We start from the raw sequence: 72089 nt of genomic DNA on the forward strand, positions 1-72089 counted from the left end.
AAAGAAGTTTAGAATGGACGAAAGTAAGAAAGGGTTCTTACCTATGTTACCAGGCAAGGTATTGAGTAAGACTCAAGGACCGGCTACGGCAGAAGAAAGAGAAAGGATGAGTAATATCCCCTATGCCTCGGCGATGGGATCTATCATGTATGCCATGCTATGTACTAGACCGGATATAGCACATCCGTTAGTTTGACTAGCATGAGATATCAAAGTGATCCAGGAATGGAACAACACGGACAGCGATCAAGAATATCCTGAAGTACTTGAAAAGAACTAAGGATATGTTTCTTTGTTATGGAGGTGACCAAGAGCTCGTTGTAAACGGTTACACCGATGCAAGTTGGAACACTGATCCTGATGACTCTAAGTCACAATCTGGGTACGTGTTTATATTGAATGGTGCTGCATTAAGCTGGGCAAGCTCGAAGCAGTGCACGGTGGCGAAGTCTTCAACAGAATCAGAGTACATAGCAGCTTCAGAGGCTTCATCAGAAGCGGTATGGATGAAGAGGTTCATTGTAGAGCTCGGTGTGGTTCCTAGTGCATTGGACCCATTAATCGTTTACTGTGATAACATGGGTGCCATCGCCAATGCACAAGAGCCAAGGTCACACAAGAGGCTGAAGCATATCAAGCTGCGTTACCACTCGATTCGTGAGCACATCGAAGATGGAGAAGTAAAGATTTGCAAAGTACACACTGATCTGAATGTAGCAGATCCGTTGACTAAAGCTCTCCCTAGGGCAAAGCATGACCAACACCAGAATGCCATGGGTGTTAGGTATATTACAATGTAATCTAGATTATTGACTCTAGTGCAAGTGGGAGACTGAAGGAGATATGCCCTAGAGGCAATAATAAAGTGGTTATTATTTATATCTTTATGTTTATGATAAATGTTTATATATCATGCTATAATTGTATTAACCGAAACATTAGTACATGTGTGATATGTAGACAAACAAGAAGTCCCTAGTATGCCTCCTAAACTAGCTTGTTGATTAATGGATGATTAGTTTCATAATCATGAACATTGGATGTTATTAATAACAAGGTTATGTCATTGTATGAATGATATAATGGACACACCCAATTAAGCGTAGCATAAGATCTCGTCATTAAGTTATTTGCTATAAGCTTTCGATACATAGTTACCTAGTCCTTATGACCATGAGATCATGTAAATCACATATACCGGAAAGGTACTTTGATTACACCAAACACCACTGCGTAAATGGGTGGTTATAAAGGTGGGATTAAGTATCCGGAAAGTATGAGTTGAGGCATATGGATCAACAGTGGGATTTGTCCATCCCGATGACGGATAGATATACTATGGGCCCTCTCGGTGGAATGTCGTCTAATGTCTTGCAAGCATATGAATGAGTTCATAAGAGACCACATACAACGGTACGAGTAAAGAGTACTTGTCAGGAGACGAGGTAGAACAAGGTATAGAGTGATACCGAAGATCAAACCTCGGACAAGTAAAATATCGCGAGACAAAGGGAATTGGTATTGTATGTGAATGGTTCATTCGATCACTAAAGTCATCGTTGAATATGTGGGAGCCATTATGGATCTCCAGATCCCGCTATTGGTTATTGGTCGGAGTGAGTACTCAACCATGTCCGCATAGTTCACGAACCGTAGGGTGACACACTTAAAGTTGGATGTTGAAATGGTAGTACTTGAATATGGAATGGAGTTCGAATATTTGTTCGGAGTCCCGGATGAGATCCCGGACATCACGAGGAGTTCCGGAATGGTCCGGAGAATAAAATTCATATGTAGGATGTCATTTTATGTGTATTAAAATGTCGCGGAAGGTTCTATGGAAGGTTCTAGAAAAGTCCGGAAGAAACCACCAAGAAAGGTGGAGTCCACATGGGACTCCACCTCCATGGCCGGCCAACCCTAGTGGGGGAGGAGTCCCAAGTGGACTCCCCCTTAGGGGGCCGGCCAACCCCCCATATGGGAGGTGGAACTCCCACCTTTGGTGGGAGTCCTAGCTTGGCTAGGTTTCCCCCTCTTATGGAAGGTTTTTGGTTCGGGTCTTATTCGAAGACTTGGACACCAACACTTGGGGATCCACCTATATAATGAGGGGCCAAGGGAGGGGGCCGGCCACCCCTAAGACCACAAGCTGGCCGCCCCCCTTGAAGTGGCCGGCCACCCCCTCCCAAACCCTAGCCGCCCCCTCTCCTCCATATCTTCCGCGTAGCTTAGCGAAGCTCCGCCGGACTTCTCCACCGCCACCAACACCACGCCGTCGTGCTGTCGGATTCAAGAGGAGCTACTACTTCCGCTGCCCGCTGGAACGGGAGGTGGACGTCATCTTCATCAACAACCGAACGTGTGACCGAGTACGGAGGTGCTGCCCGTTCGTGGCGCCGGAACCGATCGTGATCAAGATCTTCTACGCGCTTTTGCAAGCGGCAAGTGATCGTCTACCGCAGCAACAAGAGCCTCCTCTTGTAGGCTTTGGAATCTCTTCAAGGGTGAGACTCGATACCCCCTCGTTGCTACCGTCTTCTAGATTGCATCTTGGCTTGGATTGCGTGTTCGCGGTAGGAAATTTTTTGTTTTCTATGCTACGTTATCCTACACCGCCGTGCCGGCCGGGACTGCCGACGAGCCTGTCTCCGTGTAATTTCCCTCCGATCGCCGATCTGTGGCTGATCCTTTTGCTCCTTTTGCCGATCAACTGGCCGTACTTGTAGCGCGGGACGGCGATTTGTTTGAATTTAAACTCTATCCGCCGAACTCCGGGTGGACGACTGGAAATACGGTACTCCCACGACTTATTTTCGTCCAATCCGGCGGTTGTTTCGTCCGGATTTGGGCGTGGGGAGCGCCAACGAGTGGGGATGCTCTTAAGATTCTGATCCTAGCGTCCCTATTTTAGCGCCATGCTGTGGACGCTTTTAGAGCACCTCCAGTCGTATGTCCTAAACTCCTCCTAGTACACAAAAGTCTTTTGGTCCTGCGCAGTACAATGGCGTGTCTGGTGTCCCGAAGCCATCCCCGCCTCACATGGCTCCTTGTGGGCGCACCAGACACAACACGACGACGATGTGGTGAGTGGCGGGTCAGCGCTATCATTGACACGACGCTGCTCTTCTTCATTTACGTCGTCACCAACCTCTGGTCAAGCCTAGCAATGGCCGTGTCAGTTCCCTAGGCGTGCACATGGAGAAGTTTCGTCGCAGTGTGGCGGGATAGTGTTATCACCAGAATTTGACCGAGTCAGAGGTGGGCCACGATTGAGAAAGACTTGAAGATATACATGGAAGGAAAAACAAGAATTGGCCTTATACACGAAGTTGGGCTGAATTGCCCATTGTATCTGTAATTTAGTGGATCGTATCTTTAGATTAAAAGTTAGAGTTTTACTCGTGCACGGTTAGGTGCACGTCCGAATTAGAAAGTCCGCCGGACTATAAATATGTATCTAGGGTTTATGGAATAAACAACAACACAACGTTCACCCCAAAACAAACCAATCTCGGCGCATCGCCAACTCCTTCGTCTCGAGGGTTTCAATCAGGTAAGCGACATGCTGCCTAGATCGCATCTTGCGATCTAGGCAGCACAAGCCCCACGTTGTTCATGCGTTGCCCGTACTGAAGCGTCTTTGATGGCGGGCAACGTAGTTATCATAGATGTGTTAGGGTTAGCATAGCTCTTCGTATAAACATGTTTACGTAGTGCAACCCTCGCATGTCTAGCCGCCCTCACGCCTATCTCAGGCGTGGGGGCGGCACCCTGCTTGTTCATCATCTAGTAGATCTGATCCGTTACGATTGCTCCTTGCTCTGCAAGGATTAGTTTAATATCTGCAATAGTTAGGCCTTACGAAGGGGGGGAGGATCCAGCGGCACGTAGGGTGGCGTTCGCAAGTCCTAAACAGGATGTTCCGATGATCAACGTCACGTTGGTTGTGTGGCCTTGTTTAGGATCGGCTTACGAGCACCGTGCGTGGCCGCGAGGCCCAACCTGGAGTAGGATGATCCGATTATGCGGTGAAAACCCTAAATCGTCGTAGATCTCATTAGCTTTATCTTGATCAAGCAGGATCACCAAGTATTCGTGCACCCGTACGGATCATGGGTGGATCGGCTCTTTGAGCCGATTCACGAGATAGCCCGAGAGCCGATCGAGGCTCGATTTAATGTTTACGTGTATGCCATGCGGAACTAAGCGAGGCATCCCCATCACCTTCGACCAGGTATAGGTCAGGTGGCACGCCCTTGCACTTCGCATCGCCGCGTGTGACCGAAGAGCATTGCGGGCCGTCGCTCGGAGGGTCTCGGCCAGCCGCAGCTCTAGGCTCTTCCCGGCTCTACCGTGTTGACGGCCGCTGCCCGCCGGTGGGTTTTGGCGATCAACACATTTCGCACGCCGGTGGGACCATCATCTACATCAACCACATCGCCATCTACATCCGAGATGGCGGCGGACGGCACGCCGGTCACCTACGAGGAGCTGCCTGCTGAGCTCAAGAAGAAACATGACGAGATCAAGGCCACCCTCGAAGCCGACCTCATCGGCTCTTTTCGGAGAACCCGTACCCATGGCATCGGATGGAAGGGGTTCTCACCACAAGGTGCACTCGACGGGATAGATCTCTCGCCCCGTCGGAGGAACGCACCGGGGCCCTTCGGCGGGAGATCAACTACTTGGTGGCTCACTCGCTACACCGCCACTGCGAAAACTTGGTCAACGTGTTGGAGCGTCTCGCTCTGCGCGTGATCCGAGGAGATCATGAGCCACCGGTACTCGCCGTCAGACCAGCTCTCGGGACGCACCAAGGAGAGTTGCCACTCCGGTCCCGTCCACCGCTGCCATACGCGTTGGCAGCACCAGTGAAGTGCCGGCTACACCGGCATTCGTCGTTTACAAGATCGGTGGTGACCCTAGTGACTACCAGTTCTTGGCTGAGGCGCCCAAGGAGATCCCTCAAGGATACGCGTGCACGTATGTGCCGGATTGTGGCAACTGGCCACTCTCAAACCAGGCCACAACGTCGGGGACTCCGGCGCAAACGAGGGGAACGTCGGCAACGAGCTTGAGAAGCGACGTGGCTAACTAAGTACGCCACCCCGACGAAACTCCGAGCCCGGCTCTGCAGTTGGCTCAGAGCTGGAAAAGCAAACATGGCTGGCTAAGTACGCCACCCGGCGAATCTTCGAATACATCTCCTGCAGCGGCACGGTGGATCAGATCAGTACCATCTTGAGAGACCAGTTCGGCATTATGCCGAAAAGGAGGGCAATCGGCTATTCCAAGCCGTACCCCGACGAGTACGAGATGATCCCGCTGCCACCTAAATATCGGCTCCCGACTTCTCCAAATTCGGTGGATCGGATGGCTCCAGCTCCATCGAGCACATCGGCCGATATTTGGCGCAACTAGGACCGGCTTCGGTGTCGGATCAGCTACGCGTGAGGCTCTTTTCACCGGTCCCTCACAGGATCGGCTTTTGGATGGTATACCTCTTTGCCGACAAATTCCATCCAGTCTTGGAAGCAATTGGAAGAACAGTTCCATACGCAATACCATTCGGAAGCTTCCGAGTCTAGCATTGCCGATCTAGCACAACTACGTCGAAGCGCGGAGAAACGGTGACAGAGTACATCCGGCGCTTCGGGAATCTTAGGAACCGATGTTATTCGGTTCGTATAAGCTGAAAAGGACGATCGAATTGGCGGTAGCTGGCCTTGCAACACAGCTCAAGGACATGGCCTCCCAAGCAGATTATCCCTCGGCGGCGCACATGGTTCAGAAACTATCGGCATATGAACAGCGCCACCCGGACTGTACCAAGACAAGTTCAAGCGTGCGGTAGTCGTGGTCGATACAGAGGAAGGTGAAGTGCTGCGGGAGACCAAGAAATAGCGATGGCTGAGTGGACTCGGGGAGGAACCCCGTATCCAGCAAATTGGTAAAGCCACCAGGGCCGCCCAGGGGATTTGATTTTGACGTGACCAAGACTGAACAAATCTTCGACCTCCTGCTTAAGGAGAAACAGTTGACGATTCCTGAAGGTCTCAAGTTCCCTACGGCGCAAGAGCTAAACGGAAAGCCGTGCGCAAATTCCACAACTCGCTTTCCCATGCCACCAACGACCGCAGGGTGTGGCGTCGGCACATCCAAGCGGCGATAGAGAAGGGGCGTTTAATTTTCAACCAGTACGCCATGAAGGTAGACACCCAGCCCTTCCCCGCCGTTAACATGGTAGAAGTCATCTACCCCGAGGGCTGCCAGCCAGGTCCCACGTTCAGCATCAACATGGTGGGGCACGGGAACCACTCTGGCAAAGATGGAGATGAGGGCAGCTGCTCTCATAGCAAGGACACGAAGAGGCCGCTCCACGCGATCGGCTCCATCATGATGGCAAGCGCTACGTCACGAGAGGGAGAAGTGAAGAACATAAGATATCGGCGACCTCTCTCGATCACCTCCTCGGCAAATATGTGAGTCGGTATGACCAACGCCGACGGTCCAACTATGATGATGAAGGAGATCGTCTCGGCTAGAGAAGCCGTAAGACATCGTCGGCAGGATCGCGATGAGGAGGAGCACGAGCGCCGTGCCGCGGACAGGCCAAGGGAGCAAGATGACAACGCCGGACACTTGGGATTGCCCTTTCTTCGTGAACCGCTGGGATTCAGGAATGAGCCGATTGCCCACAATCGGCAATTGCCCGAGAATGCAACAAGAAGAAGAAGGAGGCAGCCAACGTGTACGTGTTTGAGCGCTTAGGGCCTCTCCCACCACCAAGCAAACGCGCTGAGTCACCTCGTTGGGCAGATCTTGAGGATTCAGAAGACGAGGGACTAGAAGAAGAAGAAGACAGGTACCACCGTCCAAGGTGGTGCCCTGACGGACTCAGCCGTTCACAGAAACGCAGGGTTCAGCGGTTGCGCGGCCTGGAGGAAGCCGAAAGGTTATACTTGCATACGCTAAGGAAGGCACGGCCTGATCTGGCTGCAAAGGTTCAGCGAGCCCTGAGTGAAGAGGGTCGTCCACGGAGAATGGAGTGGCGCCCCAAACAAAGGAGAGCCGATGATGAAACATCGGCTGGCACGAACATGGTGTTCATCCTCCCTTCAGAGTTCAGTGCTCCAGGTTTAGATGAGACATCCGTGGCACAACTTGACTGCGGCCCACGGCCGGTTATCTTTGAGAAGCCACAAGATAAGAGCTACAGGCATCTGATGAAGGAGATATGCCCTAGAGGCAATAATAAAGTGGTTATTATTTATATCTTTATGTTTATGATAAATGTTTATATATCATGCTAGAATTGTATTAACCGAAACATTAGTACATGTGTGATATGTAGACAAACAAGAAGTCCCTAGTATGCCTCTTAAACTAGCTTGTTGATTAATGGATGATTAGTTTCATAATCATGAACATTGGATGTTATTAATAACAAGGTTATGTCATTGTGTGAATGATGTAATGGACACACCCAATTAAGCGTAGCATAAGATCTCGTCATTAAAGTTATTTGCTATAAGCTTTCGATACATAGTTACCTAGTCCTTATGACCATGAGATCATGTAAATCACTTATACCGGAAAGGTACTTTGATTACACCAAACACCACTGCGTAAATGGGTGGCTATAAAGGTGGGATTAAGTATCCGGAAAGTATGAGTTGAGGCATATGGATCAACAGTGGGATTTGTCCATCCCGATGACGGATAGATATACTCTGGGCCCTCTCGGTGAAATGTCGTCTAATGTCTTGCAAGCATATGAATGAGTTCATAAGAGACCACATACCACGGTACGAGTAAAGAGTACTTGTCAGGAGACGAGGTTGAACAAGGTATAGAGTGATACCGAAGATCAAACCTCGGACAAGTAAAATATCGCGAGACAAAGGGAATTGGTAATATATGTGTATGGTTCATTCGATCACTAAAGTCATCGTTGAATATGTGGGAGCCATTATGGATCTCCAGATCCCGCTATTGGTTATTGGTCGGAGTGAGTACTCAACCATGTCCGCATAGTTCTCGAACCGTAGGGTGACACACTTAAAGTTGGATGTTGAAATGGTAGCACTTGAATTATGGAATGGAGTTCGAATATTTGTTCGGAGTCCGGATGAGATCCCGGACATCACGAGGAGTTCGGAATGGTCCTGAGAATAAGATTCATATATAGGATGTCATTTTATGTGAAATAAAATGTCGCGGAAGGTTCTATGGAAGGTTCTAGAAGGTTCTAGAAAAGTCCGGAAGAAACCACCAAGGAAGGTGGAGTCCACAAGGGACTCCACCTCCATGGCCGGCCAGCCCTAGTGGGGGTGGAGTCCCAAGTGGACTCCACCATAGGGGGCCGGCCACCCCCCACATGGGAGGTGGGAATCCCACCTTTGGGTGGGAGTCCTAGTTGGGCTAGGTTTCCCCCTCCTATGGAAGGTTTTGGTTTCGGGTCTTATTCGAAGACTTGGACACCAACACTTGGGATCCACCTATATAATGAGGGGCCAAGGGAGGGGGCCGGCCACCCCAAGACCATAGCTTGGCCGCCCCCCTTGAGTGGCCGGCCACCCCCTCCCAAACCCTAGCTTTGCTCCTCCACTTCATATTGCCCGCGTAGCTTAGCGAAGCTCCGCCGGACTTCTACACCGCCACCGACACCACGCCGTCGTGCTGTCGGATTCAAGAGGAGCTACTACTTCCGCTGCCCGCTGGAACGGGGAGGTGGACGTCGTCTTCATCAACAACCGAACGTGTGACCGAGTACGGAGGTGCTGCCCGTTCGTGGCGCCGGAACCGATCGTGATCAAGATCTTCTACGCGCTTTTGCGAGCGGCAAGTGATCGTCTACCGCAGCAACAAGAGCCTCATCTTGTAGGCTTTGGAATCTCTTCAAGGGTGAGACTCGATACCCCCTCGTTGCTACCATCTTCTAGATTGCATCTTGGCTTGGATTGCGTGTTCGCGGTAGGAAAATTTTTGTTTTCTATGCAACGTTATCCTACAGTGGTATCAGAGCCGTGTCTATGCATAGATGGTTGCACGAGTAGAACACAATGGTTTGTGGGCGTTGATGCTCTTGTTATCTTTAGTTTGAGTACTTTGCATCTTTATGGCATAGTGGGATGAAGCGGCTCGGACTAACTTTACATGACCGCGTTCATGAGACTTGTTCCTCGTTTGACATGCAACTTGTATTGCATAAGAGGCTTTGCGGGTGTCTGTCTCTCCTACTATAGTAAAGATTCAATTTACTCTTCTATTGACAACATTAGTATCAACGTTGTGGTTCATGTTCGTAGGTAGATTAGATCTATATCGAAAACCCTAAACCACGTAAAATATGCAAACCAAATTAGAGAGCGTCTAACTTGTTTTTGCAGGGTTTGGTGATGTGATATGGCCATAATGTGATGATGAATATGTATGAGATGATCATTATTGTATTGTGGCAACCGGCAGGAGCCTTATGGTTGTCTTTAAATTTCATGTTGAGTAGTATTTCAAAGTAGTTGTAATAGTTGCTACATGGAGGACAATCATGAAGACGGTGCCATTGACCTTGGTGCTTCGCCGACGATGATGGAGATCATGCCCGAAGATGATGGAGATCATGTCCGTGCTTTGGAGATGAAGATCAAAGGCGCAAAGACAAAAGGGCCATATCATATCACATATGAACTGCATGTGATGTTAATCCTTTTATGCATCTTATTTTGCTTAGATCGCGACGGTAGCATTATAAGATGATCCCTCACTTAAATCTCAAGATAATAAAGTGTTCATCCTTAGTAGCACCGTTATCAAGTCTTATCGTTTCAAAGCATCTCGTGATGATCGGATGTGATAGATTCGATAAGTACATACAACGGGTGCAAGACAGTTTTGCACATGCGGATACTAAGGTGGCCTTGACGAGCCTAGCATGTACAGACATGGTCTCGGAACACGTGATACCGAAAGGTAGAGCATGAATCATATGGTTGATATGATGAACACTTTGAGTGTTCGCCATTGAAATCACACCTTTTCTCGTGATGATCGGGTTTAGGTGCGGTGGATTTGGTTCGTGTGATCACTAAGACAATGCGAGGGATATTGTTTTGAGTGGGAGTTCACTTAGGTTTTTAATTATGTTGAATTAAAATTTGAACTCAATTTGTCATAAACTTAGTCTAAACTGTTGCAAATATATGTTGTAGAGATGGCGTCCCCAATCAATTTTAATCAGTTCCTAGAGAAAGAGAAACTTAAGAGCAACGGTAGCAACTTCACCGACTGGTTCCGTCATGTGAGGATCTTCCTCTCTGGCGGAAATCTGCAATTTGTGCTTGATGCACCGCTAGGTGACCCTCCTGCAGAAGATGAATCCGATGAAGTAAAAGCTGTTTACGCGACTCGGAAAACTCGGTACTCTCAAGTTCCTGTGCCATCTGTGCGGTCTGGAATCCGATCTTCAAAAACGTTTTGAGCACCATGATCCTCATGAGTTGATGAATGAGCTGAAAGCTATATTCGAGACTCATGCGGCCGTGGAATGCTATGAAGCATCGAAACATTTCTTCATTGTATGATGGAAGAAGGCAGCTCCGTTAGTGAGCACATGCTCGCCATGACCGGGCATGCGAAGAAACTCGATGACTTGGGAATAGTGATTCCTAACAGACCGGGGATTAATCGTGTCCTTCAATCATCGCCACCAAGTTACAAGAACTTTGTGATGAACTACAATATGCAGAACATGAACAAGGAGTTACCTGAACTCTTTGGCATGCTAAAAGCTGCTGAGATTGAGATCAAGAAAGAGCACCAAGTGTTGATGGTCAACAAGACCACCAGTTTCAAGAAACAGGGCAAATCTAAGGGAAAATTCAAGAAGGGTGGCAAGAAAGCTGCCACGCCTCCTATGAAACCTAAGAACGGCCCTAAGCACGATCTTGAGTGCTATTATCGCAAGGAGAAGGGACACAGGAAGCGTAATTGCTCCAAGTATCCGCTGATCTGAAGAGCGGCCTTGTCAAGAAGAAGAAAGAAGGTATATTTGATATACATGTTATAGATGTTCATTTCACCGGTTCTCGTTCTAGTACACGGGTATTTGATCTTGGTTCGGTTGCTCATATTTGTAACTCGAAAGCAGGGAACTAAAGAATAAACGACAATGCTGAAAGATGAAGTGACGATGCGCGTTGGAAACGGATCCAAGGTCAATGTGATCGCAATGGCACACTTCCTCTACATCTACCTTCGGGATTAGTTTTAAGCCTAAATAATTGCTATTATGTACCTGCGTTGAGCATGAACATTATATCTGGATCTTGTTTAATGCAAGACGGTTATTCATTCAAGTCTGAGAATAATGGTTGTTCTATTTTTATGAATAATATCTTTTATGGTCGAGCACCACAAAAGAATGGCTTATTTCTGTTAAATCTCGATAGTAGTGATACGCATATACATAACATTGATGCTAAGCGAATTAAACTTAATGATAATTCTACTTATATGTGGCACTGTCGTCTTGGTCATATTGGAGTGAAACGCATGAAGAAACTCCATCTTGATGGATTACTTGAATCACTTGACTTTGAGTCACTTGATAGATGCGAAGCATGTCTAATGGGAAAAATGACAAAGACTCCATTTTACGGTATGATGGAGCGAGCCTATGACTTATTGGAAATCATACATACCGATGTATGTGGACCAATGAGCGTAGCATCGCGCGGTGGTTATCGTTATGTTCTAACCTTCACGAGATGATCTGAGTAGATATGGGTATATCTATTTCATGAAACATAAATCCGAAACTTTCGAGAAGTTTAAGGAATTTCAAAGTGAAGTAGAAAATCAACGTAACAAGAAGATCAAATTTCTACGATCTGATCGTGGAGGTGAATATCTGAGTTATGAGTTTGGCATGCATTTAAAGAAATGCGGAATACTTTCACAATTGACACCGCCGGAACACCTCAACGAAACGGTGTGTCGAACGTCGTAATCGAACTCTCTTAGATATGGTTCGTAGTATGATGTCTCTTACTGATTTGCCGTTATCATTTTGGAGTTATGCATTAGAGACAGCCGCATTCACTTTAAATAGAGCACCATCAAAATCCGTAGAAACGACACCGTATGAATTATGGTTTAATAAGAAACCTAAGCTGTCGTTCTGAAAGTTTGGGGTTGCGAAGCCTATGTAAAGAAGTTACAACCGGACAAGCTAGAACCCAAAGCGGAGAAATGCGTCTTCATAGGTTACCCTAAGGAAACTATAGGGTACACTTTCTATCACAGATCCGAAGGCAAAATCTTTGTTGCTAAGAACGGAACCTTTCTTGAGAAAGAATTTCTCACTAAAGAAGTGACTGGAAGAAAAGTAGAACTTCGATGAGATTGATGAATCTATACTCGTTGATCGAGTAGCGCGATGCCGAAGTTGTACTGTACTCGCCTACACCGGCAACAGAGGAAGCTAATGATAATGATCATGAAACTTCGAACGAGGAAACTACTGAACCTCGCAGATCGACAAGGGAACGTGTCACTCTGATTGGTATGATCCTTGTCTAAATGTCATGATTGTAGATAACAATGATGAGGACCTGCGACGTATGAAGAAGCGATGATGAGCCCGAGATTCCAACAAATGGCAAGAAGCCATGAAATCCGAAATGGGATCCATGTATGATAACAAAGTATGGACTTTGGTAGACTTACCGATAAGCCGAAAGGCTGTCGAGAATAAATGGATCTTCAAGAGAAAAGCAGATGTCGATGGTAATATTACTGTCTATAAAGCTCGACTTGTCGCAAAGGGTTTCCGACAAATTCAAGGAGTTGACTACGATGAGACTTTCTCACCTGTAGCAAAGCTAAAATCTGTGAGGATTTTGTTAGCAATAGCTGCATTTTTCGATTATGAGATTTGGCGAGATGGATGTCAAAATGGCGTTCCTTAATGGAGACATTGAGGAAGAGTTGTATATGGTACAACCCAAAGGTTTTGTCGATCCTAAAAATGCTGACAAAGTATGCAAACTTCAGCGTTCAATCTATGGACTGAAGCAAGCATCAAGAAGTTGGAACCGACGCTTTGATAAGGTGATCAAAGACTTCGGATTTATACGATGTCATGGAGAGGCCTGTATTTACAAGAAAGTGAGTGGGAGCTACGTAGCATTCACGATATTATATGTAGATGGCATATTATTGATCGGGAATGATATAGAACTATTAAGCAGTGTTAAAGGTTATTTGAATAATAGTTTTTCAATGAAAGATCTTGGTGAAGCATCGTATATATTAGGCATCAAGATTTATAGAGATAGATCAAGACGCCTAATAGGGCTATCACAGAGTACATATCTGGACAAGATTCTAAAGAAGTTTAGAATGGACGAAAGTAAGAAAGGGTTCTTACCTATGTTACCAGGCAAGGTATTGAGTAAAACTCAAGGACCGGCTACGGCAGAAGAAAGAGAAAGGATGAGTAACATCCCCTATGCCTCGGCGTAGGATCTATCATGTATGCCATGCTATGTACAAGACCGGATATAGCACATGCCGTTAGTTTGACTAGCGAGATATCAAAGTGATCCAGGAATGGAACAACTGGACAGCGGTCAAGAATATCTGAAGTACTTGAAAAGAACTAAGGATATGTTTCTTTGTTATGGAGGTGACCAAGAGCTCGTTGTAACAAGTTACACCGATGCAAGTTGGAACAACTGATCCCGATGACTCTAAGTCACAATGCAGGTACGTGTTTATATTGAATGGTCTTGCGATGAAGCGGGCAAGCTCGAAGCGGTGCACGGTGGCGAAGTCTTCAACGAGAATCGAGTATATAAGCGGCTTCAGAGGCTTCATCAGAAGCGGTATGGATGAAGAGGTTCATTGTAGAGCTCGGTGTGGTTCCTAGTGCATTGGACCCATTAATCATTTACTGTGATAACATGGGTGCCATCGCCAATGCACAAGAGCCAAGGTCACATAAGAGGCTGAAGCATATCAAGCTGCGTTACCACTCGATTCGCGAGTACATCGAAGATGGAGAAGTAAAGATTTGCAAAGTACACACTGATCTGAATGTAGCAGATCCGTTGACTAAAGCTCTCCCTAGGGCAAAGCATGACCAACACCAGAATGCCATGGGTGTTAGGTATATTACAATGTAATCTAGATTATTGACTCTAGTGCAAGTGGGAGACTGAAGGAGATATGCCCTAGAGGCAATAATAAAGTGGTTATTATTTATATCTTTATGTTTATGATAAATGTTTATATATCATGCTAGAATTGTATTAACCGAAACATTAGTACATGTGTGATATGTAGACAAACAAGAAGTCCCTAGTATGCCTCTTAAACTAGCTTGTTGATTAATGGATGATTAGTTTCATAATCATGAACATTGGATGTTATTAATAACAAGGTTATGTCATTGTGTGAATGATGTAATGGACACACCCAATTAAGCGTAGCATAAGATCTCGTCATTAAAGTTATTTGCTATAAGCTTTCGATACATAGTTACCTAGTCCTTATGACCATGAGATCATGTAAATCACTTATATCGGAAAGGTACTTTGATTACACCAAACACCACTGCGTAAATGGGTGGCTATAAAGGTGGGATTAAGTATCCGGAAAGTATGAGTTGAGGCATATGGATCAACAGTGGGATTTGTCCATCCCGATGACGGATAGATATACTCTGGGCCCTCTCGGTGAAATGTCGTCTAATGTCTTGCAAGCATATGAATGAGTTCATAAGAGACCACATACCACGGTACGAGTAAAGAGTACTTGTCAGGAGACGAGGTTGAACAAGGTATAGAGTGATACCGAAGATCAAACCTCGGACAAGTAAAATATCGCGAGACAAAGGGAATTGGTAATATATGTGTATGGTTCATTCGATCACTAAAGTCATCGTTGAATATGTGGGAGCCATTATGGATCTCCAGATCCCGCTATTGGTTATTGGTCGGAGTGAGTACTCAACCATGTCCGCATAGTTCTCGAACCGTAGGGTGACACACTTAAAGTTGGATGTTGAAATGGTAGCACTTGAATTATGGAATGGAGTTCGAATATTTGTTCGGAGTCCCGGATGAGATCCCGGACATCACGAGGAGTTCCGGAATGGTCCGGAGAATAAGATTCATATATAGGATGTCATTTTATGTGAAATAAAATGTCGCGGAAGGTTCTATGGAAGGTTCTAGAAGGTTCTAGAAAAGTCCGGAAGAAACCACCAAGGAAGGTGGAGTCCACAAGGGACTCCACCTCCATGGCCGGCCAGCCCTAGTGGGGGTGGAGTCCCAAGTGGACTCCACCATAGGGGGCCGGCCACCCCCCACATGGGAGGTGGGAATCCCACCTTTGGGTGGGAGTCCTAGTTGGGCTAGGTTTCCCCCTCCTATGGAAGGTTTTGGTTTCGGGTCTTATTCGAAGACTTGGACACCAACACTTGGGATCCACCTATATAATGAGGGGCCAAGGGAGGGGGCCGGCCACCCCAAGACCATAGCTTGGCCGCCCCCCTTGAGTGGCCGGCCACCCCCTCCCAAACCCTAGCTTTGCTCCTCCACTTCATATTGCCCGCGTAGCTTAGCGAAGCTCCGCCGGACTTCTACACCGCCACCGACACCACGCCGTCGTGCTGTCGGATTCAAGAGGAGCTACTACTTCCGCTGCCCGCTGGAACGGGGAGGTGGACGTCGTCTTCATCAACAACCGAACGTGTGACCGAGTACGGAGGTGCTGCCCGTTCGTGGCGCCGGAACCGATCGTGATCAAGATCTTCTACGCGCTTTTGCAAGCGGCAAGTGATCGTCTACCGCAGCAACAAGAGCCTCATCTTGTAGGCTTTGGAATCTCTTCAAGGGTGAGACTCGATACCCCCTCGTTGCTACCATCTTCTAGATTGCATCTTGGCTTGGATTGCGTGTTCGCGGTAGGAAAATTTTTGTTTTCTATGCAACGTTATCCTACATCTGAAGGCCCTGTATTTGCGAGGATATATCGATGGGAGGCCTGTGAACAAGATGCTGGTAGACACCGGAGCGGCAGTTAACATCATGCCGTATTCTATGTTACGTCGGCTGGGACGCTCTAGCTCGGATTTAATCAAGACCAATGTAACATTGAGCGATTTCAACGGCCAAGCGTACGAGGCACGGGAGTTACGAACGTGGATCCGACCGTAGGAAGGAAAACTATCCCTACAACGTTCTTCATCGTCGATAGCACGAGCAGTTATGCTTTGCTTGTTGGGAAGAGATTGGATCCACGCCAACTGTCAGTATTCCCTCCACGATGCACCAATGCATAATACGGTGGGATGGAGATGAGGTAGAAGTCGTCCAGCCGATGATTCGATTGAAGTTTCAACGGTGGCATGAACGCATGGGAAGCAAAGAGGCCAAGAACCCCTCTCAGGCATCAACTTAGACGACTGCGAACGCATCGATGTGACAAAGGGAAGGGTTAAGCTGGTTTTATCCACCGGCCTGACCATGTAGTCAAAGCAAAGCGACGTGTAACTTGGCGAGGCTGATCCTTGTGGTCGGCCCCAAAGGTCTATGAAGGGACATTACAGAACCTTCAGTCAGCGCTCTAATCATTATGGAGGCCGATCCCAGCAATCGGCCAAAATTATCCTCACCACATGTTCTGCTTGTGTTCACCTTTGACCCTATCAGGAGCCGACGTGCGAGTTACAGAGCCGATATCCGCCATTCTTTAACAGATTCGGCTCGGGGCACCTGAATACTGGAACAGATGCAGGGGTACATGTGTGCAATGAATACTGGGGGCTGATAGGAGAAAATCGGCCAGTAAAAAAAAAAAAAAAAAAAAATTTACAGCCGATGCAAGGGCATCGACTTCAGAATTGAAAGACAGCCGATGCACAACCATCGACTTTAGTAGAAATTATGCAATGTCTATCGAGTCTCCACCAGATCCAGGCCAACGGTGGTACCTTCTGTTGCCTCGAGTGAGTAAAACAATGGAAACTTCTTCAGCTACTTCGAGCCGATCCGGGTTCCTGAACCCCGTTGTCAAGGATTTCCAATCTTTGGGGCTAGTTCAGCTGAGACGAAAGATTATCTGACGGAGGAAGAAAAAGGATCGGCTTTGGCGCATTCTCTACGACATTCTCGCCTCGAGTAAGGCTCGGGGGCGGCAGGCCTGGTGGATGCTCTCTTTTGCTGTTTAAAGAGCCGATTGGGGATACTATCGGCTGATCCTTCATTGCAACCTTCTTCACGATGATGAGTGCGAAGAGGATTATTGGGTTTGGTTAGAAAGTTCAAAGGCTTTCCTGAAAGATCCTGCATCAGTTGAGGAAGGGAAGGGTGAAATTCAAAGGACCGATGTGGTACTATCGGCTCATTACGCATTGGCAAAGGGGACGAATCGGCAAGGTCAGTAGAAGGAGGAATCGGCTAAATTAAACTCAAGGGAAATCGGCAAGATCAAATTGGGGAAAGTTCTTCATTGATTAGATTTCTTACATAAAAGAGCTGATTGCTCTCAAAAGGAAGTACTAGGGGATACATTGCCCCATCTACTACTACTGGCCCTATTCTAGAAGTCCTATCTACGGGCCATCATCGCCTCGTCGTCGCCGTCACCGCCGTGTCGGCGCTGCTCCCGGCGGGCTCGTCGTCGCTCCAATGGCCGCCGACCGGGTCCTCGTTGTCTTCATCTTCTTCGTCGGCGTCGTCCTCGCCGTCGGTCGCTAAGATTGCCCGGCCAAGGGCAGAACCGCTGGCCGGCGGCTCGTCGGAGGAGCTCTCGTTGTCGTCCTCCTCCTCCTCCTCTTCCCCGCTCCTCCTCCTCACCGGAAGAGATGAAGTCGCAGGAGAAGGCTGTCGTCGTCGCTCTCCTCCTCCGTTGCCCCAACGGTGAGGAAGCGGAGGTCGCTCTCCGTCCGTCGAGGACCGGTCGTCCTCGGACCAGATGGAGAAGTCGTGGTGCGGCTCCTCCCCGGCCGCAATGGCGCGGCGGGTGTTCGCTGCATGGACCTCTCGCCGGATTGTACTCCGGCGTCGGCTCACGGGATGCGGAGGACTGGCTGGAAGGACCCGATGGAGCAGAGGAGGAAGAGGACATGGTGGCGGAGGGCTTTTGGAGTGCTAGTGCGATGGAGATACGGAGGAGAAGCGTGCGTAGCGGTTAAATAAAAGGGGATATAGTGGAAATTCAATGCCACGGCGGTTTCCGAGGAAGAGGTGCCTAAGAAAAAAAAACCGCCAAATCACGCGGAGAAGTTGAGGAGGCAGGGCATCATGATGAAAGATCTGCGACGGTTACGCCACGACATGACCCGACGAAGGAAAACAGAGTGATTTTGGAATTACCAATTCCAAAACCGGGGGCATGTGTTATCACCAGAATTTGACCGAGTCGAGGTGGGCCACGATTGAGAAAGACTTGAAGATATACATGGAAGGAAAAACAAGAATTGGCCTTATACACGGTTGGGCTGAATTGCCCATTGTATCTCGTAATTTAGTGGATCGTATCTTTAGATTAAAAGTTAGAGTTTTACTCGTGCACGGTTAGGTGCACGTCCGAATTAGAAAGTCCGCCGGACTATAAATATGTATCTAGGGTTTATGGAATAAACAACAACACAACGTTCACCCCAAAACAAACCAATCTCGGCGCATCGCCAACTCCTTCGTCTCGAGGGTTTCAATCGGGTAAGCGACATGTCGCCTAGATCGCATCTTGCGATCTAGGCAGACAAGCCCCACGTTGTTCATGCGTTGCCGCATCGAAGCGTCTTTGATGGCGGGCAACGGAGTTATCATAGATGTGTTAGGGTTAGCATAGCTCTTCGTATAAACATGTTTACGTAGTGCAACCCTCGCATGTCTAGCCGCCCTCACGCCTATCTCAGGCGTGGGGGCGGCACCCTGCTTGTTCATCATCTAGTAGATCTGATCCGTTACGATTGCTCCTTGCTCTGCAAGGATTAGTTTAATATCTGCAATAGTTAGGCCTTACGAAGGGGGGGAGGATCCAGCGGCACGTAGGGTGGCGTTCGCAAGTCCTAAACAGGATGTTCCGATGATCAACGTCACGTTGGTTGTGTGGCCTTGTTTAGGATCGGCTTACGAGCACCGTGCGTGGCCGCGAGGCCCAACCTGGAGTAGGATGATCCGATTATGCGGTGAAAACCCTAAATCGTCGTAGATCTCATTAGCTTTATCTTGATCAAGCAGGATCACCAAGTATTCGTGCACCCCGTACGGATCATGGGTGGATCGGCTCTTTGAGCCGATTCACAGGATAGCCTGAGAGCCGATCGAGGCTCTGATTTAATGTTTACGTGTATGCCATGCAGGAACTAAGCGAGGCATCCCCATCACCTTCCCGACCGGGTATAGGTCAGGTGGCACGCCCTTGCACTTCGCATCGCCGCGTGTGACCAGAAGAGCATTGCGGGCCGTCGCTCGGAGGGGTCTCAGCCAGCCGCAGCTCTAGGCTCTTCCCGGCTCTACCGTGTTGACAGGCCGCTGCCCGCCGGTGGGTTTTGGCGATCAACAGATAGCGCCAATGTTAATGTGTGTCATGACCCCTCATCTGCCGCCGGTGTTAAGGTTGTGTGCGCACCGCCCCCTCCTACACACCCTCCTCGACTCGACTCGTCTACAAGGCGTAGCTGGACTCGATGAACGACCACCGCGCTTGGGAGGGACCGATCGAGGTGTCGATCCGCGACGCAGGCAGGCAAATCGATGACAACGGTGGCTCTTACAACAACACGCGGGAAGAACGAGGTCGACTTTGAATACCGTTACTTTGAGTACTCTCCATTAGATTAATTTAATTTAGATAGATTTCATTCAAACTATGTAAAATATCATCAAATTTGAATGCAATTTCAAATTATCGTTTGAATTTCAAAAAACTATGTGGGAGACGGCTGGGAACCCAAACGCGGCACCACCTCGCGAAACCCTAGGGAGACCCTGGGGAGGCCGGGATGCTGCACGAGCTCCTCCTCGCGCTCCTCGGCTTCACCGGCGACTTCGTGCTCCACAACTCCTCCTCCCCCACGCGCCGCCGGCCTTCTCCTGCCGATGCCGGGGGCGACGGAAACGCCGACGTGGGCCCCGCTTTCCGCCTCGCCCCCGACCTCACCTTCCTCCAGCCGTCCGAGAGGTACGCGATACCCGAGACCTCCCCCCTGCCACGAATCTGTAACCAAACATGAGGAGTCAGGGGGCTTCTTTTCCTTGTTGTGTTGCCTGCCTAATGCACAATTTCTGCTGTGCCTAAATGCTCTATGACTGGCTGTCGAATCTTAACCATAGTTTTCTGCAATCCCTGTTCGGTCACACACATTGGTGAATGGAGGATTGGGCCAATTTTGTTACTGCCTTTTGTTGATTAGCATGTATGGTGTGTGCCCACCGGCTCGTCGGAGAGCGTATGAGTTGAAATGGAAGTGTGTAATGCTACAATAAACATGGTTTCAACTTAGGGACAAACTTACGAAACAGAAATGAGTTATTGCCTTGAAGTGTAGCCTCAACAGACCAAGCCAGGCGTAAAAATTCACATTGTGAAATCAGAAATGAGTTATTTCCCTGCAAATGTAGCCACAGCAGACCAAGTCTATACCTAAAAATTTCACATAACGAAATAAAAATTGAGTTTTTTCTGTAGCCTCAACAGACCAAGTGTAGACCTAAGAAATTCACACGTTTCACACTTCAGTTCTTATCAATAAGCTCTGTAGACATAAATTAGAATGGAGATGAACACACAGAGCATATACATTTACAAGCTCATCTATTGCACATTTAGTTCTTCCTGTGTTCTAATCAGTCTGCACAAAATATCAATGCATAACAATTGTACATGAAAAGATTCGACTTTAATGCACACCCAGAGTGCTTTTACTCTACATGTAAGTATTCATTTTGTTCGTAAACTGTGAAATATTTCACTGGATTCACATTCAAGAGGAAAGGCTATTACATTGGATTTTTTGTGTGGGAATATTACAACATATTTTAATGTATACAAAGTTAAAAACTCTATGTTTTCAGTGCTAGAAGTACTAGCGATCGTTTGGGGGCATTTAGTTCTTAGTTGTCATCAAGATTTAATGACATATGTGACAGGCAAAACAGGAATAGAATCTTTGTCTTGTCTTCAGCTCTTGATTCACCAAAGTCTAAGTGGTGTGTCCTTTTTTTTTGCAGGAGCGCTATTGAAAGGCTTTTATCTCTGGGCTTTTACTATAGGGAACTTAACCGTTTTGCAACCGAGTCTCGTGATCTGAGCTGGATTCAGTGTTCTGTAGATGTTTCACCACCTAATGCTAATATTACTCTGAAGGGCAAAGAAAAGGGAGTGCATACCAGAGGGCAATTGCCAATGGCATTGCCGAGATTTTATCAGTTTATAGGTCAGCTGTTCTTCAGGTTGAGCAAAACCTGTTGTCTGATCCATTGCCTATCCTGGCGACAGTAACCCACGGGCTAAATAAGGTGTGTTCCTGAACATCTCGCACGTACAGTTTCTCTATCTAAATATAATTTCCTAATTTCTGTACAACTATGTACTAAGTAATTGCATATGCGATATTTGTCAACCATAGTCTACTGTTTTTATGAGGTTCTACACATATATCAATGTTATATTCTATTGGCATGCATGATGTGTGACGTGTTCTTTTTTTTGCACTGACCTGATTCATTGTCGTGTGAATTCGTAGTTTGAGGTTCTCCTGCCACCACTTTATGAGCTTGTTATGGAAATCGAGCAGAAAGACATCAAGGGAGGACAGCTTCTTAACCTGTTGCATAAACGATGCCATTGTGGGGTTCCAGAACTGCAAAGCTGCATTCAGAGGTATTGCCTATTATATATGAAGAAAAACAACTCCCATTTCCATTCCTCTGCTTCTATTTTTGTTGCAACTACTTTCTTTACTTCATATTTTACTTGCATAATTGTTTTCTTATTCTTTTCCTTCTTATTGATGGTAAAAATAAGATAGGCTCCTTTGGCATGGACACCAGGTCATGTTTAACCAGCTGACTTCTTGGATGGTTTATGGTATTCTTCAAGATCAGTACTACGAATTTTTCATCAGAAGGTCAGCATGGCGTACCACTAAATCGTTTTAGTTATGTAATTGCTATCCAGTGTAATTGCTAGCCTACCCCAACTTTCTTGGGAAAAAGGCTTTGATGCTGTTGTTGATGTAATTGCTATTATGTGGCTGCTTCCGATCTATTATTGCCATGCATTATCCAGTTATACATTTTAGCCTGCTAAATGGCATGCAGACATTTCTAACTGCCCAAGTGCTTTTGAAGTTTTGGTTATAATATATATACATATTCTAGTTTTTCTTGTAGATACTTCCTCCCTAATCTCACCCCTTAGATATGCAAACAACCTATTGGTGGCAATTCTGTATGAATTGCTAAACTGGTAGACATGGGAATTGCTTGTTAGATGTGCGGTTTGGAGTTTTGGGGTGATTTTGGGTACCTCTATATTCAACATCCTATAGAGAGAATTGTACCAGTTGTCTTTCGCATTATGACAAGTAGTCTTGGGATGTAAAACTTCTTGGTTTTCTTTTCAGGCAGGTCGACAGTGATAAGGAGAATGAATCAGCTCAGTCAGATGTTGCTGATAAGTTCGCACAGAATTTAGCTAAAGACACATCCCTCACTAGTTGGCACTCAGGATTTCATGTATCATTGGTATGCTTATACTCTTTCTGAAGTACATGTGTACGAGCTAATAATTGCTCCCCTAGACAGTTAAATCCATTATATATTTCCTTACTTTGACAGGACATGTTGCCTGAGTATATCCACATGCGAGTTGCAGAATCAATTCTCTTTGCTGGCAAAGCAATAAGGGTTCTTAGGAATCCCAGTCCTGGTGCTACATTGCAGGAACCCACTAACCAAAGTCAGATCTTGAAAGGATCTCATAGAATGCAAAGTTCCATAGGGGGTTCTAGTGTTCTAAAGGAGCTGCCAAACTTCTGGAACATTAGCGCAGAAGAATTATTGCCACAGGTTGAAGCAGATAAAGTTGATGCCATGCTCAAGCAGCTAAAGGTATTTCTTGAATAATTTTAATTATATTTACTCCCTCCGACCCATAATAAGTGTCGGGGATTTAGTTCAAACTTGAGCTAATTTGAACTATTACCCCAACACTTTTTATGGATCGGAGGGAGCATCTCTTTAAGGGAGTACTGTTGACATATATTCATGTTGTTTCTGCAGCATTCTTCTGAGTTTCATAAAAGGTTGTTTGAGTCTGCTGTTAGCACAATACGAACAATTGCAGCTAATCACCTTTGGCAGGTACTAGATGGCTTAAACCATTATGTATTCTGTTAATGTTGTATTGCACATGAGCGTCACCTGTTGTTTCCTTTGTAAAAGCTAGTGGTTGTACGGGCTGATCTCAATGGTCACTTGAAGGCACTTAAAGATTATTTCCTTTTAGCAAAAGGTGATTTTTTCCAGGTAATCATGCACTTCTTTATCCACTAAATCTCTTCCCCATTCCTTTTGCATGTATGTGTGTCTGTGGTTGCGTTACTACATCGCAAACTTTTGCTATGATGCCCTATTGGGTTGTTTTCCTGAAACTCAGCATGTTTTGAACAGTGTTTTCTCGAGGAAAGCCGCCAATTAATGCGCTTACCACCTCGTCAATCTACAGCTGAAGCAGATCTCATTGTTCCATTTCAGTTGGTGAGTGACAACCTTTTTCTCACCGCGGAGTCTTATTGATAGTCTTATTTTATCGCATTACTATCTGGTTGTTTTATTGCCACCAACTTACCTAGAATCCAGCTGAGTGAGATCAGTTCGGCTGTTTTACCTCATGTTAGCAAATATGTTTGATATTTTGTGGCCTGGATTTATTTCGTATTCTTTATTATGCAGGCTGCGCTGAAGACCATAGGTGACGAAGACAAATACTTCACCAGGGTCTCCCTAAGGTTTGTATTTCTATTTGGCACATACCTAATTGATGTCAAGCCATTCTTAAGTGAGTTTCAGTTTTATACTGATTACTGATTTTATTTCTCTTTTGTAGGATGCCTTTGTTTGGTATGAAATCTAGTACTTCGGAGAAAGGTCTTCAAAAGTCCAATACTCCAGATCTTTCCTCCAAAGGAAAGGCTAGCTCAGAGTTGGCACTTGATGGGTGGCATAGTATTGCTCTAGAATATTCTGTCGATTGGCCACTACAACTCTTCTTTACTCCTGATGTTCTTTCTAAGTAAGTGTTGCACTGCATAGATTATTATCAGAAAAATTATTATCTTTGAATTCCGTAGCTCTTTGATTGTGGATTACTATCCTGAAAAGCTACAATAAGACTTGCCAAACTTAACTGGGAAATCGGAAAGTTCTCTAGCTTTTAAAATTCGCATCTTTTAACATATGAAATTTGTATCCAGGTATCGCAAAGTTTTCCAGTATCTCATCCGATTGAAGAGGACACAAATGGAATTGGAAAAATCATGGACAGCTGTAATGCATCAAGATCATGTTGATTTTTCTGATTATTGCAAGGATCGAAAAAATTCTTCTGCAACCCAACTGCATCGGCTACGCACTAAGCCTTTCTGGCGAGTAAGGGAGCACATGGCTTTCTTGATCAGAAACCTACAGTTCTATATCCAGGTAATAACCAGATAAACTACTGCTTTTCTACATGTTTTTCCTTATAGGGCTAGGACTTGCATGAGTTCTTTGAACATGGCAAATCAAGGCTACCGTCTCTCTCGTCTACAAATTCCACTGCTTAATTTTTTTTGAGGGGCAAATTCCACTGCTTAATGGTTACGAGTACATTAAAACATCACCACACAAAAAAGAAAGAGTACATTTAGAACAAATTGGGCAGAACCTAAAATCAATCTACAAATATTTCCTCCATCCATGGTTACAATGCCACATCGTTTTTCGTGTGAAATTTTGACCGATTATTTAGTGAAGCAAATGTATGTTATATGTCAACAAAAAATATACCCATTGGAAAGTTCATTGAAATTGAAATGTGCATCCGTTGATATTTTTCTGAATGACATGTAACTAATATTTTGTTGAGCCAATTATTAGTCAACATATGCCTCAAAAACAAAGTGGGCTTGTATTAGTCAACATATGAACCACATCCCCAATAGGCCTAATTTTTTTTTTTTTTTTTTTTTTTGAAACGGAGGCAAAAGCTTTGCCTCATCCATTCATTAAGAAGAAGGTGCCCGGTTTTTAGGAGAAAATCGGGCAAAAACCAACAACAACAGTGCCAGAGCACACCCATAACCACACACACTCCGCCAGAAGGGCACACCCAGCCACCCTGGCTACCCACAAAAGCTAAGAAGCTCAAGCCGGCCTATGCCAAACAGATGGCTCATCGAGGAGAGACCGGCAACTCCGCTTCTGATGACGAGCCTCGGAGAGGAGATGCGCAAGACAAGCGCCGAATAGGACCTTCACTGGATCGCCCCTCGAGGGTCATCGTACACCGCCCGAGGGTGGCTTCGACTTCACAGCAAGGAGAGACCACCACGAAGACATTCGAACACGCCGGAACGGAGCCGACTAACATGACCTTGCCGCAACCAAACCTTGGTCACCACCATCATCGTTGCCACTCAAGCCTCCACCCGGAACACCCGCATCTCCGGTTGGCATCCTGCCAACCCAGATGCCCTGTGTGTCGAGGCCGCCGGAGGGCGCGAAAGGGATCACCAACTTCAAGACGACGCCCTCAAGAGGGGAAACGACGAAGAATCGACGCCGTCGTCCGATCCCACGGGATCTAGGCTTTCACCCGAAGATGTGAACCCGAGGCAGCGAAGGTCGTAGAGCTCCACAACCGCCCCCCAAGAAGGACGGCGACATCCGCAGCCGCCGCGCGGTCAGGCTTTCGCCCGGAGCAAACGAACCACCACAACCTCACGCGGCCGGACAGCGAGACGAAGACCGAAAACGCTGCCAGCCCGCACTCCGCAGACACACCTCATGTGCAGAAGCGGCGCCACCGCCGCACACAAGCCACCACCGCCACCAGACCAAGAAGCTCCGCGAACTCCGCTGCCATCACCCGCACCACGCGGGGCTGAAGAGCCGAGTCGCACCATTACTGCCGGCCAAGCTCTCCGAGAAGATCTCCGCGGGCGCCGCCAACCGCCACAGAGAGGGAGCTTCGACGAACGCCAACACAGGGGTCCAAGGCCGAGCCGTCGACAGCAGCAGCGCGAGCTCCCCGGTCCAGCCGCTATGCCGCCCTCGCAGCCACAGCGGCTGCCACGCCGCCGACCACCACGCCAGCAGCCACCCATCCCGGGGCCGCCGCCCCGGCGTCCACCCATGCAGCCGCTGAACTCCGCCGTCGCCTCTGCCAACCAGAGCCACGCTGTCCGGATGCACAGCCACCACCGCCGTGAAACCCGGGGCCACCGCCCCGGCGCCCGCACGCCTGCCACCAGGGACGAGCCGCCACGCCGCCCACGCGGCCGCAACGGTCGACTGCAGCACGGCCAAGCTCCACCCACCCGAGGCCGCCGCCCCGGCTTCCGGTCTCTCCCGCGCGAGCCGCGGCCAGAGGATCCCCGCCCGCCTTTGGGGACAGGGCCCGCCGCCACCGCGGCAAGGGCCGGCGGCAGCGGCGGCGCGGGTCAACGCCGGTGGAGGAGCGGACGGGCGGCGCTGGGTCGCCCCCGAGACGCCCAGTCGAGCGCCGCGGGAGCCCGATCCGCTTTCTCTCAGGCCTAAATATTTCACCTCCTGGCCTCTTTTAACATCAGAAGAATTGGCAATGGGCCTTTTTGCTCGTGCACTTTCAGCCCCTTTCTAAATTAAACAGGGTGATCCTATGATTTGCCAAAAAAACACAAAGATTCTACATATAAGTTGTTGTATTTCTTTTGTATTCTTTGGTCGACATTATTGAAACTGGAAACCATTGGCAGAGAGACGGATAAAAAGGCAAGTATCCTGCAATATCACGGGTAAAAAATAGTAGAGATATCACACCTTTCTTGTAGTATATTGAGGACATGTGGGACCCATAAGCCAACAGTGTCCCTCAAAGTTCAAAAGGTAAATTCAAATGGAAGGGATCGAAAAAACGCAAGTATCCGCAATATCTCGGGTTAAAAAGTAATCGAGATATCACAAGTTTCTTGTACATAGAGTGACGTTGTGTCTTGCTTGCCATCTAATCCTAAAGATAACACCTTTAGTACTGATTCAGAGCGTGTGGATGGCATTTGCTTAACAACTTGAGACCACAACGTGACTTCTGTCAAAGTTTTTTGCAGTTAATTTTACTTGAGCATATAGAATAGAACAATTCATTTTGCTAGATAGCTGCTAGGAATGTGCTTTGGTTCCAACTTTGTTTAGTTTGATAGTTTTCCACATTCCTTTATTATTGGACTTCACTTGCAGGTTGATGTAATTGAGTCACAGTGGAATGTCTTACAAACTCATGTCCAAGATTCACACGATTTTACAGAACTAGTGACCTTTCATCAGGAGTAAGCAACAGTTTTCACTCGATCATGTATAAATCATTTTATTGAACTGAATAGTTATAGTATTTATTTGATTATGTACTGTTTACTGAATCCATGTTATGACATATTCATATCTTTGAATAGAATTATCTCATAAGTTCAAGATAGATAAATTATGAAACTATGTTTGCTCAGTACCAACATTTCCTTCTTTTGCTTCACCATCAATCAAGTTGAATTCATTCCATATTGCTGTATACATGTTCATAAGAAACAAGTTGCTTGCACAGTGCATATCATATTACAAAGCCACTTGAAGCGAGTTATCTCATTTTTTCATTACATTTCCCTTTCTTGTGTACTCATAACAGTGTGTCTTTGTTATCTGTTGGACATTTGGCTACTGGTTAGGTTAATGTTCAATTGCAATGCTGGGAAGAAGCTTAAGTTTATGGATGTATATGGCATATATGTAGATTTGCGTAGCCCTTTTAGAGGTTGCATTTGTTACACGGGGATATTACCGCAACTGGGGGTTCCTATGAATTTGCATGCACATAACGGATTTAATCTGTTATGGTATCTTGGCTGATTATGACCTCTTGCTTCGCAGCTATTTGTCAGCATTGATTTCTCAATCCTTCTTGGATATAGGATCAGTGTCTAGGATACTGGACAGTATAATGAAGCTCTGCCTGCAGTTCTGTTGGAGTATCGAGCAATATGAAACAGGTGCAAACATGTTTGAGATTGATCACATAACTGAGGTATTGTCCCACCCAACACTGTTGTCATTCTGTAAACAAATAGGGAGGTAGCAGTATTTTGCACATCACTCGTGAAAGTCTTATCTCTTTGCATAGTTTCCTTGTATATGTACCTTGAACTTACATGTACTTGGTGATATCCAGGAGTTCAACAAGAAGTCAAATTCGCTGTACACTATCCTAAGGAGTAGTCGACTTGCAGGAAGTCAGAGAGCACCTTTCCTCAGGCAGTTTCTGATGAGACTAAACTTCAACTCTTTCTTCGAGGTAAGTGCCCTCTCCAATTCGGAACCAGTAAACTGTCCATAGACATTTTCCTTTTACTTGATACCTTTTTTTCCCTAATGTTAGACAACCGCGAGGGGAGTGATGAATTCGGGCAGGCTTCGGCCAAACACAGCGGGCACCCAGCTATGAGCCTCTAACCATCATGGCTGTTTTTGCTGAAAATCCTGCTGCTTAACAACAATGGCGCTCATGCATCACACAAAGAAGTGGAGGAAGAGACTGTAGCATCTGTAAATTATCTGTAGCTTGAGTTGTTTGCCATGGAAAGTAAACACTAGTAATGCCAATGTTTGTGTATTGCTCCTCATGCTTGTGCTTGATCCTAGGTTTTGATGTTTGTTTGCACCGATGTTGTGATGTGCCCTGCTTGCCTACATTTCCCATGTTATTGTAAATATCCAGTTCTTGGTATGTCTATTTGAAACATGGCCACTAACAGTGCAATGCCTGGTTTTGCATTACACTCTCCTGGAGGGGATGAATGCAACACTGGAATGAAAGGCCAAGAATACAGTAATTACAATCAATAAACACTGGCTTGCTTCTCCCACGTCCCCTGGAAGCTTCTTTATGCATGGAGCATTTGCAGCATTGGTGAATTGGGCAGGGCAGTGTCATTGGTACATGTTGGTGATCATGAGCATGTCCATGGTGACGGGCATGGTCCATCCCTGGCTGCACCACCAGCGACGACATCTTTGCCTAGCAATGTCACCTTCTAGACCACTCTTCGAAGGAGTAGGTTTTATTTATTTATTTCTCAGTTAAGCTTGTTCAAGCAAGAAGGCATACGGTTCATAACTTGGAAAGTAGCATGACCATGGTTTTTTGCTGGCCTGGTAATTAGGAGGCCTACAAAATATCAAACTGCTGAAAAGAGCTATGAAGATCAGACGGCCAGGAATGTGAAGTAACTGAGCCTCCTCCTAATCCTTCCATGAATTGAATGTTTAGATTCACAACAATATACACATCCCCTGAAAAACAATATCACATCCGCCATGCCCTTATCTAGAGTTGGTTAGCTGAGTTCTTACAATTTACATGTGGGGATCATCATCACTAGAATCAGCAAGTTAGAATTAGCATGGTATGATCCAGCTATTCAGTGCGATCACCTTCTTGAAGGTGAAAAGTAAGAAGAAATGGTGGAACCCCGTTTCTTGGTGCTGGTTTGCTTTGAAGGGCGGATCCACCCCTGTATTTCTCTCTGAATCTCCAGCGGCAGTTCCCCTACTACGGCTGGATCAATGTCTTCAACATTGAGCATCCATGTGCTACTGGCAGAACGACCTTCAGCAGTGTTACTATCGTTTTTACCATGTTGTTCGGCATCGCTTCCTCCTGAAGTACTCGCATGACCTAAAATGGTGAATATTTGGCAAGCAATGAAAACTTCACATTGGTTGCAATATGCAATAATCAACATATGTAAGCGTAGAAAAGCAGTCACCGAACCTTGATTACTGCAAATTAAGCCATCAAAATTTCTTTTCTCATGGCAGGAAGATTGATTTTGCGAGAGAAACTTCAAAATAGAGCCAGATCCCTGAATGATTGTCAGGGAACATCCGGATGAGTACTCAGATTATATAAAGTGCAAGTATGTCACTGAACTACAATAAATTATAAAACCAGGCATGGAAACTGAACTGCCAATCATTCGACTATAAAGACGGGTTCCTCATTCGACTATAAAGACGGCTGCCTATAAATTATAGTCTTTTAGGGACAATAAAGACGGGTTCCTCATTCGACTCGCTGAGCATGCCAATCACCCGTTTGGGTTGGAGATGAGTATTACTGTGTTACAATGATTGTTGGTTACGAATTATGGCGTAACGGAGAAGTGGCAGATACTTGCGCTTCTAGTGGAAAAGGACTAACTAGCCAGAAGCCATAGGTCACCGGCTACCTAGCAAAAAGTCAAAGGTCACAGAAGAATGTTTGGAGCAAGACAAGCTAAGAACTACCATGGAGTTCTAAACTTTAATGCCGCTAGTAAAGGAAGGTGAATGAGATGAGGACCTGAAATCAAACAGGAAGAATGGACAACTTAAAAACCTGATATTCGATCCTGGAATTTGTGTATAACATGGTAACCTACTGACTACTTGGCTCAATTTGCTCAAATTTCAGTATCAATAGAAAGCTTTAAATGCTACTTCGTCTGTTCCTTTTTTATAAAACGTTTTGGCAAACTTAATTAGCTTGCCAAAACGTCATATAAAATGGAACAGAGGGACTACCTTTTTAAAAACCAACGCTACATGGTAACCAAATTTCCATCAAACTTGGAAAATACAAACAAACAAATGTTGATGCACTAGGCTAGTTGGCATGGGCAAACTTCACATTTGGGAGATAGGTTAAATTGTTAAAAAATACTCCATTCCAAAACATACAGCATAACAATTGGCATCTTAAGTCAAACTTTTCTATGCTTGACCCAAGTTTACAGAAAACATATGAACATCTACAGTAGCAAATTATATCATTACATCAAGATAAATATTTATTTATTTATTAATATTCTAGATATTAATATATTTTGTAAACTTGGTCAAATTCTAAAGTTTGATTTAGGACAAATTTATACACCTTATATTTTCGAATGGAGGGAGTAAATATTAACAACCGATGCAGAGCAAGTTTGGGAGGAAAAAGATAACTGACCTGAACTCTGGGTAATTTCTTTGACACATGTTTTTGTTCAATCGCGCTACATTGTTTGGCTAAATTACTGTTGTCACAATCTTCCTTTTTAGACGATGGTTCACAATGTTCCTCATGAAGTGGCGTCCTGTGTAGCTTGTTATCTGGAGATGTTCACAGTTCAGTACAGTAACTGACATGACTAGGGTTGACAATATTGAACAAAATAACCTTACCACCAAATGTTAACTCGGGTGTAGAGGAAGAATCAAGGATAGCTGATGTTGCACTGGAACTTGGGCTCTTGATATATCTTAGAATTGAGTTTGTTCCCTGAAAGAATTAGAAAATAAGAATGTAACAGAAGTTCTTAATGCGTGTATAATATTATTAAGTTAAGCCTGCACAGTTCATATGATTATATATTACGCAAGTGTCCTACGACATGTGTTCATATGAGAAATTTCACTTTCATGATTGACTGAAAATAAGACTGGCTAAAGCAGAATACAAATTTAGGGATGAATTTTCTATTCATTTTTCCTTTAGCTATCCATCTGTTCTCCTATGTGTGAAAAATGAATATACTGACAAACTTTCTCGAAACAACAGGGCTTTACATCAGGAAACAATGTTGAAGCCATTGTCAGAAGCAGGTAGCAATTAATGCAATGTCAATATGTATTTATTACAACACTGAAATAGCTAATGCATCTTTCCAGGAAACAGAATGTTCATGCTGTCATCCTACTTGTTTCTCTAGAGATGATGGTTATTTAGAAAAGAATGTACATAATACCCAGAAAGTTATCATAAACATACACTTGGTATATCAAATATTTTGCTTGCTGTAACAGAAAGAGATGTTATGCACCATCCAGTGTTCCGAGAACCCCAAAAATCATGAAGGCCAGATTCAAATAGCTTCATTGCATCTTCTTGAATTTTGCCAGTCCCATAGCGCAATGGACAAGATTTGGAAGGGAATTTCTTCAGCGAGTTATACTCATTTTCCTACATAATGATTTGCTTTTATCATAAGTTAGCAAGCCAAAACAAAAAGACATAGAGTAAATTACACAATGTACCTTCGATGCCCTAGCATGGAGAGTCAATGTTTGAGCAACTCTCTTGTTGCAGCTCAAGTCAGACTGAATCCGTTCACTCAATTCTTCACAAAGCTTATCCAACCAGCTCTTAACCTAAAATATAGGAAACTGACTGTCAAGACGATATTTTCCTTCGTAAATACATACAAATGATGTATTTTAAGTCATCCTCATATGTGGGATTTAACTCGTTGATAACCTATTTAAACTTTGGTAGCATACTTAACCAAGAAGTTCTTTGGAGGCGGAGCTTCCGGAAAAGGAGAAGAAAACTTGGGTAGCATATGGTATGTTAGCCTTCCCTAGGCCATTAACTTGTGATGTAATAAACTTCTGTAAAACCTCTTACGAGGCATGTGAACAACTTCTACCTTTTCAATGAAATGAAACGCAAAGAGTCCTTTGCGTTTTCTCGAAGAAAAAAAATAACTTGTGATGTATGGCATCATAAAGTTCCAACGTAACTCAAAATGTACAACATGCCACTAATGAAGTTAGTAGTCACAGGTACAAGGCAGGTTGATAACAGTCTGTTTAAGCTCTATAAGAGTGAAAATGGTCAAAAGGCACTTGATATGATATTGACCAAGGGGTGTGCAACCACTGCATAGTACCGGTAAAGCTATGTCACTAATTGACTAATTCTTCATGCATCAGGTGATGGCCGGAGTTATGAGATGTATATCACTGAGCAAATATTTTTTGAGGTTTCTATTTACTGAGCACATCCATATAGTCAGGGGAATTCCTAGGTAATCTTTTTCTTTACAGGCAGCTCTAAAGCAGAAAAAATTGTTCAAGAAGGAAAAACATGACAAGCAATGAGCTTCCTTACAGAGGAATTATTCTTTAATGCTTTTGGTCCAGGAAATGTCTTTCCACAACCATGGCTCTTTGGTAGAAGACGGTCCTCAACTTCTTCTCCGCTAAGACCTCTTGCAGTCTTCCATAACCACGTTCTGTGCAAGGTCGGGTGCTTATAAGATGAGCTTTTACAAGATATTATATATGATTCATATTAAATCTGCAAGCATAGCAGCATGCAAACTTAAGTCACACACTAAAGTACAAATTGAATAGAAATTAACAAGTCCAACTCTTTCAACTTGGTATCCTAAACATGAGGCACTGATGAAATAATACCACAAAACATGCAACAGTTTACCCTGTATTTACTCCATAGTACTCTTGCAGTTTTTCTTCTGTAAAACCTAGAAGGTCACCAACTGTCTCGACCCCAAGATCATCCTGCAAGGAGCTCCCAAGCTTGCCCCCAAGTTGTTTCCTGCATAACATTGCCAGTTTTCATAATTCAGTAAATCAGACAGTTCTGGAATGTAGAGACCAACAGCAATACAAAACTTTGTACCAGCAGAAAACTAGAAACAAACAAATATAGAGTTGTCACGTAGCTCATTACATCTTCTTCACGGGCAGTGATGCTAGAAAGTCCTGAACTGACGAAGATGGAACAACTGTTTGTTGAGCAGGTTTGTGCATCCCACTGACAAGTTTAGCTAACATCTGCACAATATAACAACCTTTGAGTGGAACATCATTGCAACAGAAAGAGGAAAAGGTCAAAAAGGGCAGTGAAGCAATATGAATATTCTAGGGCTTATTATATTTATGTTTGAAGAGGCTGCAAAAAGCATTCTTTGATCAACAAAAGGAAATTCATCTACTCACTATTGTGACTCATTATAAACCTTATTATGAGCAATGCCCGCAGAGCATGTAAATTGTGTTTCCTCCAAAACTTTTACTCGTAGCTGCGCAACAATTATAGCACCGCATGCCAGCAACTTATCCTGGTAATCGGCATCCGCTCGACAAAGCCACGCCTTCACATTCTCTTCCCTGTCACCGGCATCCTGGAAATATAAAGATCGATCTTCGATCACACTCATGTCAAATGTATTAGCAGCCCCAACTAATAAATGGAAAAAATATATCTTACGGACGGAAGGTCCAGGATATTTGACTTTGTGGCCTCCTCAAAAATAGACTCTGACAGCTCCGGAGGAGATTCCAAGAGCATTTCCTTGGCTGCATCAGTAAGGTCGAGATAGACTTCGTCGATGGATGCTCGCTCACACTTCCCCTTGGTGGAAAGGATCGCTACAACCTGATAGATTGGAGTCAGAACTCAACACTGTCAACGCTACAGAACCGGTTTTGGTACATGATTACCGATTGCAGTGAGATACGGACCTCGGAGCCGGCACTTCGGTAAACATTAAGATCGGCCTTGTCGCGAGACACAGGGACCTGAACCAGGTTTATACCTGGGCAGACGTTCTTGGCATCATCCCCGCGCATGGACCTGAATCCCAATCAATAAAGCATCACAAATGTTTGAGAGGAACTCTGAACTGAGCAGGTATATGCCACGGCGGGACGAATCCGGGTCTCACCTCTTGACGCCGAACTTGCGAGCCTCGTAGCTCACCGCAATCAAACCACCGCCTTTCCAGTCGTTGTACTGCACCACGGCCGTCGGCTGCCCCCTGAGCGCCGGGTTCCGCCGCTGCTCGACTGCAGCAAACAAGAATGCGTTACTCCCTCAGTACGGAGACACCGAGAGGGGGAGGGTTTGAGGGGAGGATGGTGACCTTGGACGTAGAAGCAATCCAGGTCGAGGTGGGCGATCACCCGCGGCTCCTGCGGCTCCGGCCTCGCCACCGGCATCGCTCCCCTTTCCCCGCCGCGCCAAAATTCCCCGCCGCCTCCCGCGACTCTGCCCTCGCCGTCGCTTCCCTATTTCCCCTCTCCTTTTTCTCTTTTGTTTTTGCGGTTTCTGCCAGGCGCGATCACAGCCGTCCGTGTGACCAGTTGGAGAATGGAGACCTCGTGGCGAGCATCGCGGCCTCTAATCGAGCTCGTCCCGTTCGCAACCCCCCAGCGCTGCCCCACGCCTCTCTCCTCTCATCTCATCCACTCCTCTCCCGCCCCGCGGCGGCGACCGGACCTTTGCCGCCACAGCCGGCGACGACCTTCCCCGTCGCACCAGGTAAGGGCCGCTATTCTGCTCCTCTCTTCGGGTGTAGAAACCATAATCATTTCGGCCGTATGTTCCAATCAGTCAGCAGCATTTGCTTACTGGAATATGCTCCGGACTGTTCCAGATTACAGTATGTTTTGCTTGAGATACGGGACGCCAAATTTTGGTTTAGCGTTGGAGAGAGGTGCTGTTCCACATCCTCAGAAGTTCAACTCTGTAGTGGTAAGCTCCATTCGCCTCTGTACTCATGTATCCTGTTGCAAATTTGGTGGTGGTGGTGCTGCTGCTGCTTATCCTGACCTGATACGGCAAACTTGTGGCGTAGGTGTGCGGTGCCCGGGGTCCGAGACCGAGGTATCCTCGTGTGTGGAAGACTGACAAGAGGATAGGAACCGTCGCCAAGTCACAGAAGCTTGTCGCATGTGTGAGGTTCTTCTGCATTTTGCTCTTGTTATTATTATATCTAGAATGTGTACTCTGTCGCATCTGTGCATAATCCTGCTGAGAGCCTGAGATGCTAGATTAACCCTACTCTCGTTCAGCTTTGATGTAACTACATAGCTTCCAATATGTTCTTTATTATGTAGGCACCAAAACACTAGAGCTAGTGTCCCATTTTACCTTTTGCAGCTGCATATGGCTTTTCGTTGAGTGGGTTCGAACCATTAAGTCGTTTGTCTTTCTACAGATTAAAGGTCTGTCTAATGTAAAGGAGGAAGTTTATGGTGCTCTGGATTCCTTTGTTGCGTGGGAACTGGAGTTTCCCTTAATAGCGGTAAAGAAGGCGCTGAACACACTTGAAGATGAAAAGGAATGGAAAAGAATAATTCAGGTATTGAATCGGTTTTCGTTTGGTGCGGAGGGTTGATTACTTTATAGGATGTATTTCTAGTGAAATTGCTCATGGATATTGTTGAAGGGCAGAGTAAATCTTGAATGTCTACAATTAGCTCCTCCCTTTTAGTTGAATGTCTGCAATTAGCTCATTCCTTTTAATAGTTCTCTTTTTCCCATATTAAGAAAATAATCTCATGATCTCTGATTTAGGTTATTAAGTGGATGTTCAACAAAGGTCAAGGCAAGACCATGGGAAGCTATTACACTCTGTTAAATGCTTTAATTGAGGATGGACGAGTTGAGGAGGCAGAAGAGCTATTTGGGAAGATATTCTCCAGATATATGGAGGGTTTGCCCCGTACGTTTTTCATGAAAATAATCTCCATGCATTACAGTTTGGGATCATATCAGAAGATGTTTGAGGTAGGAAAACGATATCTAGTATTTTTATATTTTGTGTACAAATCTTCTAGATGTAAATTTGGCATCATCCAGTCCTACTTGCATAGACAGACAATAACTATACTTGTGAACAGTGGCGGAGCTTGGAAAAAAGTCATGGGCGGGCCAAGCGAAAAAACACAAAGCATTGTTCAAAACCATACTACTAGTGCTCCCTTCGTCCCATGAAAATTGTGTCTCGGATTTATCAAAAAATTATATGTATCTAGACATTATGCTATGTAGATACATATAAATATAGACAAATCTAATATGAATTTCCTGGACTCGGAAGGAGTATTTCATTTGAAGTCAATTTTTCTGTGAGACTATGAGTGACCTTCCCGGCGTTTGGCTGTTGCACTTTACAAACTTTAATGACCAAATTCCCAATTCAGTGAAGTAGATGCTACAAATTACTAACTACAAATTTAGGGAAAGAAATAAATTACCAAGGTGAGTGCCTTTAGTAAGCGGCACTAGGCAGGATAATAGGACACGATAGGACATAACACATAAGGGGGTCGATTTGGTCCATCGCAGCAGTCCCTGGATGGCAGACTGCAGTGCCGGATGCGTGACTGCTAGAACTCACGCTGGCCCCTGCCCGTTCTTGTGGCTGTCGTCTGCTAGAGCTTTTGCCAGTACCATGCCGTGCCCGCGGCAAACCCCTAACCGACACCGGGCTGCCGGAGGCGGCGCGACGCTGCTGTGCCTCCTCGCTCTGCTGCTTCCATCGATTCCTGCCCTCTAATTTCTGTTCAAAGTGCTAACTCTAGGGAGGAGTCTTCACCATGGTTTGGTCGATTCGGTCGAGAGAGTTGAGAGGAAGGAGGAGTCAAGAGGTAGCGTACAGGGAGACGCATTGAGTGCTGGTGGGCTGAACCTCAAATGCATAGGGGTTAATAATTTTTTTAGAGAAATCATGGGCGGGCCATGGCCCGGTTTTGTTCCAACAAAGCTCCACCAGTGCTTGTGAAAACTATCCGAGTTACGTAGCTGGCATAGTAAGCTGTGAATTGCTCTTGCTTTATTCTAGCCTAACTGTGTGCTGGTCTTAAAAGATTTGGACTCTAGGTTTATTGTATTCTACATGGAATTGATGTTAAACTGGATGTGAACCATCTCTACCTTTTTTAAGAAGCTTGAGTATAAACATGATGCTTATCTCTATAATTATTCATTTATAACATTTATTGTTTGTTTAATGTGTCCCTCGCGGCCCATCCAGGTTTTTGCGGATATGGAAGAGCTGGGTGTTCGACCTGATCGTTCAATTGTCAGGATGCTTGGTAAAGTATTTCGGAAGCTAGAGATGTTCGACAAATACGAAAAGTTACATCAGAAATATCCACCGCCAAAATTTGAATACCGATACATCAAAGGCAAGCGCATAAGGATAAGGGTTTACCCAGATGATAGTACTGAAGAGGCAACACAGAGCGACTCTGAACCTGACACAGATGCACTGGAAGTGGTAGAAAGCACGAACCTTGACAATTAATTGGAAGAAGCAGCAAGCACAGGCCTGGGCAAGAATGCATAGTGCAGAGCTTAAATTTAGTGTTTCCGTGCCTGCCTCATCAAAGCAGGTAATAAGAAATTGGCTGGTAAGCTTGGCCTAGTTTTGTTATCATGGAATCAGAACATGCTGAACTATATAACGTCATAATTTCTGAAATGATTAAAGTAGGAAATTGGCAGGCATCGGTACATGATAGGATCCTTTTGGAAATTAAAGAAATAATATTTTTACCAGTGTTTCTCAAGTTCTCTTGAGCAGCCAAAAAAATCACTTAAGAATGTAGTTTAAAGTATTTACCATGGAATTAAAGGATGTAGAATTTAAAATATTAGAGAAATTGTTTGTAGTGTAAGTTCTTTACCATGGAATTAAAGAATGTCGGATTTCTTCTGAACAAGATAATCCTTAGCAGTTCAGAACCTGCGTGGTGGTTTGTTCCCTTTACTCTTTTTATTCGATACACTATTCATTTCCTATACTCTTTTTTTTCAAAAGGCCCTTTATTCCCTTCACTAAATTGCATTCTGCTTGCACATGTCCATGCTTCTAATTGGATTTACACATATATGTAGACACGATTATGATAGTACAAACTTGTCATGTTTCTGCCTCTTTCAGTGTGCTGCAACTTGTTCTGTAACCTGGTCTCTTTTAACTGTCTTTCTGGCGATTTAACTGCAGATAGCGGATGATCCGATAATTTTACCAGGGCACAAGCTAAACATATGTAGTTCTTAAAGGCGGTGTTTTTGACATGAGGCAGGATACAGTTGATGTATTTTCCTTGGCGTATCCAGCAACAGTTGTGCATTATGTTATTATGCGAGAGAAGCTCATTTGGGACTGATAGGAAAGCCGTTAAATACATGGATGTGTACGATGTTAGCAATTTCTGTTAAACTGGTTCGTCATTCCTGAGACGGATGGGTGGATTCGTCACCACGATCACATGAGACGTCTCTAAACGAAGCATCCACATTCATGGGCAATTGCATGGCCTTAATGTTCATCCTGTTCAGGGTGATGAAGCGGAGATGGTTCTCTGACACCGAAACATGTGTTATGGAGATTGTGCAGAAACATCCACAAGCAATATTTGCAGCATTACCAGCACTACAAGATGAATCCTCTTCTCGCTTTCACTATTATCTAGAACATCTTAAAGCGGCTCGTTTCAAAATTAAGCGGGAATCTATTATTTCAGGGAGTAACGTTTCTGTATTTTTCCTTCAAAAAAAAGGGAGTAACGTTTCTACTTGTTGATTAGGAACATCTTGTAAAAGAACAGAACCATTACTCCCTAATTGTGGCCTGCCTCGAATTAGCAGATTCTTATGATTTTTTTTAGATTTGGCCAGGTTTTGGCGCGTGAAATGCAGGGATTCAGAAGAGGATGCCGTGTCTGTGAATCAGTGACCAGGAAAAAGAAAGGGTGTGTCTACGTCTCGGACTGAGATTTTCTTAAGTCAACTTAGAAAAATGCAACTACAGTTTAAAGAAAAGTGCAACTCGGTTTAGTTGCACATTTCTGTCAGAAAAGTGCAATTGCACTTTTTTAATAGAAAAGTGCAACTCAAGGCATATGTTTGTAAGTGACTTAGACTTAAGAAAATCTCAGTTGACTGAGACATAGCAAAACCGAAAAAGAAAAGGTGAATTCATTCAGCGAATTAATTGTTGCATATGATACGATTGCAGCAAATAGAAGATGATCTATTACTGGCAGGTGCATATCTGTTGCCGGCGAATTTTTTTTAAATAATACACTTTTTAATATTAATTCCAGAAATAATAGCCGTTTTTAGCAATTTTCAGAAATAATACACCGTCGGGGCCTGTGAACCCGAAGTTTAAAAATCGGGGTCAGCGAACCCGAAGTGCAGGGAATCTGCTGCCGGCCACGCGGACAAGGCTAATTTCGGGGTCAGCAGGCCCGATTCACCTTTGTCGGGCTCAGCGCGCCCGAGACGCTTTCGTCGGCCACGCGCTGCCGCTGTCGGGCTGTCTCCTGGCCAGGAGCAGGCCGTGTCGGGGAGGGCGAACCCGAAGCGGGCGATTCGGGGAAGGTGCGCCCGAAATTGAGGGCAATAAATGCCGGCCGACGCACGGTGCAGCTCGCCCAGCTCTTCTTCCTCTTGCAAAGACAGCTCGCTTCGGTTCATCTCAGCTCTCTCTCTCATTTGCTCTCAGTCCAGCAGCCTAAATGTCTCATTTACGAGCGATTTGTCCAGCCATTTGTTGTAGTTTGACCACCAAAAGTTGTAGAATCACCTGATCTATACATGGGTTAGTTTTTGAGGCGTTTTGGTGGAGGTGCTGTTGGTGGTGGTGGTGGAGGAGGAGCTGGTGGTGGTGTTGTTGTTGTCGATCTTTGCGTGGTGGTGCAGCTGCTGCGTGGTGGAGGAGCTGAGCTGCTGACGGAGGTGTTTGGCACGCTTCAAGGGTAAACCCTAATTCTTGGTATTAGATGGTGTACTCATAATGCATGTTGCGTTCGTTAGCTGCGCACATTAGTTACTGAAATATGTACCGGTAGATAGTATTTATTTAGGACTGCAGGTGCTAGATTTTTATTTATTTTAGAGTGTAGGTGCTAGATTTTTTTGACGAGTCTGTAATTTTTATAGGTGAGCAGATATGTCAGATAGATTAAAATTCGTTGTTTACTTCGGTCATGGCACGGTCCGAACAACTCCGATGGGAGCTGATCTCGAGCGAAGTTTCAAGACGAGGAGTTGCATCCGACAAACCCAAAAACATGGCGAGTTAGTCGGTTGAAGGAGTGGTTGACCGTGAATTTCGGCTTAATCCCGAAGCATACACCGTTGGTGTGCATGCTTTGTGGAGCAGCTCCAGCACCCAGATTTTCTCGGCGGTTGAAGCCGATTGAGAGGACCTCTCGGTGGGTGCACCGGTTGGAAGCGTGCGGCGCAGGGGAACTCACCCCATCGCCTTAATGCTTCCCGAGGCGAAGGTGGTGAATTTCCAAGAAGGCGAGGGTGCGTTCCATCCAGGCCAGCAGTCAAAGTTCGATCTTGGCGGCAGCAGCTTTCCAATCCGGCAGAGTAGCCATGCGGCAGGTGGTCATGACGATACCGTTGAGCTTGAAAGCGTGGACGAAGAAGAAGAAGAGATGCAGAACATGATGGACGAGGAAGACGAGGATGGAGTGGACAATGAGGTTGACTCAGATGAATCCGGTGGATCCGATACTTCAGATGATAACGAAGAGGCGGATCCGATCCCCTCTTCTTGGAACCATGATTTGTCGGAGGCAATGATAGTCGATGATCGGCACGATTCTGCCTGGGAGTACAGCATGAACACCATCTCAGTTGGTGCTAGATATGTCGACAAGAGACATCTCAGGGAAGCAATCACTCAAGGGCAATGAACACGCAAAGGGTATTCAGAACCACCGTTTCAAGTCGAAATTCTTGACAAGTGGTCTGCAGCGATGCTAGATGTCCATCAAGGGTGCATGGGTACTGTCCGAAGTATGACACAACATGGGTGGTGAGCGATTTCGTGCCGCACACATGTGTCCTTAAGAGTATGTTGAAGGATCACCGAAACCTTACATCCACTCTTATTGCTCGCCTGTTCTACAAGGAGATTGTAGAGAATACAGCAATGGGGGTTAAAGCCATCCAGAGAAGAGTTCACCTTCAATATAAGTATGTAATTGAATATGGCAAGGCATGGAGGGCTAAACAGACGGACCTTTGGAGAACAGATTCGGGACCTTCTATGATGCTTATGACGGTGCCGTCCTTCTCCTGGAGACATTGAAGGACCGGAATCCGGGCACCCATGTGGACATACAATACTTTGTGATACCTGAGTTCCCTAATGTCAGTGTTCTGCACAGGGTGTTTTTCTCATTCAGCATATGCATCGAGGCTTTCATGCACTGTCGTCCGGTGATGTGTGTAGATGGAACTTTTCTAACTGGGAGGTACAAGGGACAGATTCTGACAGCAATTGGAGTGGATGGCAACAATCGATGTGTGCCTCTCGCATTTGCATTTGTTGAGAGCGAGAACACTGCTAGCTGGTTATGGTTCTTCGGGCGCTTAAAAAATCGATAGTGAAAGATCGCGAAAATGTGTGCGTGCTACATGACAGGCATGCAGGTATACTTGCGGCTATCAAGACTCGGTAGAAGCCGGACTCGATGAAGAGACGCCATGGCAGGATATGCGAGTAGGTGGTGCATGCGCCACCCGGGGGCCAATTTCTTCTCGCAGCTTTAGGAGCAAGGGTCTTATGAATCTGTTCAAGAAGTTGTGCAAGCAGAATCAAGAATGCAAGTACACTTTTCTCCGCGGCAAGCTGGATGAGTTCACTAAGGACCATGTGCGGGACAGGTTAGCCGCCCGAGCTGCATTAGTAGCAGCTCATGCAGCAGCTGTGGCACAGTGGTACACAGGTTCCGAGGGCCCCGAGCCGGATCCTATTGGGCTATGTGACCTGCCTGGATTTGACCCACCCAATACTAGAAGGAGGCACGGACGACGGATTAAAAATTTTGCAGAGTGGATAGAGCACGAGCCATTAGAAAGGTGGTCTTTGCTGCATGACACACATGGAGCTAGGTATGGTGTGATGACTACCAACCTAGCTGAGTCATACAACTTCGTGCTTAGGGGAAATAGGGCATTGCCGCTGACAGCCCTTGTGGAGGGTATTTTATATGGCACTATGAATTATTTCAAAGAGAGACGGGAGTTGGCTTTGAAGCATATGCTTGAGAATCCAAACACTCCTTACTGTAAGGCCATTATGGAATATATGGATGTCAAGATGGAAAAGGGTATGTCACACACTGTTCTGGCCATCGGTAATCAGGAAAGGAGGTTTGAGGTGCGCTTACCAACCGACAAGTTTGGTTGTGTGAATGCGGTGAGAACACATGAGGTCAGAATTGGAAATGAAGAATGGCCATCGTGTGGCTGCACATGCAACAAACCGAGGTTGCTTCACCTTCCATGCTCCCATGTGCTGGCAGCGACCAGACAACTCGGGCTGGACTCAATCTCTTGCGTCTCTCCATATTACGCGAAAGAGGCTGTGCTGCACACCTGGACCGGCGAGATGGTCGGATACAGAGTTGTGGGAAATTTTACTACGGTGATACCAAATGAAAGGCGGTACATCCCTGACCCAAGGTTATTGCGTACAAACAGAGGTCGACGGGAGACAAGGCGCATTAGAAATGATATGGATGAAGCAGAAGCGGGTGGTCCAACTAGGCAATGTTTTCTCTGCAACCAATTTGGACACAGGGACCCCCTATGTCCCACTTTCTACCCAGCAGCTGCAGCGGCTAACCGAGGAAGGCGAGGCACCCGAGGGGGGCGGGGGAGGGGAAGAACTAGAGGGAGACAAGAGAAAATTTGTAATATTTATAAACTATGCTTAAGTTGTAGTACGTGTGAACCATATTAGTCTGAACAATGGTACAATTTGTAATATTTCTGAACTATGTTTTAATTTGAATTTTGTATGAACTATGCTTTAATTTGTAAACTTTGTGATCAATGGTTTAATTTGTATCATCTTTGAACAATGCAACAATTTTTGATATCTTTCTGCAGATATGGCGGCCCGCCCGTTGCTCGATCCAGTGATTGATCAGAAACATCGTGCATCGCACTTGGAGTCCGACCCGCAGAGCATCGACCCACTGCAGACCCGTGCTCCAAAGAAGAACTGGATGATACACCCTCAGTGGGAAGACAGGTAGGTGTTTTAGCTTTAATTTGAAATTTACCTTCGAATTGGACCTTGCTTTACCTTTTTCATCATTTGTTTTGCAGGTTGAAGTGGGCTGGACTACTACCTTTCGCTCGATTAGTGGAGGCCCGAGAGAACGTTTCGCGTCTGAACTACGATGCTACTTTGATCACCTCGCTTAGTGGATCGATGGAGGCCCGAGACCCACACCTTCCACTTTCGCTGGGGTGAGATGGCTCCTACTCTAGAGGACGTGTCTATGTTGCTGGGCCTTCCGTTGGCTGGTGAGCCCATCGGCCCATTGGAGGAACCCGTGGGATGGATGCACAGCATGGATGCACGTTTCGTTGGTGTTCGCGAGGGCGTTGGGCCTATCTCTTTTGAGGCTCACGGCCCTCGTCAGGCGTGGCTACACGAGTTCCAGGTTCGTAACAGTTTCATTTATTTTATCAAGCCTTAATTACCGCGTAATATGTAGTCCTAACATTGAATATTTCTTGACAGATCGAGCAGTTCGGATACCCCGATGTACCGATGACTGCGGCCCAGATCACTCGCAGCTTGGAGGCGTACCTCATGTGGCTACTCGGGAAGACGATGTTCACGGACAATCACGGGAACACGATCAGTGCGCGGTACATCCCTATAGCTCAGGAGATAGCAGAGGCCACAGAAGCAGAGGACATCACACAGAGGAGCTGGGGTTCTGCGGTCTTAGCCGCTACGTACCGAGGTATGTGTAAGGGTTGCCAGCTCACCTCGCATGGTTCCGGGAATCGTTGGTTGCCCCCTCCTATTGCAGCTACGGTCTGGACGAGGTTTCCCGTCGGCCGCCACGATATTGGTCTCGGGTCTTGGCCGCGGACGAGTTGTATGACGCGGATCGCATCGACATGCCGACGTTTGGTTCTATATGGACATCGCGGAAGGTATACACACCTTGTTTATATTGTTATATAAAATGCAACACTAACATACTTATGTTATGTTATGCGAGACATTTTGGGCATAATCAGTGCGAATTGCTACCCAAAGCATTCACAGAGCGATTTGACCTACTACTGGAGAGCGATGTTAGTTGGGAGACATACAGTGAGGACCACCGCGACGAGACATACCCAGGCGGTATATCGTTGATGTGTACCAGAGATTGGGCCTACTGGATGACGAAGGCGAAGATCATCTTCGATATCTTCGTGGAGGAGATGTCGCAGCAGAGGGTCATGAGACAGTTTGGAATGCGTCAGTTGATCGAGCCACCACCTCCCACAGTTCCACTACCACCACGCGTCCACGCGTGAGTACAATTTAATTTTACCATCAGTTATTACATCAATTGGACATTCATTGACGGATGGGTACAAATTAATATTCATGAAAAACACAAAAGGAGCGAACAAGACTGCTGTCGGATGGGTACAGCTCCTGGGTCCATACATCGCTGGTTGGGCCAATGCGCCGGCCGTGTCATGGGCCACTAGGGAGCCGTTTGATCTTCAGGAATTTCAGCAGTACTTGCGAGCGTACATGCCTAGGACACGACTTCGTCTGAGCCAGGCGTGTGACCCAGTTGAGATGGCTCCCTCGACACAGTGGGACACCTACCCTCGCCACTCCACTTCAGGCACTCGGCATCACGCAGTAAGTCAACTATATTTTTTCTACATTTTGCCAACACTTTACTAATTTGAGCTCACAATTGTAGGCCGTGTTGACGGCGGAGCTGCAAGATGACGCCGCCCAGTATGAACGGTCGCTCTCCGCCGGCCCACTTCTTGGACGGTATGAGCACCACGCCTCCTTTGCACAGCGTCTTCAGGAGAAACTACGTCGTATCTACGCGACTATCACATGCACCCGATCTTCGGATGTTGTCGAGTACCGAGCAGCACAGCGGCCACCTCGCCCCTCTTTGCAGGTGCATCAGCCGCGGCACGCCCCGCGCCCACGTATGGAGGTACCGCCGAGCCCGAGGCCACCATCTCAGAACCACTCTTGCCCTTCGACGATGCAGCTTTCTTTCCCTTGGTGCTAGGCTCGAAGATATCATCGTCGGCTTCACTCTCAGCCGCCCATCGTTCGGGATATTTTAAATCCCTTTCCCTATCTTCTTCATTCTTCCATGTTAGTGACTTCCACTTCTCATTCAACCTGATAAGCTCACACCTTATTTCCCGTGGGCTACGAGCAGGCATCTTCTTCACTGGATATCCATAAGACCAAGTCTCAAATTTCCTACCGACCTTACGGAGCAAGGCGTCGCTACTGATGAACTCCTCGAATGTCTCTATCTTACTCTCCCTCATCACATAGCGAGCACTATCTAGAAGATATTCGGCCATGAATTCATTGAAAAGATGGGGGGGATTCTTATAAGGGGGATCCATCTTGTTGAGAGGCTACACTGAAAGACAAGAAAACGGTGGGGGTATTTATAGGCTACAAGGGATGACTTTCGGCGGGAAGATGTGAGCGGGAAAAAATGGGCGCGAAAGATTGGCGGCAGATTTGGGCGGGAATAAATGGCGAGAACATTGAGCGGGACAAATTGGGCGGGAAAAAGTGGCGGCAAACAATTGAGCCCAAATTTCTGACACAACATTTTCGGGGCAAATTCATTTCACATTAATACTACAACTGAAATTAAGATACATTGCAGCTGAAATTAAAATACGGCTTAGCACTACAACGGAATTTAAGATACAACGACAAACTAAAACTGAATTTAAGATACATTGCCAGTACGACACATAACTCTACTTTCCCTGCGTCCACCGTGGCCATTTTCCAGACTTGTCGCCGCGTTCTTCTGCCGCTTGCGCCTCAGCAGCTCTTTCCCTTAGTCTCTTTCTCTCCGCTTCACGAGCCTCCCTGCGCACCTCTTCCTCTCGCAAACCTACGTGCAGCCTCATCATCCATCCTCTTCTGATTCACCTCGCGATTACGAGCTTGTTCCGCCCTAAGTTTCTGTATCTGTCTCTCTCGCTCTGCTTTTTCATTAGCACGAACCTTTTCCCAACGCTCCTCCTCAAAGAACGTTGCCCACGCACGCCGGTGTTTCTCCTCAACCTCCTGACGCGCCCAATCCGGCTGCTCCGTGTCTATCCAGTGAAACCATTTGCATAGGGGCGGGGGAGACTGCAACACAAATAATAACATTAAATCACATTCATAAATAAATTAATGTCAACATAAAATTATGTCCAAACATACCGGCGGCCTGGTGGAGGACGAAGCTGAACTACGGGGTGGATCATGCTCATAGCTCGCACACATGAAAAATTTCATCCCGAACCAGTCGGAGAAATCCTCCACCTGCTTAACCTTAGCAAGACGGCCGCACCAACACCGCTCCGCAGTCACACCCGGGGGCAAACTTGCAGCCTTCGCCTTCACCGGCATAAACTCCGGGTCAGAGCACGGCACACTCATGATGGCTAACAGTGAGCAAACAGCACAAAGATAGAGATACAAGAACTTGTGCAATCCAGAGTAGCGCTGCCTGCTTTTATAGGCTAAATTTCGACACCAGCGCGGGAGATGGTGGCGGGAAAAACTGGCGGGAGATGGTGGCGGCAACGATTGGCGGGAAGGGTGCCGGGAAGGAGTGGCGGCAAGGGCGGGCGGGAAACTGTGTGAACGCAAAAAGGCGGGAAAAATTGGTGCTCGGGTTGAAGAATCCCGATTTATTGCAATCGGGTTCACCTGGCCCGATTAGCTAAAATCGGGTTTACCTACCCCGATTAATTGAAATCGGGTTCCACTACCCCGATTTATATTTTGTTGTCACGCCGCAGCAGAGCTCTTCCAGAAATCGGGTTCCACTGCCCCGACTCTGATAATTCGGGTTCGCCGACCCCGATTTTGTAAACTCGGGTTAGCGGACCCCGACGGTGTATTATTTCTGAAATAAGCCAAAAACGAATATTATTTCTGGAATTAATATTAAAAAGTGTATTATTTAAAAAAATTGTGCCTGTTGCCGAAACTCTAATCCAGTAGCGGTGCACTCCACTACTAATTGCTAGGTACTGAAGCCGTACAAACACGTCTGGCGCGAAGAATCAAAATCAGCCCCACCGGAGGCGGAGGAAAAGGCAAAGCCCCCCGACACGGCGTGCACTGCCGCAAGCTTTCCCACCGTGCCCGCCGGACGGACCGACGGGACCCCTACCGTCGCCTCCACGGACGGCGCGATCGGACAAAGATTCACCACCCTCCCCTCCGGCCTCCCCTCCTCCCTGTACATACTCCTGGGGGAGACGCGTACGTGAGTGCCACCAAGAAAATACCAACAGCCTTTATCGTGCGTGCAAGCAAAAGTACCGTGCGTGCACTGATCGATGCGCACGATAAAGCCATGGCCCATATTCCGAGGTTCAGTGTGTGTGTGGCGCTGCCGCTCCATTGTTGCACCTCGAGACGCAGGATCGCATTTTGGTGGCAAAGAGCAGCACCAGGGTCGATTCTAGAGCAAGAGCGAGCGGGAGGATATCCGTGTCCTCTGCTGCTCCTACTAGTTTACGAGCAAGTTGGATTAACATTTAACAAAGGGAACACACAGAGCGATCGTTCCAAAAGAAAAGAAAAAGACAGACACGAACCTTATTGATTTGCAGCAGTAGCACCGTGCTACCTCCCGTTCCGAGGCCATCGCCAAAACACCGTACTTTAAGTTCAAAAATAATGCAGGGTTAGTACGAGGTGCACGTGGAAAAGGTTTGCAACGGCACTATAGTGTAACCTCTCCGTTCGATAGTTTAAGACACACGCCATCTGCTGGTATTACTTCGTAATTGAGCTAAGTACTTATATGCGCATCAGGTCGATCTTCGTCTGACAGTTTGACTGGTGATGACTGATGAGCGAGCGATACCCAACAGGCTAAATCACCTTTCCTTCTCTCCAAAAGGGGAGTAAAACCCGCCATCTGCATCATTCAAGTGACGCACTCAACTTTTTATTACATACAAATTTAATACTTAAAAGTTTACAACTCACGGATCAGCGACCAATGGAAAAATAAACAAAATGCTTGTCCATCTAAGCATCTTGGGAACCTTATCCCCTCCCGCGTCGCTCCCGCGACCGACTGGGGGGAACCCTAGCCGCCGGAGTCCGCGCCCTCCGCCTCCACCCCTCTCCTCGCCGCCGCCGGGGCGCGCTGACGGGTGAAGCCCGGTAGGCGTCGGCGGCGGCGGGGCTCCCTCTCCCCTCGCTCGGCAAGGACGACGCGGGCTGGCGCGGTCGAGCGGCGGCGTCGGGCTAGCGTGGGGCGCGGCGGCATGGTGGCGAGGACGGGCGGTGGCGTCGTCGTGCTGGGCGGCTGCGTGGAGGGCTTCGCGGCGAAGGGCCTGGGATGGTGGCGGTGGTTGCTGCCCTGCTCCAAAGGCTGCAAGCGGAGGTTCCTGGTGGGGAACCGGAGGTTCTCCTCGTGGCGGGCAGCGGCGGGCATTGAGGCTGAGCGGGGATGTCCGGCTAGCCGCGGCAGCGGGCGGCTACGACGTGCATGCGCTGCACGGCCGGATACGTGGAGGTCAGGTGAGCCTCGGTATAATTCTGGTTGCCAGCGGCGGGTGGCCAGACCGCCCTCTCCAACTCCGGCGCGTCGTTGATGCGATGCAGTCATCCCTGAGGGCGGCGGCAAGGTTCAATTCTTTGAGCACATTGGCGGGGTGGTTGCAGGTTTGCCGAGGTGCTGCTGTCCAGATGAAAGTCCTACTCCTGTCGGAGTCGACGCCGGCGACACCCACGGGTGCCGCTACCTTCTTGAAGGCGGTGTTTCGGGGACTTCTAGTTCTTCCTTGGTCAGGCTCTACATTTCTCCGGGGGGAAACCCTAGATCTTCTTTGATCCGGCGATGGCGGCGCTGCACGTCGCGTACCTCGATGGAGGCATCGTCTCCGGAGCTGCCACTCTGTGCTGGTTGGTTGGCGTTGCTGGGAGACAAGTGGTTGTTTGGCTTGGCCGGAGCGTGGATGCGGCTTTGGTTGACCTTCTCTCAGCGATGTTCGTGTCTACGGTGCAGTCTCGGTGATTGTCGACCTTCGATGGCGTATGAGGTTCTCGTTGCCTCGTGTTGTGCCTAGGCTTGCTCATTCGGTGATGGCGGAGGCAAGAGGAAGTGCGGAGTTCGTCTCGGTGGAACTTTGCCCTTCGGTGATGTCGGGGGCTTTTGGTGTCGCGATGTAACCTCGACAGTGGGATGCCCTTCGACGGCTACCGCGACCTTCCTAGTTCGAGCCAAGAGGATGTGCAGTGTCTGTCTTGGTGGAACTCTGCCCTTCGGTGATGTTTGCGGCTCCCGGTGTCGCGTCACGACCTCGGTAGTGGGATGCCTTTCGATGATGGCTGCGGCGCTCCTAGTTCTTTCAAGGTGTAAAGTGATCGCTGGGCAAGCGAGTTTCGTTCCTTTGCGCTGCCTCGACTTCAAGAACCTTTCGGCTTATCCGTCCGCACTCCTTTCCGCTTTTCTCGGTCTGTTCCATTGTTGCTGGATGCTTAGTTGCTAGGCTTGGCGGTGTCGTTTCTGTTTTCTCCTTTCACCTTCATACTTGTAATTTGACTCTGTACTTGAGACTTGGCTGGATATATGTTTAGACTGGCTTATGCCCGCCCTAGTTACAGTAAAAAAAAATCTAAGCACTTTGGATTCTATTAATAGGCCGCCAAGTAGCCCGATAAAAGATATCATATGTGGCCATTTGCACCTCGTTGTATCCATTAACCATGCACTCCCGATGATCCTAAACATCATAGCTGAATCTAATGTACAACCATATTAATAACCTGCAAGAAATTGGTAGGTTGTGTCCTCTTAATTAAAAATAGTAGTGTTCCTACACTTTCATATCGATCAACATAAAGCTGAAACACCTATGCGTATTTTAGCTTTATCTCTCTTGCCGATGCCATTAAGCTAGTTTTCAAACATATTGGTGATGAAATATTATATGTGGAGCGAACAATTCGCCACACCAGGCGAGAAAAAGGACAAGAGATAAAAAGAAAACGATAATCCACTCTCTTCTCTGAAACATTTTTTTTACTTCCGTTCCAATTTCTTTTAGCCATATTGTCTCTTGTTAGCAAAACTTATTTTTATTTATGAAACACATAAAAAACTTTGATTTTTAGTGGGATTTTCAATTTTTAAAGATATATTTGGAGGAATCTTGTGTGTGCGCATTGATTATATCTACATACATAGACTTATCGGAAAAAATATCTAATGCTACAAATTTCCATACATATTTTTCTGGCTCATTATTTAAAGTGACCCCATCAAATGTGCATAAGTGAATCCATGAGTTCCACTTACTACTGGTCATTGTCTCATAAAATCAAAGTTTAGGGGAACCGAAGACAAAACTCTTCCAACTGAAGCACGCTTCCGTTGCAAAATGTTATAGAGAGAGGGTACTGCTGAGCCAGCGGCGTTAAATATAACCAAGTATCCTCCCAAACTCTAACTGCAGTACCCTAGCCAACTTTGAAAAGCCCTCTGCTAAAAAATCATCTTCAACTTTTATAAGTCATTTCCAAAAAGGTGAGATTGAACTTGACCCAACATTTTCTGGGATAGTTATTTATTATGTAACAACTCTTGCCACATGGAATCTTCCTTAAGCAAATTAAACAACCATTTGTTGAGTAGATATTTGTTCTTAAAGTCGAGAAAAATATTGGTCGGTAAGGGCCAAGTATTTTTCGTACCCTTTTAGGTGTTTCTAAGAAAGATAGCATAGACATTGGTAAACTAGTCAATACTAAATTAATGAGTACAAGACGGTCTCCATCCCATAGCATCTTATTCGCCAGAGCTTTCCTTCAAAGCGATTTTCAACGGGGATACCTTTCAGAGATTTTGAGTTCTTTGTAATGAATAGGTAGACCTAGGTGCCTAAAGGGAAGATATCCAAGTTCACCACCAAGTAATTGTATTGTTCTTCTTTCTTAGCTTTTCCACAACAAAATATCTCACTCTTGTGAAAAATAATTTTTAAACTAGATAGTTGTTGCTCAAAATTGGACAAAACTAACTTCATATTTTTTTAAGAATATACCATGAATGGTGTATCAATCACATAGAAGAAAAGGCCAAGAGTGCCAGTAAAACACCCAAAGGGCAACACGATACAAACACAACACCACACGACTAATAACACTACCCACACAAGCTAACCGGCATGGACACGTCTTGCACCGTCACTATCCAAGAATGGCGAGGAGGTGATGCACGAAGCTTCAAGGCCGCGTTAGAGTCGAAGGATGGAACTTCATATTGATAGCTTTTTTGTAAATCATGTTCCATAAATAGTACTGTGTGGTCCGTGTATTGCAGAATTTAAACACCTCCCTCAACAAGATGAGGGATAAGTACTCAAAAAAGGCAGGGCCAGCCCATAGGGTGGGGCCGAGGGGCGCTCGCCCTAGCCCTACATGGTAGGGGCCCTGGTGCAAGATTTGTTTCTGTACTTTTATTAAATATAGCTTCTATTTTTTAGGTCTAACTGTTGGATGGCCCAAACTGTGACTTATCATGCCTCTACTCTCACTTCTCTTACCTAGAAATACTCCGAAATTTATCAAACACTTTTTATCGATGCCACGATTTTATGTCTAGCCTTCCCAAAAATGTAGAACAACACTGGCTCTCGCCTTCCCGATATTGTGAGTATTTATTAGTTGAGAGAAAAGGCACAATCACGTAACTATACCATCCCGCAAGCAACTTTCCTTCTATTCGAATAATTATAGTTGTCACCTACTTGTCCTCATCATACATGTATGTTTAGAGAACGTATATTCTATCTTTTTATTAATTTAGTATCAAATATGTCTACTCTTCTATTCACCTTTTACATGGGATACGAATCAGTTACTCCCATACTTTTTTCATGTGATTAATCTAGAGGTACATATGTTATACACACATGTATAAAGGAGCTATTATTAGAAATATATATCATGTTATATAGTTCACCCGATCAATAAAATTAAGTACTTTTAAATGTTTTCACTGAGATTGCAAAGACCATGAGTCTATCAGATGAAAGGATTATTGAATTTTCTATTGCATTAGTATTATATTTTTCATATGAAATAATAATAGTTTTTAAAAGATTTGTGTATGACCAAGCGACGGAGTTTGATATAGATTGTTCTGAGACCCAAAAACACCAATCATACTAAAACTATAAGTAAATATCATAAAATTATAGATATTTTAAAAAAAATTATAGGCGTTGGGGGCAATGGCCCCTTGTTACATATAAAATCTCCACCACTGTGTCGCCCCATGACCCTCAAGATATCTGAACCGGCCCTGAAACTTGACCATCTTGCTTATGAACAAATGAGGCGTTCATGCTGTTGGCTTGTTAGCTGTAACACTTGGATTGTGGGGATCTTCTGCACTAAGCCCAAGCATATCAATATCGTGCTTAGAGCATCTCCAGTCGCGTTCCCTAAATCGCGCCGGATTGAGCATTTTGAGAACGTCTATGTTTCGTGCGTGTTTAGGGCGCGTCGCTCCCCATATGCGGCCCCAAACGCACCCCAAACATTAAAATAACATTTGTTTGCATTTATTATTTCAATAGAGAGAAGGAACATTACACAAAACATTGCAAGATTATAAAACATAACTAGTGTTAGCCTCGTGGATTTCGTGTATTCGCTGCCAAGAAAAAACACTCTCAGGCATTCTCGGTCACCCAAAATGAAAAATCCAGCTGGTTGAGAGAGTGCCCTTCGATGCGCAGGAAGAACATCCAGAAAGTTACACTAGTGGCTTCAATTGGTCGACGGCCATCTTCGCTACAAAGAAAGAACACTTGCCATGTTCAATCATCGTCTACGTCGTCGTTGCTTTGGTAGTGCCAGTGGTAGGACGTGTCGTCGAAAACCTTCGCTCATCTCCTCGTCGCCTTGGTAGCAAAAGTTGAGCACGTGGCCGGCTTGGAGGTCGTGGTAGTGCGAACTTCCCCTAGCCGGTGTGGAGGTAGACCTTGCCGCGACCGTCGATGAGCACGTCCACCGGCCCCTGGCAAAAGCCGCAGCTAGCCTCCCACAGCGACAGCGCGACTGTCTCCTTGCTGGCACCGAAGTCGGCGAACTTGTCCAGCAGCCTCTCGATGCTTAGTGAGTCGCCATTGAGGATGATGATAAACTCGAACTCCCACTCCCCTCGGAAGACAACGACGGAGAAGGCGACAACAACCGTGGAGGAGTTGTTGCTCTAGCACGGCCACCGTGGCCACGGCGTCGACCTCGACCTCTACCAGCCATGGATTGGCCCTCGGATCCTGAGATGGTGGCGGCTAGGGTTCGGGAAAGAGGGGCTAGGGTTTGTGTGAGGGATAATGCACGAGCGCCCCTTTTTATACGCTGGAGGGAGGCGAGGGAGCGGTGGCGCACATCAATGCCGGCATGGAGAGCTAGGCACGACGAGAAGTGTAGTTGCGCCAATGTGGAAACTACACCGTCGCTGCACACCAATAACTTCCGTCGCGAGGTAGGCGATGGTTGGGTGTCGTTCGTGTGTCAATGACGCGTCGGGCCCGTCACTCCCCGTCTCGCTTCACGTTGTGTCCGGCGCGCCCACAGAATCCCCTGTGGAGCGAGAACGGGCTCGAGGCATCGGACAACATATTGGGTCGTGCCGGGCGGAAGGAGGCTTTGGGGTGCGCCTCACGGTGGCGGAGGCGTGGGCACTGTACCGTGCGCGGTACCCTATCCAATCGGACATGCGCCTGCCAAGCGGCGGTGGATGGAGGATGGCCGTCAATGGGATCGGCGTCCCGCCGCCGCCGCCGGGAACCGATCATTGGAGGGACGCGATCAGGACCCAACGCGCTCGCCTCGGCATCGAGGAGCGCACCAATCCCACATGGGCCCCCACCGGCAATGATGACTGGTGGGCGGACTTCTTCCAAGCGCAGTACGGCGCCGACATGAACAGCACAGACGGCCTCGTCGGCCGGAAGAACACGTGGAACAAGGAGGGGCGCATCCTTTTCGGGGGCATTCCCGGGCGCATCCTCTCGGCCGTCGTCGACGGTATCCACAATGGCTCCCCAAGGTTGGAGATGCCACCTTCTTCGCTGCCATCTCCTCCGGCTTCGGCGCGCTGGCGACCGAGGAGGGCGTACTCGTCCTTCTCAAACTCTTCTTCTTTGGGGCCGGTTCCTCGCACCGCGCCACGCCGTACTGCGTGCCGAAGTGCAAGGTGAAGGATGAGCCTGAGTACACGACGCCGCCCACGATTCGGAGGCGCGACAGCAGCAGCATCACCATCCGCGAACCAGCGCGGCAACAACAGGGAACAACAGAGGCGTGCCATCGGCGCCCTCCTCGTTCCGAAGCCGGAGGTGAAGGAGGAGCAGGACGACGAGGAAGCCGCAACGTCCACGCAGATGGAAGAGTACGAGCGGCGGTAGCGCCTCATCACCAGCAGCGACGACCCCAAGGACTGCCCAGGGTTGCACGCGGCGTATATGGCGTACCTGAACGACAAGGATGCTTGGATGGTGACATCGACGCGGTGAACGCTATGTCCATCCGTGACGCTGGGATGCCGCTCGTCAACCTCACCAACGATGGCAAAGCTGGGCCCAACGGCGCGGTGAAGGACGAGCCCGCCGAGAAGCCTGGCTAGTGCGGCAAACAGGACGTCGTCGACGACGGCATGTACAACTTCCAGTACTACAACCCCTCTGGGCGCCGCAAGTACTACTATATTAGGGTTAGGTTTAAAATTCATCGAATTTCATTCAAATCTATGTAATATATAGCAAGTTTGAACAAATTCGACTGTTTTCGATTAAATTTAAAAAATCTCAATTTCTGTTTGGGGGACGCGGCTAGAGAGCAACGTCCCCCAGCGGCACGAAGAAAAACCGTCCTCTAAATCCGACGCGGTTTGGAAACGCTTCAGTAGACCCGGCTAGAGATGCTCTTACTCCTCTTTTTAACTACTCTCTTGGCTTCACCAGGCTTGACCGACTTGTATGGGCCACCTTCGCTTAAGCATGAGCTGAATGTGCACCGGTCACTTGACATTGGTAAGGACAATTTCGTCCCTTGTGAAGTGCAACGAACGCAACATCCAAGATTTACCTGCATGTGACGTCCGTGTGTGTGTATTTGCGAGGTGTTTTTCATGGCCGTACGTTAGTGTTTGTTAGTATTTGGTGCGCATGCATATCCTTCCACAACCCGCAACCAACAGCAACGTACGTTTCTGCCGATCACGTTGTCATCGGTGCCTCGATGGTGCAAAGTCCATGCGTTGCGTGCTTCGCTGCTCACGGTGCAAAGTAAACTAGGGTAGTTTAGTTTCCTCGAGAAGAAACTTGTCAAAAGTCTAAACCGCAACGGTGACAAGAAAGGAACCAAGCACCACGAGCGCGCACTAGGACCCAACTCCCAAGCATGTCTCTGGCACGTTAATCCCATTCTTACTCTTCCTCCCACTTCTCCTTTGTCCTCTCCTGCCGCTATCCTATCTCCTACACGCAGCATCTCTAAAGCTCCAACTTCGAAGGTAGCCATACAGTTCGTGATCCGTTGGCCGTTGCATCACACTATCACAAATTAACAATCCACAACACATCCTCTTCTCCAGTTTCTGGTATATACTAGTCCTATATATATACTCTTGGATGTTGCTCGTGTCCCATCGATTATTCATCTGCAGTGCGTCTCTACATGCAGCAATCATCGGTGGGGCTTCCCGTTGGATCCACATGCTTGCTAGCTAGCTGAGCAGGTGATCGTGTCTGGGAAACTACAAGATATGGATCGATATTGATTTATTTTACCATATTCTACTATAAAAACTATACAACCCATGTCATCAAGCAACATCATCGAGTGATTGTTTTGACAATCAATACCACACAAATATTCATAGTAACAAATAGCACACAAAAAAGATATATGATTTGTCTCCAACTATTATAAAATAAAGTCTAAAAAACAAGCAAATAATTGAAGTTTTCAAACTATTTTTGCTTGCAACACACAATATTGTATTTTCTGAAGGTAGACAAATATAGATGCTAAACAATTAGCACACGAAAAAGATATATGATTTGTCTCTAATTATTATAAAATAAAGTTAAAAATTTGAGCAAATATTTGAAGTTTTCAAACTATTTTTTTTACACACAATCTTATAGTTTTTTGAAAGTGGATAAAGATAGATGCTAAACATAGATGGATAGACCTGAAAACAAAAATGAAGGTTCTCCCATAATTGTTTGAACCACAATATCAAGGTTACGTGCACGCGCATAACCATCGAGGTAGTTAATCAACATCGGCAAGAGTACTTATACCAATATGTCAGGGGGAAACAACCGAATAGCTTGATCAACATCGCTGGGATCTGAGGGTACGAATTGCCATTATCGAGGATGTAGAGACAAGTATTGCAAAGATAATCCTCCTCTCGGCAAACAGGAGAAACGATCCAAAATCAATATGGCGAAGCAAGATCTAAAAAAACCTACCTAGAAATACAATCTTCTAACACCACCATTGATACCGAAAGGGAGATCTCGTCGTCAAACAAAGGGTTAAAGATCACTTACTATAGACAACAACATCTTCATTGAGGCGGAGTGTAACATCTCAAGTTTCAACAATAATAAACAAGAAAGAGAAACTCCCCAAACTCAAATTTTGCAATTAACAAAAACTTTTTCTATGCATATAGGGCCACATATAGATAAATGCATATGAGTGATTTCTTTTGTGCAATTGCCATGATGAGTGTTAGTATGTGTAAACCTTGCTTTGTGAACCCTAACAAAGTTCACTAAACCCTAAATTGGGGAGAAATAAAGAAATTGGGAAAAACCCCTCTCTCACTCACATACCCTCTATGTAAAATAACCAATCCTCAACCAAGGCCAAGTTAGCTTGCCCCATGGCTTCTAAAATACTTCAATGTGATAAACTAACCCTTTTGCATCCTTGGATCAAGAATCAAACCAAAAGAAATCAAATTTTCTTCACACATGTGATAATGGTCACATCTCACAAAAATATTTTCTTCACCTCTTCACCCCTCTGTATTTCTCAAATCTTGAACTAAGCAAGGTCAACTAAAGCCAGGTCATCCAAGACCATGTCAAGGTGAGTAACTTTGGTGTTGACCACCCTCCCTAAAGTTGACTAGGTTGACCAGAATAAGAGGGCAAAGAAGGAACCCGAGAGAGAGAAGAAGATCACCCCAAATTTTGAAAACTTGCAAATCAATTCCAAATTGAGTGCCACCACCACCAATACATCACAATATTTATATAAATGAGAATCACCAAAAAGATTTGCAAAATTCGAAAGAAAGTTTCTTGCGGGCATTTCGTCGAACAGGTGGCAGGCAGCCTCTAGACTAAGTGATACATGCTATTATCCAGCAGTTTTGACCCTAAACCACTTTGGCAAAGTGATCATCAGCCTCCCCTACACCCCCTGCCTCTAGCCCAGTACTTGCATGGCTGATTAAAGTGGAGGAGAAACCCTAAAACATGCTACACAATGCCATGCCGGCCACCTTTGGCACCCATCTCCCTGGCCACTCCCTCGTCGTTTCTCCATGTCCTTGAGCATCTATGATACAAAAGGAACACGCCCGTACCATCGAATCGATCGCCATTGCACGGCCCTGCCCAGAACGCCCGTGTCCAAAACGCGCAGGACGTGCCACGGCGTGGTGATCACGCCCGGACGCGCAAGGACGTCGTCCACTTGCACGCCACCGTCCTCGCCTCGCATCCCTAGCACCGCATCGAGCACCGCCTCGCACCCTCTACGAGCTAGACGAACGCCCGTGCTCGCCTCGCACCGTCGCCGGCGCCCGAGACGAAATGATGCCGCGCGCCCAGTGATGGACATTGCACGCGCCCGAGCGATCCCATCCCCCTTTTTGCCGCGCCAGCTACTCCTTGAGCATCCCCAGGACAAGGCCTACACGCTCCCGTCCTTTGCTTGCCCTTTCGCTCGCCGGAAATGCCACGCCATGGCCGCGCCCTTGCAGCACCCCACGGCACCCTCGCCGCTATAAATAGAGGCCCTCCCAGCAAGCTCCTCTCACACCACTCGACTCCCCTCTCACCCCTGATCATCCCCACCACCTTAGTTCGTTCGATTGCCGCCGGAGGAGGAGCAATTTCAAGATCGGAGCCGCCGGGGGACGCAGCTCACCGTCGACGATTGGCGCCACCCCAAGCGCCGCCGCTGCTCCCAACCTCTTCCCCATCGACTACACCTTCACCGCGCATACTGCCTGAGTCCTGCATCGGCCTGGTAGGCTCCCCGACCCCCATCGCCGCCGTGCCTCGTCGGAATCCCGCCGGGACGACGACGTTCCCACACCGTCGATCCTCCCTCTAATCCTACGGTCGAGATAGAACATACCGGTTCGGCGTTTAAATAGACACCGACAGGTGGCCCCCACCCTGTCAGCGCGGCCCGAGCGCGCCAGCCGCGTGTTGGGCTGCGAAGTGCTACCGAATTTCGTTTCGGCCCATTTACTCTTCCCGCCCAGCCCAAAAATTCAAATCTGGTTTATTCTTTATCCAAACTTTGCTCTGCTGAATGTTTAGTAAAATTTGAATAGTTTGAATTCTACCAAACCAAATCTAGCAAACTTTATACCGTTGGAAAGCCCATGAAATTACCCATCAAATGCCACTGGCCCCTTCTCCAATTTCATTGTAGATTTAATTTGACAAAAAGGACAAGACAGAGACTTTTGCACTTTCAAACTTTATTTAAAATTCAACCAGAATAGATTTTGAAGTAATTCCAACTCTAATAAATCACAAATGATGTCCTCTAATTGATTATGCAATAACATAGCCCTGTTGTTTGTATGATCATGGACTAGATCAAATAAAATGGCTATGTAGTCATTTCTAGAGCATTTTTAAGTGGAATTCAAACTCAACCCCAATATGAGAATTACCTCTCATTTAAATTTTGATCCTAAGTACTAATAACCAGGGGAAATGACTTAAGCTAATGAACCCTTGAGAATTATACTTAGAGATTTTAATTCATTTAAATGCTAAGTTTTTAAAACTATGTGAAGTGTAACACTTCTATTAAATTGAACTCACATGTAATAGATATGAAATGTTGACTTTGGGGTCAACCTATATTTCATACCCTATTATTATATGGAGAGATTAAATCTTAATATTAAGTAATGCAAAGAAATGGAATCCTTTAAAGACCTACATATCAAATTTAAGAAATAGGAAAAATGAGAGGAAATTATTTTCTTTCTAATAAAGACAAATCCAATAATCCACCATGCCATGTTTGATTGATGATAGGACTAGTGTGTGAACTATTTTGAGTGCCTCTAGTTTAGTATGTGAGCTTGGTTTAGTATTTATACCTCGTATTCGTATATAGACGCTAGTAACGAGGAATACCAAGAAGAGGAGGGCTACTCTCAGGAAGAAGAAGAGAACTTCGATAACTATCCAGCTCAAGGCAAGCTAACCCTTGCTAAACACAAGTGCTTAACTCTACAAGAGCAAAGGCACCATCACACTTTACTTTTATGTATTACCTATCCCATGTTTTTACTTACAATTGCTTTTGCTTATTTATTTCAAAGTACCCTTTTTATTTATGATTCCCATGTCTAGATTAGAACAAGAGTATCAAAGTTAGCCTAAGCAATTAAAGCTAGATAGCACCCCCTTCACATAGTGGCTAGTGCTAAGCAATTAAAAATTGACTACTCTAGATGGGAACATTTGTGAAATGGTTTGAAGTGAAAGATTTTGAAGGTGAATATGACCAAGAGAAGATGGTGATTTTTGACAAAATAGATGATTGAGTTTGAATGCGATACCTTTCCAATGATACAAGTACCCCCACAATACCTGATTATGGGTAGGGCTTAACTAGAAACTTGTGTATTTTAGTATGGGTTCCCTCTGAACAAACATCATAGGGGTTACGCTGCGGCTGCCTCCGTTACTTGTGGATTGATGTTGAAATGAGGTGAATATACGGCCCAAGCCCTGTGCAGTTCCCGGGTTGACTGCGGTTTCCACCGGGAGGCCAAGCTCATGGGGAGAGGTGCTCATACTAGCATATATAAGTGAAAGGTTTCGATTGATGATCCGCGTACTGTGTTACGATGATTCGAGGTTACCCTCGACGGATGTAATCACAAGTTGTGGCACAAGAGTACAACCTCTGCAGAGTGTTAAACCTATTCGAATAGCCGTGTCCACGGTTACGGACGCTTGGAAAGGCCATACTATCTCCGTTATCATTAAAATGTTTTGGTTCTAGGAATGAATGGTGGTTTGAAAGGGTGACGTTATGGTGATCCATAATGAGTTGTGGGAATGACACTAATGTTCCCACTTGAGTTAGTCTAGCACATGATTTAGGCTTTACCAAAGATTTATGAAACTAAAACTTGGCTTTATGCAAATAAACCTAGAGCTTAGCACCCCCTTACACTTAATGAGTATTTATCTTAGAATTAGTTTGCGAGTACTTTAAAAGTACTCATGGCTTTGCCCTGGCTATTCAAATGCCAGACTATGAAGGAGAGCACCAGTATCAGGATGACGGACAACAGGACGTCTACGATAACTAGGATCGTCTTCTAACGTCAAGCGTTGCCTGTGGAATAGATCGTCCACTACTACTTCGCTTCCGCTACTATTTGTGATGTTGAACAATATATTCGTGTAATATTGGATCATGTGATCTATGGTTGTAAGACAATATGTGTTGTAATAAATGATGACTCTATGCTACTTACTATTATGTCTCGCAAAAACATTATTCCTGGGATTGCGATGTACGGCATAATAGGCATCTGGACTTAAAAATCCAGGTGTTGACAAGTTGGTATCAGAGCCATTGTTTGACTTTAGGAGACCCTAGTTAGAATGGACGCTCAAAAACTTAGTTTCAAATTTCATGAGTTGACTAGTTATGAAAATCTTATTCCCCTCCTTACCTTGAAGAGTCTTTTTCAAATTTTAAATTCATGCCCTTCTTCTAAGAGAATTAAAAATTTGGAACACTTGCACCTAGCTAACTTAATCATCTCATCTCTCTACAGATGGATCACGTCGTGGACGCGCAGCCCTTTCTCCAGACTGAGTTCTATCAGTTGGGGAACGGTGGAGAGCTCATCTTCGAGAGGGACCTCTTCTCCCTCTCCGAGTTCCTCGGGCGCCCACCACCGGAAGTCTTTGGCGGAATGCTAAATGACCAACCCGGTGGTCAACTTCAGTGGGTGATCATGGTGGACCTTCGTGGAAGGTTCACGCTCCCAATGAGCGCAAGGATCCAGTTCTCCTTCAGGGAGAACAACTGGGCGGATGGTCTCGCAAGAGGACTTCAGGAAGGACTCGCACGTCTGTGCGGGCAAAACTTCATGGACTTCACCGACAGTCGCTTTGTGCACTATGCAAGGCACAACTCACTCGGAGTGCCAATGAACCTGCCGTCACACCCGCAGCTTCGCCACCATGTTGACCATCTGGACTTCATGCTGAGCGAGACCCGCATCGACCTCGACAACTCCCGCGAATACGCCAACCACACTCACATCCAGTTAGCGCAGCAGGCGGAGACCATCAAGGTCATCGCTGGAGAACGTAGGGCACTCCGCCGTGCCAACCAGAAGAAGGATCACGCCATCAACCGCCTGAAGGCCAGGATCGCCACTCTGAAGGCGACCATCGCTGCCCAAGCTGAGCAGATCCAGGAGCTGGAGGGTGAAGAAGAAGGGGAGAACATCCAGGGGGACGGCTACTCCTACGTCAGCAACGACGACGACTACGAGGAGGAGGAAGACGACGACCTGGAGTTCCACCCTTACGAGGATGGCCACGAGCACCTCGATGCCGGGATGGACAATGTCTACCCTATCAACGTCGATGGCGAGTAGTCCCGTCTGAGCACTTGCGCCCCGTGTTATGTATTGGTCCTTTGTACCCGCCCCATGTATCGTAGTTTGTTGAAAGGGTTCTTAAAACCCTCCTGAACATTTGGCTTGTAATATGTGCTACCTCCATGACTATGTTTGTGTGTGTGTAATATTATTATTATGAATCAAGTTTAAGTTGTATTCTACCCCAAAATGAGCCATAGACATTTCCCTCTTATCTCATGATCCCTATCACTGTTCAGATGGCACCCCCAACTCGCAACATGACTCAGGAGGCAATGTCGCAGAATGCTGCAACAGATGATGGCTGATAGAGAAGTTGAGAGAGCTGAACGGCAAGCCAACCTAGCTGCACTTCAACAACTTGCTCAGGGCAACCAAGGCCACGGAAACCACGACCACCCAGGGTCAAAGCTGAAAAACTTCCAGAACACTAACCCACCTGTGTTCAACAAGACAGAGGAACCCCTCGATGCCGATGATTGGCTCCGGACTATGGAGAACAATCTCGAGGTTGCCGGAGTGGAGGACAACGAGAAGGTGTTGTTCGCCACCCACTATCCGGCTGGACCCGCACGTGCCTGGTGGACAAGTACCCGCTGCTTACATGCGGGGAACCCGATGACTTGGGAAGACTTCAAACTCAAGTTTAGCAAGTATCATGTGCCCCGGGTTTGATTAAGAAGATGAGGGATGAGTTCAGGGAACTAAAGCAAGGCGTAATGACCGTGGTAGAATACCGCGACAAGTTCCTCACTTTGTCAAGGTACGCCCGGATGAGACGGACACCGTCGAGAAGAGGAAGGAAAGGTTTCGAATGGACTGCATGATGAGATGCAGATCAGATCGATCAACATCCCCTTTGCTGACTTAGAAGCACTCGTTGACTCCGCCATTCAGATGGAGGGGAAGATACACCAAGCCAATGAGAACCGCAAGCGACGTATGATGAACCAGAGTGGGCCCAAAGAACCACCAAAAGTATCGTCCCAACTCAGGTGGAGGGTTCGCCCCAAGAAACAACAAGCCCCGATGCGTAATCCACGTCCGAGTTATCGTAACAGGAGTGGAGGAAACCCCTGTGTCTGGAGGACACAACAACTACAACAACAACAACAAAGCAACTTCAACCGCGCCCACCTCGCGCCCCCAACAATAACCCCAACACTGCTCCAAGGACCGGGAGCAACGCCTGTTCCCATCACCCCCAAGGACAAGTCTACCTACAACCGCTACGAGTGCGGAGTAGCTGGGCACTTTTCCTATGAGTGCCCCAAGAAGCTCGCCAAGACCGCCGCCAACACCTCAGGCCTGCGCAGCAGCCAGCGTCGTGTCACCACCAACAAGAAGTTCGCCCCAACAACCCGAACAACCGCAACGGCCGCCTCTACCACATGAATGCGAAGAAGCTCAGGAAGCCCCGGACGTTGTGCCGGGTATGTTCTCTGTTAACTCAATACCCGCAAGAGTGCTGTTTGATTCTGGAGCATCGCATTCATTCATTACCGAAGATTTTGCATGCACTAGTAAGATTCAACCCATCGCTTTGAAGCATGTCATGATAGTTCAAATACCGGGATCAACAACTAAAGCTAGAAAAATTTGCAAAGATGTGCCCATCGAATACATGAAATAGATTTCTATGCAAATTTGATTGTTCTGGGAGCCAAAGGAATGGAAGTAGTCCTGGGAATGGACTGGATGGCGAAACATCATGGACTGATTGATTGTGCCAAGAAGGCCATCACCATGACTAGTAGCACCGGAATAATAGTCGAACACATATCTGAAAAGATGCCCCGAAAATTTACCTGTAACCAAAGCCTAGCCAAACCCACCTTGGATCAGATCAGGGTCGTTTGTCGATATCCTGACGTGTTCCCGGATGATCTACCCGGTATGCCCCCAGATCGGGATATCGAGTTTATCATCGAGTTAATCCCCGGAACCGGACCCATAGCCCAGAGAGCCTACAGCATGAACCCGGCAGAGTTAGTGGAATCAAGAAACAATTGGATGATATGCTATTCAAAGGTCTGATTCAACCAAGTGCGTCACCCTGGAGATCACCAGTTTTGTTTGTGGATAAAAAGGACGGTGCCACTCGTTTGGTTACGGACTATCGTAAGCTTAACGATGTCACCATTAAGAATAAGTATCCGTTGCCCAAGATAGGAGATCTGTTTGACCAGCTGACCGGAGCCCGAGTTTTCTCAAAGATTGATCTGCGGACAGGATACCATCAGTTGAAGATTCGTGCCACCGATATCCCCAAAACTGCCTTTACCACCCGATATGGATTGTATGAGTACAATGTCATGTCATTTGGATTGACCAATGCCCCCGCTTACTTCATGAATCTCATGAATAAGATCTTTATGAACTTCTGGACAAGTTTGTGGTTGTCTTCATCGACGACATCCTCATATACTCCAAGTCCGAGGAAGAGCATGAGCAACATTTGGAAGTGGTCCTAGATACCCTTCGGGAACATCGATTGTATGCCAAGTTCAGCAAGTGTGAGTTCTGGTTGAAGGAAGTAGGATTCTTGGGTCACATCTTGTCAGCCGGAGGAATTGCCGTTGACCCCGCAAAAATCAAGACTGTTGAAGAATGGAAGGCCCCAACCACTCAGACCGAGGTCCGTGCTTTTCTCGGATTGGCGGGATACTACCGCCGATTCGTTGAAGGATTCTCGAGTATAGCAAGACCAATGACCCAATTGTTGAAGAAGGACCGGAAGTTCGAATGGACCGACAAGTGTGAAGAGAGCTTTCAACAGCTCAAGTTAAGATTGACAACAGCCCCAATACTGGTTATGCCGGACACTACCAAGCCCTTCGATGTATCGTGACGCCTCCAAGATTGGTCTTGGATGTGTCTTGATGCAAGAACGCAAGGTGATATCTTACCTATCAAGACAGTGAAGCCGCATGAACAGAACTACCCAACCCATGACTTAGAGCTAGCAGGTGGTGTTAGCACTGAAAGTATGGCGTCATTACCTCATGGGTAATCGATGCGAGGTTTATTCGGATCACAAGAGCCTGAAATATATCTTCACGCAGAAGGAGCTGAATATGAGACAGCGCAGATGGATAGAGCTAATCAAGGATTACGACATGGAAATCCACTATCACCCCGGCAAGGCCAACGTGGTAGCGGATGCTCTGAGTAGACTGCCGTGTCAGTTGAACTCCATGTTAGCAATTGAGCAACCTAGCTTTGTTTGAAGAGTTTGAACAGCTTTAGACTTGAACCGGTTAGCGAAGGATACCTCGCCAAAGCATTGAACTCCAACCCACCCCGATTAGTCGGATCAAAGAAGCTCGTAAAGGAAATGCTAGCATTGACGGAATCAAGAACCAAATAGCCGCCGGAAAGGCACCCGGATTCACCGTAGATGAAGAAGGAGTGCTATGGTACAACAAGCGCCTTTGCGTACATCGTCGACTTAATTGAAGCAAGTTATTCGAAAGAAGCTCACGACACCCTGTACTCAATTCACCCCGGAGGAACCAAGATGTACCAGGATTTGAAGGAACAAATCTGGTAGCATCGAATGAACAGAGAAATTGGAAGCTACAACGCCAAGGGTGACATCTCACAAATAGACAAGCCAGAACACCAACGCCCCGCAGATCGTTGCAACCCCTACTGATTCCCGAATGGAAGTGGGATTCCGTAGGAATGGACTTCATCACCGGACTGCCCAAGTCTAGTAAAGGAAATGATTCCATCTGGGTAGTGGTCGACAGACTGACCAAAGTCGCCCACTTCATCCCCGTCAAAACCACCTATCAAGGACCGAGACTCGCAGAGCTATATATCTCAAGGATAGTCAGCCTGCACGGAACCCCGAAGTCGATAGTATCCGACAGAGGATCCCAATTCACCTCCCGATTCTGGCAGAAAGTCCATGAAGGACTCGAACTCGCCTCGAATTTCAGCACAGTACCTATCACCCGCAGACGGATGGACAGACCGAAAGAGTCAACCAAATATTAGAAGATATGTTGAGAGCATGTGTGCTAGAGTATGGATCTAAGTGGAAGACTGCTTGCCGTACGCTCGAATTCTCGTACAACAATAGCTACCAAGCCGCTTGCAGATGGCCCCCTTCGAAGCACCGTACGGAAGGAAGTGCCGTACCCTCCGAATTGGTCGGAAGTAGGAGAGAGTCAAATCTTTGGACCAGATATCCTCCGAGAAGCCGAAGAAAAGGTTCACAAGATTCGTGAGTACCTCAAGACAGCCCAATCAAGACAGAAGAGCTACGCCGACAAGAGACGCCGAGAGATGACCTTCGAGATCGGAGATTTCGTATATCTCAAAGTGTCCCCTCTTAAGGGAATGCAGAGATTTCAACTCAGAGGAAAGCTCGCACCCCGATATGTCGGACCTTTCAAGGTCCTGAGTCGCCGAGGAGAAGTATCCTATCAGCTGGAGTTGCCGGAAGAAATGTCACGGTGCACAATGTGTTTCACATCTCGCTACTCCTAAGTGTTTAGAAGTGCCTGAGAAGACCGAGGTTTTCAAGAACATCGACCATCGAGCTGTCGATATCAACTCAGATCTGACATACCGCGAAGTACCTATTCGCATCTTGGAAGAAGCTTTCAGAACCACCCGTACTCGAAGTATCAAGTTTCTGAAGATCCAATGGAGTAACCACACCGAAGAAGAAGCCACTTGGGAGAGAGAAGACTTTATGAGGACCGAGTACCCAGATCTCTTTAGTACCTAGTTTTCTCAGATCTCGGGACGAGATCTTTTGTAAGGGGAAGGGTTTGTAACATCTCAAGTTTCAACAATAATAAACAAGAAAGAGAAACTCCCCAAACTCAAATTTTGCAATTAACAAAAACTTTTTCTATGCATATAGGGCCACATATAGATAAATGCATATGAGTGATTTCTTTTGTGCAATTGCCATGATGAGTGTTAGTATGTGTAAACCTTGCTTTGTGAACCCTAACAAAGTTCACTAAACCCTAAATTGGGGAGAAATAAAGAAATTGGGAAAAACCCCTCTCTCACTCACATACCCTCTATGTAAAATAACCAATCCTCAACCAAGGCCAAGTTAGCTTGCCCCATGGCTTCTAAAATACTTCAATGTGATAAACTAACCCTTTTGCATCCTTGGATCAAGAATCAAACCAAAAGAAATCAAATTTTCTTCACACATGTGATAATGGTCACATCTCACAAAAATATTTTCTTCACCTCTTCACCCCTCTGTATTTCTCAAATCTTGAACTAAGCAAGGTCAACTAAAGCCAGGTCATCCAAGACCATGTCAAGGTGAGTAACTTTGGTGTTGACCACCCTCCCTAAAGTTGACTAGGTTGACCAGAATAAGAGGGCAAAGAAGGAACCCGAGAGAGAGAAGAAGATCACCCCAAATTTTGAAAACTTGCAAATCAATTCCAAATTGAGTGCCACCACCACCAATACATCACAATATTTATATAAATGAGAATCACCAAAAAGATTTGCAAAATTCGAAAGAAAGTTTCTTGCGGGCATTTCGTCGAACAGGTGGCAGTGACCTCTAGACTAAGTGATACATGCTATTATCCAGCAGTTTTGACCCTAAACCACTTTGGCAAAGTGATCATCAGCCTCCCTACACCCCCTGCCTCTAGCCCAGTACTTGCATGTCTGATTAAAGTGGAGGAGAATCCCTAAACCATGCTCCACAATGCCATGCCGGCCACCTTGGGCACCCATCTCCTCGGCCACTCCCTCGTCGTTTCTCCATGTCCTTGAGCATCTATGATACATAAGGATCACGCCCGTACCATCAATCGATCGCCATTGCACGGCCCCGCCCGTAACGCCCGTGTCCAAAACGCGCCAGACGTGCCAGCCGGCGTGGTGATCACGCCCGGACGCGCAAGGACGTCGTCCACTTGCACGCCACCGTCCTCGCCCTGCATCCCTAGCACCGCATCGAGCACCGCCTCTGCACCCTCTACGAGCTAGACGAACGCCCGTGCCTGCCCTGCACCGTCGCCGGCGCCCGAGACGAAATGATGCCGCGCGCCCAGTGATGGACATTGCACGCGCCCGAGCGATCCCATCCCCCTTTTTGCCGCGCCAGCTACTCCTTGAGCATCCCCAGGACAAGGCCTACACGCTCCCGTCCTTTGCTTGCCCTTTCGCTCGCCGGAAACGCCACGCCATGGCCGCGCCCTTGCAGCACCCCACGGCACCCTCGCCGCTATAAATAGAGGCCCTCCCAGCAAGCTCCTCTCACACCACTCGACTCCCCTCTCACCCCTGATCATCCCCACCACCTTAGTTCGTTCGATTGCCGCCGGAGGAGGAGCAATTTCAAGATCGGAGCCGCCGGGGGACGCAGCTCACCGTCGACGATTGGCGCCACCCCAAGCGCCGCCGCTGCTCCCAACCTCTTCCCCATCGACTACACCTTCACCGCGCATACTGCCTGAGTCCTGCATCGGCCTGGTAGGCTCCCCGACCCCCTACTGCCGCCGTGCCCTCGTCGGAATCCCGCCGGGGACGACGACGTTCCCACACCGTCGATCCTCCCTCTAATCCTACGGTCGAGATAGAACATACCGGTTCGGCGTTTAAATAGACACCGACAGGTGGCCCCCACCCTGTCAGCGCGGCCCGAGCGCGCCAGCCGCGTGTTGGGCTGCGAAGTGCTACCGAATTTCGTTTCGGCCCATTTACTCTTCCCGCCCAGCCCAAAAATTCAAATCTGGTTTATTCTTTATCCAAACTTTGCTCTGCTGAATGTTTAGTAAAATTTGAATAGTTTGAATTCTACCAAACCAAATCTAGCAAACTTTATACCGTTGGAAAGCCCATGAAATTACCCATCAAATGCCACTGGCCCCTTCTCCAATTTCATTGTAGACTTAATTTGACAAAAAGGACAAGACAGAGACTTTTGCACTTTCAAACTTTATTTAAAATTCAACCAGAATAGATTTTGAAGTAATTCCAACTCTAATAAATCACAAATGATGTCCTCTAATTGATTATGCAATAACATAGCCCTGTTGTTTGTATGATCATGGACTAGATCAAATAAAATGGCTATGTAGTCATTTCTAGAGCATTTTTAAGTGGAATTCAAACTCAACCCCAATATGAGAATTACCTCTCATTTAAATTTTGATCCTAAGTACTAATAACCAGGGGAAATGACTTAAGCTAATGAACCCTTGAGAATTATACTTAGAGATTTTAATTCATTTAAATGCTAAGTTTTTAAAACTATGTGAAGTGTAACACTTCTATTAAATTGAACTCACATGTAATAGATATGAAATGTTGACTTTGGGGTCAACCTATATTTCATACCCTATTATTATATGGAGAGATTAAATCTTAATATTAAGTAATGCAAAGAAATGGAATCCTTTAAAGACCTACATATCAAATTTAAGAAATAGGAAAAATGAGAGGAAATTATTTTCTTTCTAATAAAGACAAATCCAATAATCCACCATGCCATGTTTGATTGATGATAGGACTAGTGTGTGAACTATTTTGAGTGCCTCTAGTTTAGTATGTGAGCTTGGTTTAGTATTTATACCTCGTATTCGTATATAGACGCTAGTAACGAGGAATACCAAGAAGAGGAGGGCTACTCTCAGGAAGAAGAAGAGAACTTCGATAACTATCCAGCTCAAGGCAAGCTAACCCTTGCTAAACACAAGTGCTTAACTCTACAAGAGCAAAGGCACCATCACACTTTACTTTTATGTATTACCTATCCCATGTTTTTACTTACAATTGCTTTTGCTTATTTATTTCAAAGTACCCTTTTTATTTATGATTCCCATGTCTAGATTAGAACAAGAGTATCAAAGTTAGCCTAAGCAATTAAAGCTAGATAGCACCACCTTCACCTAGTGGCTAGTGCTAAGCAATTAAAAATTGACTACTCTAGATGGGAACATTTGTGAAATGGTTTGAAGTGAAAGATTTTGAAGGTGAATATGACCAAGAGAAGATGGTGATTTTTGACAAAATAGATGATTGAGTTTGAATGCGATACCTTTCCAATGATACAAGTACCCCCACAATACCTGATTATGGGTAGGGCTTAACTAGAAACTTGTGTATTTTAGTATGGGTTCCCTCTGAACAAACATCATAGGGGTTACGCTGCGGCTGCCTCCGTTACTTGTGGATTGATGTTGAAATGAGGTGAATATACGGCCCAAGCCTGTGCAGTTCCGGGTTGACGGCGGTTTCCACCGGGAGGCCAAGCTCATGGGGAGAGGTGCTCATACTAGCATATATAAGTGAAAGGTTTCGATTGATGATCCGCGTACTGTGTTACGATGATTCGAGGTTACCCTCGACGGATGTAATCACAAGTTGTGGCACAAGAGTACAACCTCTGCAGAGTGTTAAACCTATTCGAATAGCCGTGTCCACGGTTACGGACGCTTGGAAAGGCCATACTATCTCCGTTATCATTAAAATGTTTTGGTTCTAGGAATGAATGGTGGTTTGAAAGGGTGACGTTATGGTGATCCATAATGAGTTGTGGGAATGACACTAATGTTCCCACTTGAGTTAGTCTAGCACATGATTTAGGCTTTACCAAAGATTTATGAAACTAAAACTTGGCTTTATGCAAATAAACCTAGAGCTTAGCACCCCCTTACACTTAATGAGTATTTATCTTAGAATTAGTTTGCGAGTACTTTAAAAGTACTCATGGCTTTGCCCTGGCTATTCAAATGCCAGACTATGAAGGAGAGCACCAGTATCAGGATGACGGACAACAGGACGTCTACGATAACTAGGATCGTCTTCTAACGTCAAGCGTTGCCTGTGGAATAGATCGTCCACTACTACTTCGCTTCCGCTACTATTTGTGATGTTGAACAATATATTCGTGTAATATTGGATCATGTGATCTATGGTTGTAAGACAATATGTGTTGTAATAAATGATGACTCTATGCTACTTACTATTATGTCTCGCAAAAACATTATTCCTGGGATTGCGATGTACGGCATAATAGGCATCTGGACTTAAAAATCCAGGTGTTGACACGGAGACTATAAAAAAGATGGCTACCAAAACCCTAACTTAATCTATTAAGTCGACTGAGAACTAACTTCGTTCTCAGTCAGATGCTGTTATCAAATCTCAGTTACAACATGTCATAACTCATGACTAGCACGAATCACGTTGCAAATC

At 46.4% G+C, this 72089-nt stretch overlaps 2 protein-coding genes and 1 pseudogene across 2 annotated transcripts; 2 read left to right on the forward strand and 1 right to left on the reverse strand.

The window, feature by feature from the left end:
• Positions 1 to 19973: 19973 nt before the first annotated feature.
• On the forward strand, positions 19974 to 29034 carry LOC127343941 (gamma-tubulin complex component 4-like; annotated as a pseudogene).
• Positions 29035 to 31358: 2324 nt separating this feature from the next.
• LOC127343942 (DNA polymerase eta) lies at positions 31359 to 34709 on the reverse strand. Its single transcript, XM_071827473.1, has 7 exons — positions 34602 to 34709; positions 34348 to 34515; positions 34154 to 34261; positions 33808 to 33911; positions 33564 to 33672; positions 31510 to 31611; positions 31359 to 31442 (listed from the first exon to the last, which is right to left on the reverse strand). Exons 1-7 carry the CDS (start codon positions 34707 to 34709, stop codon positions 31359 to 31361), a joined length of 783 nt encoding a protein of 260 aa, XP_071683574.1.
• A 270-nt stretch (positions 34710 to 34979) lies between these two features.
• LOC127343943 (pentatricopeptide repeat-containing protein At4g21190-like) lies at positions 34980 to 39183 on the forward strand. Its single transcript, XM_071828394.1, has 7 exons — positions 34980 to 35400; positions 35516 to 35613; positions 35717 to 35815; positions 36080 to 36223; positions 36439 to 36651; positions 37901 to 38261; positions 38876 to 39183. Exons 1-6 carry the CDS (start codon positions 34995 to 34997, stop codon positions 38171 to 38173), a joined length of 1233 nt encoding a protein of 410 aa, XP_071684495.1. The 5' UTR covers positions 34980 to 34994; the 3' UTR covers positions 38174 to 38261; positions 38876 to 39183.
• The last annotated feature ends 32906 nt before the right edge of the window (positions 39184 to 72089 follow it).

Source organism: Lolium perenne, chromosome 3 (genome assembly GCF_019359855.2).
Source record: "Lolium perenne isolate Kyuss_39 chromosome 3, Kyuss_2.0, whole genome shotgun sequence".
In the NCBI taxonomy this organism is placed as follows: domain Eukaryota; kingdom Viridiplantae; phylum Streptophyta; class Magnoliopsida; order Poales; family Poaceae; genus Lolium; species Lolium perenne.

Bases quoted from the DNA above. Each gene is read 5' to 3' on its own strand.
- LOC127343943 (XM_071828394.1), top strand. From the start codon at position 34,995: ATGGTGACCTTGGACGTAGAAGCAATCCAGGTCGAGGTGGGCGATCAC. The intron at 35,816-36,079 runs GTGAGGTTCTTC...GTCTTTCTACAG, and splicing joins CACAGAAGCTTGTCGCATGT to ATTAAAGGTCTGTCTAATGT. The intron at 36,652-37,900 runs GTAGGAAAACGA...CGGCCCATCCAG, and splicing joins CATATCAGAAGATGTTTGAG to GTTTTTGCGGATATGGAAGA.
- LOC127343942 (XM_071827473.1), bottom strand. From the start codon at position 34,709: ATGCGCGGGGATGATGCCAAGAACGTCTGCCCAGGTATAAACCTGGTT. The intron at 33,912-34,153 runs GTAAAAGTTTTG...TATATTGTGCAG, and splicing joins TAATTGTTGCGCAGCTACGA to ATGTTAGCTAAACTTGTCAG. The intron at 33,673-33,807 runs GTAATGAGCTAC...AATGTTATGCAG, and splicing joins TCACTGCCCGTGAAGAAGAT to GAAACAACTTGGGGGCAAGC.